At 43.2% G+C, this 71,057-nt stretch overlaps 2 protein-coding genes across 2 annotated transcripts; one reads left to right on the forward strand and one right to left on the reverse strand.

Annotated features, from left to right (window-relative positions):
- Positions 1-5,429: 5,429 nt before the first annotated feature.
- GSX2 (GS homeobox 2) lies at positions 5,430-6,425 on the reverse strand. The gene is made up of 2 exons (XM_054382849.1): positions 5,954-6,425; positions 5,430-5,770 (listed from the first exon to the last, which is right to left on the reverse strand). The coding sequence occupies exons 1-2, from the start codon at positions 6,423-6,425 to the stop codon at positions 5,430-5,432; spliced, it is 813 nt and encodes a 270-aa protein (XP_054238824.1).
- A 19,444-nt stretch (positions 6,426-25,869) lies between these two features.
- Positions 25,870-51,124, forward strand: CHIC2 (cysteine rich hydrophobic domain 2). The gene is made up of 6 exons (XM_054382850.1): positions 25,870-26,018; positions 32,098-32,152; positions 32,314-32,469; positions 46,464-46,520; positions 46,687-46,746; positions 50,720-51,124. Exons 1-6 carry the CDS (start codon positions 25,900-25,902, stop codon positions 50,768-50,770), a joined length of 498 nt encoding a protein of 165 aa, XP_054238825.1. The 5' UTR covers positions 25,870-25,899; the 3' UTR covers positions 50,771-51,124.
- Positions 51,125-71,057: the final 19,933 nt, after the last annotated feature.

A 71,057-nucleotide genomic window follows, 5' to 3' on the forward strand; every position in this document is an offset into this window, starting at 1 on the left:
CGGGAGCAGGAAATGAGGGCAAGCCAGGGATGAATGCAGGGGAATGCAGATTGTTCCCTGTCCTTCCCAGCTTTAAAATGAGAGCTCCTGAGGAAGGAGAGATTCCTGCAGCCCTCTGGCCTGAAAATCAGGATCCCTTTGCTGTGATCTCTCCCCTCTCGGCTGAAGGAGCCGAGCCCGTTCCATCCAACCCAAGGCGGATCCGCAGCAGGCCAGTACCACTGAGCCCTTCGGTTTGGAGGTCCATGTTCCCAAGTCATGGGCGCAGGACGTGCCCCGACCATTCCGCGGGTGAGAGCAGGGAGATGCCACCAAGGGCTGCACCCCCCTGAGTCCGGGGCAAGGGTGCGAAATGGCAGGGGTGGGCGTTGAAGCAAGAGCTGCAAGAGCGGGAACAGCTTTCAGAAATCTAGGAGAGGACTGGCAAGAGCAGCCGGGAGCAAGCGGTGCCTTCAGCCGGCAGCACCTTGGGCTAAGAGGTCGGGGTAGAGCATGGCAGCAAGTCCAAACAGGACACTTACAGCCAGAGAGGTCGATGCCGTGGATCTGATTTTAGTCGTGCAGACCGAGGTCAGGGAGACTCTTCAAGATGAGTACTTTCCTCCTCTGAGTTTTTTAATTGGAAAGAGCTAAATCGAATTAAAGGAAGCAGATAAATATCTAAGCGCGGGGGGGGGGGGGGGGGGGGGTAGGAAGGGGAAGGTTCTCTGGAGGAATGCTACGTTTACTCTTTCAAGCCTCGAAATGTTACAGAAGGTCGGCAGTGGTTTCACTCGCAGGAATACAACTCGCATCCCAAACGCACAGGCTTTAATTGCGCGACCTTCTCCCTGCCGGTCCCTGCCTGCGGGACGGTGGTGATCGCAAGGGCTGCCGGTAGGGCTCGGAGGGGCGGCCAAGGACTCGCCTCTGGGGCCGTACCGTGCTTGAAAGCCACCCGTGACACAGATTCCGCCACGCCGGGAACAGGCTGCTCATCGGCCGTCGAATTGTGCCAAGGAGAACGGCTCCAGCAGCTCCGGCAGCAGCCACCCGCCACATGCTCCTCTTTCCTGACTGTCCGGAGAGGGGAACATCTGGTGGATAATGTGCAGTAAGTGCATTAACTGCAGCTGGAGTACTTCAGGACCGTGCCTGGGTCATATCCTGTGCTAAAACCGGGAATAAGGCTAGAAGGTTGCATGGAGCCTCATGATGCGAGGGCTGTGCTGCAACGACGGTCTGAATCTGTCCGAGGCTTCGTTCTCGACCTCTGAAGAGAATTTATTGTTCCCATGGGAGCAATAAAGACAAATGCCGACATGTTTCTAGTCCTCTGACAACTACCAAAGAAAAACAAAAGGGTAGCATTTGTTTCTTACTCGCTGCACTGGCAAAAAAAGGTTTGGGATTACTCCGAATGGTAAAAGGATAAAGCTGTTATCTAGACGCTGTCCCGTGTCCTCCAGGCCCTCCAGTCTCCTCTACAGATTCTGTTCTCAGTCCTAGAGCTGACCATATCCTCTCCCTCAACCTCTACCTCCCTGATTTTCACCCTGCAGACATTATCTTCCAGGAAGCTGTTGGGCAAAAGACATCCTGCTGCCCCCCAGCTATGGGTTACCTAAGTCTTGCCAAACTGGTGCCCTAGTTCGTTTTTGATCTCTGCAGGACTGCTGGGAACTCGACAGTTTGGAGACTCTCACAAAGCTACCATGCCAGCCCACTGGCTGATACTGATCACAGGGTTTAAGTGTTAGGAAGGGATGAGGCTAAGTGGCAGACAGGTAAGCAGAGTGACTGCACAATCCTTGTTTCCTTAGAAAACTAATGATGGGAGGAATATTAAATAGGGAGATGAACATTGCCTCTCTTGAGCATTCAAGTTGGAAGAGGGAACCATGCACTTCACATTTTGTGGGAGAAGAAAGAAAGAAAGAGAGAAAGAAAGAAAGAGAGAGAGAGAGAAAGAAAGAGAGAAAGAAAGAGAGAAAGAAAGAACGAAAGAAAGAACGAAAGAAAGAAAGAAAGAAAGAAAGAAAGAAAGAAAGAAAGAGAGAAAGAGAGAAAGAGAGAAAGAAGAAAGAAGAGAGAAAGAGAGAAAGAAGAGAAAGAAAGAAAGAGAGAAAGAAAGAAAGAAAGAAAGAAAGAAAGAAAGAAAGAAAGAAAGAAAGAAAGAAAGAAAGAAAAAGAAAGAAAGAAAGAAAGAGAGAAAGAAAGAAGGAAAGAAAGAGAAAGAGAGAGAGAGAAAGAGAGAGAAAGAGAGAAAGAGAGAAAGAGAAAGAGAGAGAGAAAGAGAAAGAGAGAGAAAAAGAGGGAAAGAGGGAAAGAAGGAAAGAAGGAAAGAAAGAAAGAAAGAAAGAAAGAAAGAAAGAAAGAAAGAAAGAAAGAAAGAAAGAAAGAAAGAAAGAAAGAAAGAAAGAAAGAAAGAAAGAAAGAAAGAAAGAAAGAAAGAAAGAAAGAAGAAAGAAAGAAAGAAAGAAAGAAAGAAAGAAAGAAAGAAAGAAAGAAAGAAAGAAAGAAAGCCCCCAACACACCATAATGTCAGTTTGCCTAAATTTGTAACTGTTGGATGCTGAACTTTGAAACCCTACAATACATTTACTCCACATTAGGATACCTACAACTTCCAAAAGTGTTCTTGTCACACTGACTGGGACCCCCGTGCTAGGTTCAGGTTGAGCTGGTTGCACCAGTCTTCTGAGATGTGTTGGGGCAAACCATTGCTTCATTCCTCTTTCCCAAAAATTTTAACATTAAACATTTCATTTGAAATTCAAAAAAAAGAAAAAGAAATATGGTGATGACAACAACTGTCTCAGCAATACAGCTTGTCTGTATATGAAAATAAAAACATGCTATCTCCTTTTGACCTTTGAAAGATGCATGCAAACATTGATTACTACGATATTTCTTTCAAGAAACTGTTAAACACTGTCATGAAGAGATCCCTTCTTGCATGCTTTCTAGAAGCAGAGGGAAATGCCTCTTTATTCACTGAGTTGCGTGTTTCCCCAGCGTAACACTGAGAATGGATACACTCTACCAAAAACAACTTTGCAGCTGTAAAATCCCTATGAGTTTTACAGTATTGCCCAGTCTTGGATTTCAAAGAGCATGATGCTTCCCCCCTCCCCCAGCAAAGCTTTTCCTTCCCAGACTGCTGCAGGCCTGGTGACTGCTCACAGTTACAGGATGGGGATGACACTGCTCTAAGGGTGTGCAGAACTTACTATGGTGCTAGCGGCTCATTCGAGAGAGCCAAGGCTGGAAAAGATCCCTGTGGGATTTTAGGAGCAAGCTGGACACAGGGAAAATGAAGCAGAGAAACAACAGCTTCCAGAGCCCATCTGAAGAGATTTTAGAGTAAGAGGAGGCAGGCCCCTCAGGCAGGCCCTTCATGAGGTTCCCTGTGAAAAAGTCATAAGGTCCACAAGCTTCTGGCCCTCTGGTATCCCCAGCCTGGCAAGTGAGGGGATGCCATTTGGATAAATACCATTCCCACCTGCTCAGCTGGGGTGTGGGCTGCTGGCCTCTGCATGGCCCTCTGCTGTGGCAGTGAATGGCTGTTGTGAGATTTTGTATTTGTTTTCCACATCCAGGTTGGAAACTTCAGTCCTGTCTTTCCTTTTCCCACCTGCTACACTGTGGGGGTGTGGGGCACTGTGGAGGGTCCAGGCTGTGGGGCAGTGCCCACACCAGGGCCTCTCCATCCTAACCCAGACCTGCCATTGCACCAGACCTCTCCTTCAAGACAAGCACCCAGTGAGAGTGTCAGTGTGCTGGGGCTACATCTCTCCTCAGCACCCAGGGTACTTGGGCCATTCACACTACAACAGGAACCCCAAGCAGGCTTATTGCTTGCTTTCTGATTAGATGCAGAGCAGCAAAGTAATGCTGGGGACACCTCTGAGACAAAGCTCCAAGGTTAGCAACCAAGCATGAGAAATGTAGAGATTGTTTGGGGAATTATTTACCAAAAAGGTCTTGCAATAGTTTCAGAGTCTGAAGTCAAAAGTGTAGTTGGGTTAGTGGGAAACTCACCCAAGGAAAAGGTGTGAGTGGGAAATATGTGCAGAAGGCACTTCTGATCTGCTCATGACTGCAGAAAAAAAGTTGTAAAGAGGTTCATTTGGGACTGACTAGCTCCAGCTCGACCCCACTCTGTGCCAACCCCCTGAAATGAGCTTGGGACCAACTGCCCAAGGCATGAACGGGCTGGAAGCAGTGGCCGGGCACTGCCTAGTGCAGGCTGCGGGGAACTTCAGCTCAGCCTGACCCCCCGAGTAGGTTTTGCTCTCGGAACTGCTCCCTGAGCCCGGCCAACCAACACCGAAAAGACTGGATACTGTCCCGGTGCCTGAGAAAAAAAAATACTGAAAATTTCCCTGGCTTCCAGTTAGCATCATCCCAGAATAACACAGGTGGAGTTCCAGCCTGGCAAAGGTGGGCAGCTCCTTTGGCGGGGGAAGTGTCGGACGGTACCAGACGGTGCAGCCGGGCCGGGCAGCATCGCCACAGGCCAGAGGCGGGAGGGCGTCCCCAACCAGGCGCGGCTGGCTGCAGTCCGGCCGCAGAGCAGCACAAAGCTGCTCGGAGTAGCAAAGCCGCTCCATTTTGCATTTCCCCTGGCCGCAGCGGGGTCCCCCCACCCTCCTCCGCTCCCCTCCCACCCCAGCAGGCCAAGTCACAGGGGAACAGAAAACATACTCGGGTTAGTAGCCGATGGCATTTATTTCTAGTCTTTACGGAGGAGTCTGACAAGTACACACCCATGCTTTCACCGTACAAAGGACTGCGAGGAAACGCACCCTGCCCCAGCCGGTCCACCTTGGCTGCTTGGACTGGGCTGGCATTGGCGGGGAGGGGATGAAGAAGAAGAAAAAAATTAAATTCCCATCCGGTCTCATTTGTTTAAATAAATATAAATAGAATTTTAATATAAAACTATTCACAAACCCAAACATTATTTTCTTATTTTTCTGAAAAAGTCCGTCCAGGAGGTTCTCAGCCTTCGGGTTTTTCTTTGCTTTTCAGTTGTTTCGTATTTCGTCTTTCGGTTCCAAATACGTTTGTTTGTGGTTGTTTGTTTTGCCTTTTTCTTTTTTTTTTCCTTCCTTTAAGTTGCCTTGGGAGAAGGTGGGGTGAGGCACCTTGGGCCATGCGAGTCCAGTCCCATGTTACATGTTGGGAAGAGCAGGTGCCTGCTCCTGGGGTTATATAAATGACGTTTTAGTTGAACTCTCACGACTAAAACATTCACATCCCAAAAATATATATATTTTATATATATATCTATTACTGCGAAGGGATAAAAATGCACATCTTGGGCAGGGAGGGCCAGCCCGCTGCAGGTCGCTGGGCTGCTGTCCCGGGGCAGCAGTGCTAGGTGAGCCTCACTGCCGCTCCGGGCTGGGACCCGGCGATGGGAGAGGAGCTCCGAGCCAGGCTCATAATGGGGAGGTCTCTTTATCCTCGGTAGCCGATGAGGGGGATAGAGACTCTTCGTCTTCCGATCTGGGGTAATGCCCCTGGTTGGTGTTGCACTTGCAGCCCCCGTGCGAGTTTCGCTGGGTGCCTTTGCCTTCTTTCTTGTGCTTCACCCTTCTGTTTTGGAACCAGATTTTCACTTGCTTCTCGGACAAGTTCAAGTATGTGGCTATTTCGATCCTCCGCAGCCGGGACAGGTACATGTTGGAGGAAAATTCTCTCTCCAGCTCCAAAAGTTGGGTGCTGGTGAAAGCTGTCCTCATCCTTTTCCCGTTTTGAATTTGGCTGGAATCTGACCCTCCTGGACGGAAGAGAAGCACTTCAGTAGGGAGAGAGAAAAGCGGGGGACAGGGGGAGAAAGAGACAAAGAAAAGCCATTCTCCCCCAACTCAGCGTCCCCGGGGCAGCCGTTTTCCCTCGGGCACCCTCGGGGGAATCCCTTCTCCCGCCTCCCTCCTTTCCCCGGCAGCCGCAGGGCTCCTACCCATGCCGAGACAGTGGAACCTCCGGGGGTCGCTGACGCTGTAGGTGGTGGCGGCGCAGGAAGGTGGGTGATGCGCCGGGTGCCCCAGGGCGGCGGCGGCGGCAGCTGCGGCGGGTACGGAGGCGGCGGGCGGAGGGTGCTGCGGCGGGTGGTGAGCGTGGCCGGCCCGCGGGCAGCACTGGGCCTCGCTGGCGGCGGCGGCGGCAGCGGCAGGGAACTGGCTCTTGAGCAGGGGGATGGCCCCGCCGCCGCGGGGGGGGTGCAGGTGTGAGGTGACGCAGAGCGGGCAGACGCAGAACGCGCCGCTCTTGCGGGACGAGCAGCCCGGACCCGACACCGACATGACGAGAGGGGAAGGCATGCCGAGAGGGATGAAGAAGTCCTGGCCGTGGTGGTGATGCTCAGGCAGGGACGGAGCCGGCCTGGAGGCGTCTTTGATGATTAAGGAGTCGACATAGAAAGAGCGGGACATTTCGGAGGGCTGCCGGAGCCGGGGCGGCTTTCCCAAAGCCGTTTTTTTTTTTTTTTCTTGCTTGGTCAAGTTGCCGCTGAAGTCCTGGCGAGGCGAGAAGGTGCTTATGTTTGAGAGCTCAACAAAAGGGTCCCTGGAGAGGGCTGGTCTTAAAGTCCCCCCGCCTGGATCCCCTGCGCCGGGGTTTTATATCAACTATTTAAACACGTGATGGCTGAAAGCCTCGCAGATCTAAATCTCCCCGGATTCCCAGGCCGGCAGGAGAGGTTGGGGAGGGGGGAGGCAAAGCGGGGAGGGCCCCAAAGTGTGCGTGCTCGCTCGCTGCCCGATGACTTCAGCCCTCCGCCTCCGCCCCAAATAAATTATAGGAGCGATGAAGCCGGGGAGGAGGCGACTGCCCCGCAGCCCCGTCACACGTCGCGCTCGCAGACACATCTCCCTGTCAACATCACCCGTGGGGTTTTCAAACCAGTTGGACGGAGTTTCTACTCGGGATTTTTTCCCCGAGGAGAACGGTCCTTTTCCCTGCACGGAGGGAAGAAGGGAGCAGGTGATGCGCTGAAACAAGCGAGTCAGCACCGGCCTCTCCCACCCCGGGTAAAGTATCATCCAAGGGGCCGTGGCTCCCATAGGGGCGTGGGACCAACACCTTTCCCCGGTCCGGTCCGCTCCCTGCACGCAGGACTCCTTCAGGAGGCCCTTTTCGCACACAGAGAAGCCAGGGTCACAGATAAGACACACAAAGTTAGGGATGGCCAGTGTATGTGTGTATACATAAGAATGCCGGGTGGGTTGTTGGGTTGGTTTTGTTTGTTGTTTTGTTTTTGTGGGGGGTTGGTTTCGGTTTTTTTTTTTGTTTTGTTTTGTTGGTTTTGTTTTGGCTTTTTTTTGTTTGTTTGTTTGTTTTTTTGTTGTTTTTTTCCCCCCTGCCCTATTCACCTCGAGTGAATCTTGCCAAAATGGCAATTACTTCGACGGACAAATCCTTCAAATATCTGGACGCTTCTCAGCTAAACGGTATCAACACGGAATAATTCGCAGTGAACTTCCCCGCCCGCTTCAGGACTGCAGCTCGCAGCGCTAATGAAAGGCGAACATGTCGGGGGGGGATTCTTTGATCTCCACCAAGTTTGCTGAAGCAATCATTCAAAGTAAAATTGGATAAACAGCTAAATACGGTCGGTGGGTCCGGAGCATTTCAGATTGCATTAAAAAGCCAAGGTATTCGCAGCATATTACACGATTTTCCAATGACCTGTTTTATGGGAATTTAAGAACAGACTTATCGTTAATAGAAAGGGATCGCGTTCTTGCTTGGCAGATGCGACGCGGCGTTTAAAACTGACTACGGATCCCATCCCACTTCACTCGAGAAAGGGAAGCGACAATTGTGCTCTAAAGCAGAAAACGCAGAGTACGCCTGATTACCAGAGGCTGAGGAGTGCATCAATAGCCGTAACGTGTTTAGAGGCGATTATCGCGCACAAGGGACGGGCCGGGGCGCGCACATCCTAACAGCCCTCCTGCACACCCACTCTTCTGCTGTTAAAAAACAACAAAATAAAGTTGTTGGCCGCCTTCTTATGAAGGCAGCATATCCTCACCCCTGGGACCGGCGAGGCTCAGCGGTGCTCTCGCCCTGCTGTCCGGTCTTCGTCCCCAATCTGCCGCAGGCAGCGTCGCCCTGTGTTCCCCCTCCCTCCAAAGCAGTCACCAGCTCGACCCCAGCCCCGCTGGTTACTCTCTTCCCCACCACCTCCCCGACGGCCCTGAACAGGCACGATGCAACAGTGTTTTTAGGGACACTCCACACTCGGCGATCTGAGGATTTATGGATAGCAATTAAAGTTTTATGAATTGCAGCTGAGGCTGGTTATGGAGCTATTTGAATGTGATTAGAATTCAATTAGAAAGTGTTTACCGGCCGGCGGGGCTCCGAAGTGTAAACAGACAGCTATTCCAGCAATGCGCTAATCCCGCGTCTTGTGACAATTAGGGACTCGCGGGGTTTAGGCGGGTCGGCTCCCACCTCACCTACTTTTCCCCGAACTGCTACCGAGGGCTCAGCCGAGGCCCCGGAGGCCCAGTCAGCCGCGGGTCCCAGGACGGTTGGCGGCCCACACCGCCTAGGCCTTCGGCTGCTGCGTGTCCCCCCCGGGGGGCGGTGGGTGCCTCCCCCGGAGACTCTGCCTCCCGAGCTCCAATGGGGTTTTAATCTCGGTCACAGCGCACAGGCATGGGGTTTTGCCTGACTCTTCCCTTTTAAAACACAGTTCCTCTGAAGGAAATTTGAATTAATCTCTGTTTTTTTTTCTTTTTTTTTTTTTCCTTCTCGTTTAAGGGAGGTTATTCTGGAAAAGAATAATAATTTAAAGAAACTATCGACCTCAGTGGCAAAAACTGTCTGCAGTGATAGAGTGGATCTGGGGACTCGGCTGTCGTAAGGGAAGGCAGGCAGAGCAAGAGTCGGATCAAAATTGCAATTTGTAATTGTTATAATAAACCAAGTGCAGAGATAAAAGACAGGAGGGGGGGAAGAAAAAAAAAACACAACAAAAACAACAACAAAAACCCTAACACAAAGAAAACCCCACTCCTGAAAGCCAGAGTAAGAAAAGAAGTCATTTGAAAGCAAAGATATCCCAAACCAGGCGGAATGATGCAAGGCGTGCGCCCACATCACATCGGCCTCGTTACAATTTTATTTTTCAATAATTCTGTCCGATAAAATTTCATTGTCCATTAAGTAATCCCCGAAATGAGAGCTCTTATGAGCCTATAATGAGCTCTAATTGCTACGACTGGGAGAGCCACGTGGAAGGATTTAGAAGGTATTAAGCAGTTGGGTACAGAGCACAGGCTGTTACCTAGCCATTACTTTCATAATTCAAGGAGAAAATTAGTCCTTTTAAGGGAAAATCCTTTGATTCCCTTCATTCTGCTCGGGGTGACAGAGTATAGCTTTGTCTGCCTTTAGTTCAAGACAGTGTAACAAATGAGAATGTAACGAAATTGCCCCCCTTTGAAAGTGGAGCAGTTCAAAAAGAACATCAGAGCCGCTCTCCTGGTCCGCCGAGCGCAGGACTGGGTGCTGGTCCCTCTTTTCTTCCAGATGTCTCTAACACCTTTATGTAGAAGAGATTCACGGCTTAAATGACAAAAGCAACTCTTTCCCTTCCCTCCCCCAACCCCACAGCTCCCGGCAGAAGAAAAAGCCATCCATGCCCTCCCGGAGAAAGAACCGGCTTTGGGGCGTTTATCTCCGCCGAGTTCACGGCAGGAGCTGCCTCCGTGGAAAGCGCCGCATCCCAGCCACACGTTTCCCCCAGAAAAAAAACAAACCAAACCAAACACCAAGCAGCTCAAACCCCAAAACAAGCTCTGCAGAGCAGCCCTGGTCGCAAACATCGCGGTGGGGTGAGAAGCGGTGGAGCTGGGCCGGGCGCGCCCGGGGCTGGGTCAGCTCCCGGGTGACAGAGCCCCGCTCCGAACCAAGCCGTGCATGGGCAAGCGAGGGGCAGCGGGCTACTGGGCTATAATCGCATTTATTCACTAATCTAACATTGATTTCCTATTAGTTTCCAAAGCGATCGGCGATCTCGAAGCCGGGTTTTGTGAAGCGAACGCAAGCAAAAGACAGGACTTGTCCCCAGCTCCCATTAAGGAGGTCATTATAAAAGCGTGAACAAGTCTATTAATGTTTTATTGAAAGCGCATCGTTAACTTGTATCCATCCTTTTCTGAAAGTGGCATTGTGATATTGCTGTCTGTGGCACATCTTACCCAATATAGCCCGAGATTTCTCCATTATCTGTAACCAAGCAACACTTTCTGAATACCAAAAATTGAAAAGAACCGCTTAGTCTTCAAGAAAGTCCTCAATAATAGTGGAAAAGAACAAAGATCCAGGAGACAACAAAATGCCACAGGGGTGACTTTTCATGAGCAATTATCTCTCATTAATCAGAAGAACAGCTGCAATATTAATTTTCCCTCTTTCTTCCTCTCTTTTCACAGTCCCCAACATTTGAATAATCATAAATTTTGATTTCATGGAGCAGCAACATCGCCAGCGACTTCGACACACAAGCTACCTACGCAGGGCGCACGCTTTGCACATAGCTCTTATTTTTAAGGCTGCCAAAGAATAAAGTGAAGAAAAGAAAAGAGAGGAAAAGTTTGGCCAGGGTTTCTTCACCCCCCCCTCCCTTTGCCTCGGAGCACGGATTAAACCAGCAGCCCCTTCCCTCTACCCCTGCCTCTTTCACTCATGGAAAGTAAGCGGGCGAATGTGCCGGGTGTCTGCGCTCGCTGCAAGCGTGGGAGTTTGAACAACCTCGCTGTCCATTTAACTTCCAAACATGAAGCCAAGCGTTGTAGATCTGTCCAAAGAGACAATCTTTGGGCGTAACACGCATTGTGAGACATCAAAAGGCCCTGGCGTTATATGCACTAAGCAGCGCATTCAGCAGGAAGGGTGCAATGCCTCCCTTTTCAGGGGCTCCGCCGCTGATTGTTTAACAAGTGACGTCGCTGCGGCAAGAAACCCGCGCTCCTGCAAAGATAAGGTTGTAACACTGAAACTCGCTTTTTTGGGGAGTTTCAAAGAATCTGGTTAAGGGCAGGGGCCGACCACCGCCACGCCGAGGATGGAGCCGTGCCCTGTGGGTGGGAGCACGCAGTGTCGCCTGCCCCGGGAGGGACGGGGCAGAGTCGAGGCCGAGACGCCCCCGCCCCTCAAACTTTTCTCGTCTCCGAGCATCCACACTCCCCTAACCCGGCCCCGGCGGGCAGAGACGCGGAGCCTCTCCCCGAGAAACGCCCGCAGCCCGTCAGCGGCTGGTGGGCTTGCCCAAGGAGCTGCGGGCTGAGGAGTGGGGAGCCTGCTTCTCCCCTTCCCGCAGACGCAGCTCCCTCCAGTGGGAGATTTCCTTAGACCCCATCCCTGGTCATAAATGACCCCACCTTGGCTCGGCACAGCAACCCTCCCGGGAAACAGGGCCGTTTCCAAGGAGCGGGGGACTTGGCTGAGAGACCCTCGGGGCCCTCCTCGCACAGAGATACAGGTTTCCGGCTCCCCTTCCCCGGACTGCCCAACCTCTTTCGTCCCGGGGGCCTCCTGCACCCCGCTGTGTCTGCCACCGGACTGCTTGTGGAGCTCCGGTGCCGCAGCATGAGCGGCCCCTTCTTGCTGGGGAGAAACCTGCTCCCTCCTCCATCCCCTCGCAGCCCTTGGAAAGGTGACACTGCTCCTGCTTCACCTGGTTGGTGCTTTTCATGCAAGTTTCCTTTTTGTTTCATTAGAAGCAAATTTCCCAGTGAGTCCTTCACGGCAGCTGTGACCACTCACGTTTGAGTGAATGCTTCAAAAGGCAGCCTTCAGCCCCCTCTTCACCTTCATGGCCTGACTCTGTGTCTTCTAACCTTCACTTGCACATCTATCACAAGGACTGCCCTTAATGTAATGACCAGCCAGCAAGCCTTATAGAATCATTTTGTTTGGAAAAGACCTTTAAGATAATCTACCTGTTTAGCCAACACTACCAAGTCACCACTAAATCATACACCTCGGCACCACGTCTTATACGTCTTTTAAATACCTCCAGGGACAGTGACTCCATCACTTAACTGGGCAGCCTGCTCTGGTACCTCATAACCCTTCTGGTGAAGAAAATGTTTTTAATATTTGATCTAGGCCTCCCCTGGCACAACTTGAGGTCACTTCCTCTTGTTCTAATGCTTGTTACTTGGAAGAAGAGACTGATCCCCACCTCATTACAACCTCCTTTCAGGGAGCTGTAGAGAGCAGTAAGATCTCCTCTCAGTCTCCTTTTTTTCCAGACTAAACAACCCTGGTTCCCTCAACCATACCTCATAAGAGCTGGATCTCCAGACCCTTCAACAGCTTCATTGCTCTTCTATGAACATGCTACAGCATCTCAATGTTCTTGTAGTGAGCAGCCAAAACTAAACACAATATCTGAGGTGCAGCTTTATAACTGCTGAATACAGACACACGATTGCTTCCCTAGTCCTGCTGTCCACACTGTTCTGATATACATCAGGGTGCTGTTGGCCTTTCTGGCCACCTGAGAACACTGCTGGCTCACATTCAGCTGGCTATCAATCAACACCTTCTGGTCAAAAGCTGGGCAGCTTTTCAGTCACTCTCCCCCAAGCTTGTAATCTTGTATGGGGTGCTGTGACCCAAGGGACCCTTGGCCTTGTTGAACCTCACACCATTTGGCTCAGCCCATTGATCCAGCCTGTCCAAAGACCCCTCTGTAGAGCCTCCCTACTCTCAAGCAGATCAACACTCCTGCCCAACTTGATGTCATCTGCATGCGGGTTTTCTCAATCCCTTCATCCAAATCACTGGCAAAGATATTAAACAGAACTGACTCCAATGCTGAGCCCTGAGGAACACCACTGGTGACTGGGAACCAGTCAGATTTAACTCCATTCACTACAACTCATTGGGCCTGGCCATCCATCCAATTTTTTATTCAGTGAAGTGTCATCCCATCCAAGCCATGAGCAGACAGTTTCTCCAGGAGAATGCTGTGGGAAAGACTATAAAAAGTTTCACCGAAATCTAGGCAGATAACATTCCCTCACCCCCTAAGTGGGTCACCTTGTCATAGAAGGAGATCAGGTTAGTCAGGCAGGACCTGCCTTTCATAAACCCTTGCTAACTGGGCCTGATTGCCTGCTTGTTCTGTATGTGCCGTGTGATCACACTCAAGATGATCTGCTCCATAGCCTTTCCCAGCACCGAGGTCAAACTGATTGGTCTGTAATAGGTTCATGCAGTTCCCTGGATCATCCTTGTGGCCTTTCTTGTAGATGGGTGTCACATTTGCTAATCTCTAGTCAACTAGGACTGCCCCAGCTAGCCAAGACTGTGGACAGTCTGATTGAAAGTGGTTTGGTGAGCACTTCTGCCAGCTCCCTCAGTACTCCTGGGTGGATCCTGCCCAGCCCCATAGACTTGTGTGCACCTAAGTGGTGTAGTAAGTCATGGATCACTTCCTCTTGGATTATGAGGCCTTCATTCTGCTCTCTGAGCATGTCCAGCTCAGGAGACTGGGTACCTGGAGAACAACTGGTCTTACTGTTAAAGACTGAGGCAAAGATGGCATTCAGTAACTCAGCCTTTCCCTTGTCTTTGGTTACTGTGTTTTCCCTCACATCCAATAAAGGGTGGCGATTCTCCTCAGTCCTCCTTTTGTTGTTAATGTATTAACAACAAAAACATGTGTTGTCTTTTATGTAAATAGCCAGATTAAGTTCTAGCTGATGTATAGTTTTTATTTGGAGTACTTATTTCATTACTCACTTTCTGAAGTTCCTCCCAATTGAAGCTTTCCCTCTTCAACTTTTTTACGAGTTTTAGCTTAGTGTCTGGATGCAAAGGAAGCTTCTTGTTTGTGGACTCTGGAACATGTCAGCCATGACCAGTTTTGCTTTTACATTGATGTATCACAAATTAATACAAGACCAACACTTGGTAGTAACACAGGCCCCAATCCATCAGAGATCATGAGATGCTGTGTAATATTAAACATCCCACTCCATTTCTACCCTTGAAATTCAACCCTCAAGCATTTGGATCTTTAGGAGTCATGCTTAATTTGAAGCATGCTGCTTGACAGTGAACCAAAAGCAGTCTTTGGAATTTGCTACCAGAGGAAATGCTGATTATTTATTTATTTGTTTAGTCAGATTAATGGGATTGGACATTAAACACTGTGATAAAAACACAGAGGTCATCAAACAGTATCATATTATAGAAACTACCAGTTTCACAGTTTGAAAATTGGATGAATTTTGAGTTAATTTCATTTAGCCTAAAGGAATATAAAATTGTTACAATTTATTGCCTTTTCCCTGTAATCATAGTATGGATGTGGCATAGCTCAAGAACTGTACAGTGATGAAGGAGGTACCTAAAGGAGAGATGACATTACTCTTGCAGACTCAGGAAGCAGAAGGGAATACAGTTAAGGGTTCAGTTTCTCAAGGATAAGTCTCAGAAGCAGATGAATTACTTTGCTTAGTTTGTTTTCTTGGCACAGCCAGCACTATTTATAGGAAAGAGGTGAAGTCAGTGTCTGCGGAGACTGGAAGAAGCAGATTCTCCAAGGAGTAATAGAAGTGCAATGACAAAGCCAATGTAAGTTAGGAACTCCATGGCTGAACATGACATCGTGACTGAACACCTGGCCACATTAGTCTGTGTGTATGAAGTATCACTCTGGCATGATCAGGTCTCACAGAGTATAACAGGCAAGGACATTCCACTAAGGAGATGGAAATCCTAAAGCCACTGTGCATGGGGAAACCAGCTCTGCTATCTGGGGATAGCAGACAGTTTTCCATATTCATCTCAGAAAACACTAAATCAGAGCAGACCCAGAGAACAGCTTTAGCAGTACAGTATTTGAGGAATATGGACTCAGGAGAACACTCAGAGAGAGGAGGCATGACCTGCTTATACCAGTGAGGTACACATCCACAGGAGAGGAGAGCTATTCCATCTAAAGAAGAGTATCACCAGAAGAATAGATGGATATACTCTAGCCATGTAGAAATTTAGCCTGGAAATAAAACCAAAAAAAAAACCAAACCCCACAACTTCTAAGTATAAGAGAGAAGAAATTCTGAAACTTATCATGGGATTTACCAATGGGAATATGAAATGGCAATAGTTGTAGGAGAAAACTTGACACATTTCTGGTAAAAAACAGTGCCTGAAGTATAGGGATTTATTTTTCTTTTATCTGGAGTGAAGACACACACAAAGACTGCTTAATATCCATTTTGACAGAGTATTGACTTAAAATTAAGATGCTGATTATTTGAGGGAATCAAAGATGCTAGTTTGGTATTCCTAGAAACTAAACTCCAAAGAGCAGCTAAAGCATAACTGGAAACAGCATTCTACTGCATCTTCCCTGTGTTCTATCCTGTAGTATCCATGTTCATTGCATGATTAGTGTTCTAAAGACTGCCTCTGCTTCATCAGGAAATGGTTTGCTTGTGGGTTTTCTTCTTCTTGTTTTCATTTTTACATTAGCTGTTAAGATGATGGAAGACAAAAGCCACATGTACCAAAATGTTGTTTTGTTTTGATTTTTTTTGCATGTTTTTTGTTTGTTTGTTTTCAGAAGTTAGAATAGATATTGGGCCTGATTTTTACATGACCTGGAAAACCTCCACAAGAAATAGACCTATCCCTCCTGTCCTGAGCTCCCTTTTCACAATATAGCCTTAGCTCTGTCCATGCAGCTGGTATGTGAAAACACATCTCCAATGTCTGTGGCTGGAAGCAGCCTTTTTTTTTTTTTTTCCCCAGATTCATCCTTTTATATATTTAAAATAGAGGAACAAACCCAGAATTTTCAGAAAGCTGAGTTTCAGTGAAGTATAGGCTAGAGGTATCCTACCTCTTGCTTTGCTAGGAAAAAGTTAACATATTTAAGAAGCACAAAATATGACCACGACAAAATGCAACCAAAATGGAGATATTTCTTAAAACAATATCAGAAAGTTTTGCATAGCTTGCTTGTTCTTATTTATAATTAATATATTGTCTAAGCTTGTATTCAAAGCTTTATCTTTGAAAAAACCCTAGAAACAATGTTATTTCCCATATTTTACAATCTTGTGTAGCTCAGAGCTTATTTGGTCTGTTAAAGTGTTGAGGCTAGAAGTAGGCAAGAAGGACCTCAGGGAACTGCTTGAAAGAGTCCAGCACAGAGCCACAAAAACGATGAAGGGAGTGGAACATCTTCCTTATGAGGAGAGCCTGAGGGAGCTGAGGGCTCTTTAGCTTGGAGAGGAAGAGCCTGAGGGGTGACCTCATTCATGTTTATAAAGATGTGCAGGGTGAGTGCCAAGAGGATGGAGTCAGGCTCTGCTGGGTGACGACTAATGACAGGACAAAGGGCAATGGGTGGAAGTTGAGGCATAGGAAGTTCCATGTAAAGATGAAGAAAATTTTTTTCACTGTGAGGGTGACAGAATCCTGGAACAGGCTGCCCAGGGGGGTTGTGAAGTCTCCCTCTCTGGAGATATTCAAAACGTGCCTGTATGTGTTCCTGTGTGATCTACTGTAGGTGATCCTGCTCTGGTAGGGGGGTCAGACTGGATGATCTTTTGAGGTCCCTTCCAGCCCCTAACATTCTGTGATTCTGTGAAAGCATTGGGTAAAATACAGGTCTTGGTTACAGAGCCATAGGACAGAGTTACTCTGCCGCTATTCTGAATGGTGCAGTGGGAGTAGAATTTGGCGTGGTGTTTTCAAAGGTTAGTTAAACAAAATACGACCTTTTTCAGGCTTAGGGAACAAAAGAGGTCAGTTCATTCTCCAGAGCTACAAAAGGTCTTTCAAGAGTACCAAAGAACTGAAAATAAAAGGCATGATCACACTTCCTAGATGCACACATAGAAACAACACTTGTATGTTAAGGTATTACCCAGTGGGAAAATCCCTGGGAGCTTCCCATTTAATGAGAACCCTGACAATAATTCATCCAGTGTGGGAAAGGTGCCTGTACAGATTCAATCAAATTTGTTCAGCAGCCCATAGTTGTGGAACTGAGATTTGATCCAAAGCCTTCTACGTCTCAGCATCTTAGGAAGAAATTCTTCACTATGAGGGTAGCAAGACTCTGGAATGGATTGTCCAGAGAGGCTGTGGATGCCCCCTCCCTGGGGATGTTCAAGGACTGGTTGGATGGGGCCTTGAGTAACTAGGGCTAGTTGAGAGGTGTCCCTGTCCATGGCAGGGAAGTTGGACTAGGTGATCTCTAAGGTCTCTTCCATCTTAGGCCATACTATGATTCTATGATTTTGCAGTACACAGCAGTGCCTCATAAGGGATCTTGCAGAACTGCAAAGTCTACTGAATCTGCTTGCACTTCAATGACTCTTTGAGCAAAGGAAGCCTACTGCAGCTTTCCCATTTCTGTGCAAGGACATTCAGGTATATGTTGTCCACTATCTACAAAGAGAGCCATTACCCAGACTTCAAAGATTCCCTTATCTACAGCAGGCTGGAATTGTTACTCTAGTCTCTTCAAGGAAAGAAAACAACTCTACTCCAACATCTTAACCTAGTTGCAATTAAATTTACAAATCTGATCACAAAGGGCCTTTGAAATATGTGTGCATTCTTTCTTCTGCTGCTTCTTCCATGTTAGGAAAAAGTTCTTTACAATGAGAGTGGTTGAGCACTGGAACAGATTGCCCAGAGAGGTGGTTGAGGCCCCATCCCTGGTGATATTCAGTGTGTGGCTCAACAGGGCTCTGAGTGACCTGATCTATTTGAGGATGTCCCTGCTGACTGCAGGGGGCTTGGACTAGATGACTTTTAGAGGTCCCTTCCAACCCAGGTGATTCTGTGATTCTATGATTCTTCACACGTGCATCAAGAAACTGTAGCATTCGTATGGTGATAGGATAAAACACAGATTTCCGCTCTGCTACATCAGGCCTGATGCTTAGGACAAGACTGCTAGCAGCTAAAAATGCACACATAGAAGGAACTGGTTCCTGAAGAGAGGCAATTCTTTCCCAATATCTCTCCTGCTTTGAAAGGAAGCCAAGTGTCTTTTCAGGTTGTAGATTATGGAGCAAAACTAGAAATGGGTAGGTTCAGATTAGATATTAGGAGGAAGTTCTTCCCCATGAGGGTGGTGAGACACTGGCACAGGTTGCCCAGGGAGGTGGTGGAAGCCTCATCCCTGGAGGTTTTTAAGGCCAGACTGGATGTGGTTCTGGGCAACCTGCTGTAGTGTGAGGTGTCACTGCCCATGGCAGGGGCGTTGGAACTAGATGATCGTTGAGGTCTCTTCCAACCCTGCCAATCCTGTGATTCTATGATTATGAGCATCTCTCACGCTTTACCACAGAGGTTGGAAGCATTACTTGCTCCTTACACTCCTCTAGGACATAATGTTCTAGGAATGCAATATATCCCATTGCAAACTCTTTTGTCACATTTTAAACAGCTTCTCAGAACAAGAGCATATATTTTTTTTTCATGTTTTGGGAACCATGCCTCACATAAAAAGTATCTGCTTGGAAGCAGAAAAGATGTTATTTTAAAGATTCACAAGGAAATAAAATTGTCCTGTCTAAAAGAGACAGGAGCTGGAAATTCCTCTTTTCTTATACATAGTAGAAATGAACATGTTAGCATGCCCAAATATGTGAAGACTAAATTGTTCAGAGGAAAATCTCAGTTGTTCATGTATTTGATGATCTTAAATGAAAGACATCCCTTCCTTGTTCTGTTTAGATCAACATTTGTCACAGTAATTAATGAGGAAGTCATTATAAAGTAATTTGTCAGAATAATCTGACAAGCAAAGAATTATGTTCTCAATCCTAAAGGAATACATAATTCTAGTTTTTCAACAGATTGGGTTCATGTGGGTGGCATAGCAGAGGGTATTTGCTTTTAAGCAGGATAAAAACTTTGGCATTTTCTATCCTCAAGCAGGAATGGAGAGAGGCATCGTCTAAATTCTCTCAAATATGTTACATGAAGGCATTTTATCTGAACAACAAATCTTCATATAAAAATGACTTTGAGGTTTGCAGTGCAGTTGCAGTAGTCAAGTAGTCACTCTGTGTTTCTTTAAGAAACAACTTAGTCGTTCAGTCATATTTACCAAGAGGAAAACCAAGTATCCTCAAAATAAACATGAATGATGAGATGAAGCATCAAAGGACAGAAGCCCAAAGAAACAAGGAAAAATAAAGCCATCAAATCAAAATCCCTGCTGGCATACAGGAGGGTAGGATTGTTCACTCCAACAGCAGCTAGAAGAGACCCACATTTGTCATTGGCTTTTTAATTTCTTCTGTTTGTTTTGTAGCATAGAAGTTTACCACAGCTTTACTCAGCTAGCAGCATCTGTACCTCTAACAGATACAGCAGAGGATTCAGTATTCCTTGATACTCACTCTCAGCACTTCCAACAGATATTGTAACCTTCTCAAGAAAGGTTTGATATTGTATATTTGTCATTTTAAGAATGTCTTAAACCCCAAGAACTTGCTGTTTCCTTTGTATGTTTATATGACTTTGTTTATGTTTGGGTTTAGCAGACTTGATGCTTTTGTACTTGCAGTACTGAAACCACTCATCAATTTCAATGCTTCATCCATCTCACATAAAATGAAAAAAAAAAGACTCTTTTGGGATGTTTCTGTTTAATTGCTGTGATTACAGAAAACAAAACAAAAAGAAACCAAAACCAGCCAAGATTCTGCTGTAGTAAATTCTCAAACTAATGGGAAGTAACCATATCTATTTTCTATGTCATAGAATCATAAAATGGCTAAGGTTGCAAGGGACCTCAGAGATGATCTACTTCAACCTCTCCACCATGGGCAGAGATGCATCTCAACTAGACTCAGCTGCTCAAGGTCTCATCCAGCCTGTCCTTGAACATCCCTGGGGAGGAGGCAGCCACAGCCTCCCTGGGCAACCTATTTCAGAGTCCCACTACCCTTGTACTGAAAAACTTCTTCCTAAGATCCAGTCTAAACCTACACTCCCTCAGTTTAAACCATTTCCCCTTGTCCTGTCTCTAGACACCCTGATGAAATGTCCCTCTGCAGCCTTCCTGTAGGGTCCCTCCAAGGCAGCTGCCGGAAGGCAGCTCTAAGGTCCCCCCAGAATCCTCTCTTCTCCAGGCTGAACACCCCCAGCTCCCTCAGCCTATCCTTATAGCAAAGGTGTTGCAGAACTTGGATCATCTTTGTGGCCTCCTCTGGACTCACTCCAACATCTCTGTGTCCTTTATATGCTGGGGACACCAGAACTGGACACAGTATTTGAGGTGGGGGGTCTCACAAGAGCAGAGTCAAAGGGCAGAATCCCCTCTCTTGACGTGTCAGTGTCATGTCAGTGAGTCCTACAAGAAAAAACCCACACCCTAAGGTCATATGGAGAAAAAAACAAGAGTTTATCTTGCCTGTAGGTTATGAGGAACTCAAGAAGATAACTTTAAGTCGAGCATATCACAAATTCCTTTTGGATCAGGAGATCCTGCCTTCAGCAGTGTGCTGTCATGTGGTCCTTGAAAGAGCAGGAATATCCAGCTGCACCCATCCTCAGTTTTAGCAGACTTCGAGCTACAAGGACTCTATTCTACATTTTGTTATATGTTGAGGAAATTCTCCAAAGGAAGTATCTGCTTTTCACTTTACATGAGATTTATGCCTTCTGTGCTTCGTTTGTGACTTATAAAGTGTACCTTACAGAAATACTACTACCTATATAGAGGTATCTTTTGTACTCTCCTCATTAACCTCATATAAATGCAATATAGGAAGCTGGACCAAAAAGACAGCAAACTATATTGCTTGACAGGAATCAAAAAAGGTTAATAAAAATTAAATTGAACTGGAACTATTCAGTAGATCTTTTTACTCTAAGAGTTCATTCAATTCTGCATCAGAAAGTCAACCACACAAGTCTGACTTTTTGTAATGGTTTGGGGTAAAGACTTCCCTTTGCTTTTCCACACAGAAGACCTTGGCCAGTTTACCTGCCCTTTTACAGAGCTTTTGCAAAATAGTGAGTTAGTCATCAAGGAACAACGCAACTGCAGTGGTCAGAGAAAAAAATGCAATCCTGTGGCTCTAACAGTGATTTCTCCTGCACTATTTGTAGCTACCTACCTGTCCCTGATTTCCCCTTTCCACTTTTCTGCAACACAGTAACCAAATGTGATTTTTAGGCTTGGTTTCAATTTTGTGGTGGTGATTGATGCCATTAGCAGGAATGTTTACATTATCACTAGCACTTTAGCCAGGTTTGGGACATCTAAGTAGGACAGAGAAGCCAACCCAGAGATGAGAGGCTCAGCGTCAAGGGAAGGGACCGATGTGGGAGGGGATTTTGGTGCAGAAAAAACAAAGCACATGGATGTGAATGCCCTAGGAGGTTTGCTACGGTCTTGTAGCTTTGTTAAACTCCCTCTGTGGTGTCAGTGAAGGTATGTTACAGGTTACTACAGCTATCTTCTCTTCCCTTGCTATCACCACCCACTCTTTTCCTTCTTACTACCTCTCTTCTCTTAATTAATCAGGGAAAGAAAAAGACAAGCTGTTCCTGCCAGCTTCGCTTTGCTGCTGAGTGGCAGTAGGAGTTCAAAGAACAAGGTTACTCCTGCACCTGCTGCTTGTGCTTTGATGCCCTGTTGTGTGAAACAGTTTCCTTCAGAAGTCCAACAATGTACTAATTAACAAAGGAAAACACAGGGAGAAACAAGCCAAAGATTGTGGGAGGAATGAGGCAGGTGACAATGAAGACGATGGTAGAGGGAAGCAGAGGGGGAACTGAGAAAGAAATACACAGAAAAAGGAGAGGGGCAAATGGTAAAGAAAATAAAGCAGGCAGCAGTAGAAAGAGAGGGAAGTGGAATAAAGAGCTACAGAAAAAGAAATGTGACAATGATTTAAAGTCCCCTTTAGATGACCACAGGCAATCCTGACAGAGCACCTTGTTCAGAGTATCTGAACTGCTAGGTACTGTAAGCACATTCCCTGGGGTGGGCACTCCCACCTGGAACAGCACCACAGCACTCTGAAGGCTGGACTTGAGGCTTACCCTCTTTTATTTAGATATAAAGTGGCTTAAATGTACAATCAGTGTGAACCTGGTGTTACTTTCAGTGTTCCCAGAGAAAGGACAAGGTACTGTAAGCAGTATTTCAGTTCAGAGTACACCCCAAAACAGCCACAAACAGATGCTGTGATATGAATCTATACAAAGGCAGAGACCCAGGACTGCATGGCTGATGGGGGTTCCACGACAGTGAGGTGACAGAGGTGAAGGAGTGACTACACCTGTGATACTCCTTGAAATCACAGAACATTAGGAATTGGAAGGGATGTCAAAAACCATCCAGTCCAATCCCCCCACCAATGGCAGGATCACTTAGACCAGGTCATACAGGAACACGTCCAGGTGAGATTTGAAGGTATCCAGAGAAGGAGACTCCACAACCTCTCTGGGCAGCCTGCTCCAATAAATCAGAGGAAGAACAGAGGAGAATCTCATGGTAAGACCTTCAGGATATGGCAGGACACCAGCTGCACAAAATGGGGAGTTTACTTACTGCCTCTAAGGGTGGTCCAGTACTGCTGAAATCATGAAGGCATCAGCAGCAATGAGAGAGAGACACACAACAATCTTAAGATGATGTAAATGCTAAACTGAACTTTTCATAGGTAGCTGCTGGCTGTGTGCACTTTGGTTTTAGTGCCTGCCCCAGAAGCGCTGAAGTACTTTGCAGTCAGCACTGCAGTCAGTTGCAGTGCTTTGAGCACAGCAGGTGCTACAGAACATCATGCTGAATCATGGGTGTCTCAGCCTAGAAACTCAGCACTTCCTTCCACATCTGCCACAGCTCATCATCTGGTAAAGGCCACCACATGCTGAACAGCTGGAAACAGCAGACCATGGAACAGGCGTTTCTTAGGCAAATAAAGTACATCTAGTGCAATGAACTAGATCAAGGATTCTGGGACTTTCTTTCTTCTTACCTCAACCCCACAGAGCAAGCTACCCAAGCTCAAGGATCTCACCCCTCAAACGGGACAGCTGCAGCACTGCTACAAGGGAGCAGGTGGGATGTAGGTAAGCCCATTCCTTCAGCATCATTTCCAAGATGTCCAGCATGGTGCTGGACATGGTGCACATCATTGTCACCTGAAAAGAAGCAGGTCACCAAGCTCACCTGTAGAGTGAACTAGCATGAGGAGGCAAAGCTTCATTGAAACCAGTGGGTATGCTCTTGGTTTTGCTAGTATTACATTTGGTCCATTTGCTTAATGTTGGGACCATTGGACAGAAGCAATGAGTCATCAGCCCTGCTAAATCCAATTTCTATGTGCAAGACACATACACAAGAACAGTGACAGTGATTAGGTAAAAAAAACCCAAACAAACCAAAACCCCTAAAACCCCAACCACAGAATCACAGAAACATTCAGGTTGGAAAAGACCATCAGGATCACCAAGTCCAACCATGAACCCTACTCTACAAGGCTCACCCCTAAACCAGAGCCCCAAGCACCACATCCAAAACACCTTCAAACACATCCAGGCTTGGGGACTCCACCACCTCTCTGGGCAATGCATTCCAATCCCTGACCACTCTTGATGGGAAAAAAATCTTCCTACTGTCCAGTCTAAACCTACCCAGTCCCAGCTTGAGGCCATTCCCTCTTGTTCTATCACTAATGACCTGTGAGAAGAGACCAGCACCAACCTCTCCAGAATGCCCTTTCAGGTAGTTGTAGACAGCCAGGAGATCTCCCTCAGCCTCCTCTTTTCCAAATTAACCATGTCCAGCTCCTTCAGTTGCTCTTCATCAGATTTATTCTCCAGGCCCTTTGCCAGCTTCCTTGCTCTCCTCTGCCCTGGCTCCAGCACCAAATTATTGCTCAGGGGACGTCTATGTTTTTCTGCAGAATTCTGTTGAGAAATGAAAAACAGAAACACTCTCACACTTTTCCAGTATGACAGTAAAAGCTGCTTCTTTTTTCCTTTACAGCAAAGACAGTGTCATGGCCTATCTTACAACCACACAGCTTTCCAGAGGGCACTAAGCATCATCATATCTTTGCACATGGATTTATTGCTAAGAAATGTACCACAAGGATCTTTCTAAATAATGGTGATTAAGAGGCAACGTAGCCCTTCAGAAAATAAGCTGATTGCTGTATATGGTGGAGCAAGACAGGAAAAAAAAACCTGCAGGTTTCAGAGGAAAAATGATTTTAATATGCAAAAGGGGCTATTGTAATTAAGATAGATGGAGTAAAATACTAGGAAAGAAAAGGGGACGGTAGAATTCTCTTTATACTCACGAAAAACAGATTCAGCTCCAGTTTCTTGACTGTTTGGGGCTGAACCCCATAATTGACATCATCTATCCTGCTGCAAGTGCATGATTCACCAGTCCACTCTGTCCAATAAAGATCTGCTCTCCTTTTTAAAGATGTCACTCAGATGCTGCTAAATCTAATGCCAGCACTGCCTTCCCCTGTTGTCACAACAGCCAGTGACCTATCTTCTAAGGCCATCATGCTTTCACTGGCATTTTCCTGCCTTTGCTTTAGGCTTTGGTTATGACAAATACCAAAACTGCGGAAGAAGATGTGTCCTGTTCATTTTTAGGGTGTCCTGGTTAGCTTTCACACACACAGTCCTAAAAGGGTCTGTTTGTCCTCAGTTTATTTGCTCTGCATTTCATGAAAACAACAGTCTTTGTGTGGTGCTTTCCATGGAGGGCTACTGGAGTGTTGGGAGACGAGGCACTGACAGCACTGAGGGACTGGTGGGCATCTGGCATCATCAGGCTTCACCTGCTTTGGTTAGGGGCTGCTTCTCTCATCTCCCTGAACTAAGCCAGAGGGTCCAACAGGCAACCCCTCAGTTAATGGCAAGCCCCTTCCTTGGTTGTTTTCATGGATACTATCATTGGAAAAGACCTTTAAGATCACTGAGTCCAACCATCCTAACTCTACTAAGTCTGGTGCTAAGCAATGTCCCTCCGCACATCTCTGCAGCTTTTAAACACCTCCAGAGATGAGGATTCGACCACCTCGCTGGGGAGCCTGTTCCAGTGTTTGAGAACCTAAATCTACCTTGCTCCACTTTAAAACTATTGCCCTTAGTCCTATCACTTCAAGCCCTTTCATTAGCCTTCCTGCAGGTCCCTTTCAGATATTGAAATACAGCTATGAGGTCTCCCTGGCGCCTTCTCTTCTCCAGGCTGAATAGCCCCAATTCTTTCAGCCTGCCTTCACAGGAGAGGTGCTCCAGCCCTCTGATCATTGTTTCAGGTAGTCGGAGAGAGCCAGAAGGTCTCCCCGCAGCCTCCTCTTCTCCAGGCTGAACAACCACAGTTCCCTCAGCCGCTTCTCACAAGCCCTGTTCTCGAGACCTTTCACCAGCTTCGTTGCCCTTCTCCGGATACCCAAGAAGTGACTAAAGCGACGGGGAAGGGCAGATCCCTCCCTAACAAACCAACGTCCCCGCCTCAAGCGAAGCACGGCGGAAGGTCGCGACCAGCCGCGGCCCTGAAGGCGGCCCCGCGCGCCACTCCCGCCTCCCGCTTCCCGCCCCACGCCTCGCGCGGCGGGTAGGCGTGGCGGGGGCGTGGCGGGCCCCGCGGCCGGATGTTGTTGTTGTTGTTCCTGCCCCGCCCCTCCGCCCTCCCCTCGCGGAGGGTGACGGACGGGCTGTTCCTCACCCGCAGCCGCCGCCTCAGCTGCTGCTGCCGCCGCTGCTTGGCTGCGGCTCCGGTGCCGGCAGCCCCAGCACCGCGGCGTCCCCTCCGCGTCACCTCACCACCCACCCCTATCCCCGTCGTCCTCCGAGGCCGGCCCCGTTGCGTCGCCCCGGCTCCTTTCTCTCAGCGGGCGCCCGGGCCCGGCCATGGCGGACTTTGACGAGATCTACGAGGAAGAAGAAGACGAGGAGCGGGCGCTGGAGGAGCAGCTCCTGAAGTACTCCCCCGACCCGGTGGTGGTTCGCGGCTCCGGCCATGTCACCGTGTAAGGGCCGCGCCGGGGCCTGCGCGGCTGGGGCGGGCGGTGGAGGCCTGGGCGGCGGGACGGGGGCGGCTACGTGCCGGGCCTGGGGGCGGCTGCGGCTGGTGGCGCCAAGTCGGCTTTTACAAGTTGGGGCAAGTCGGGGTGGTGGGCGGAAGGAGCATCGGGCCGGTCTTGCATCCCGTCCTCCTTTCCCCCGACGTCCGTGGGACTGCGAGAGGGCTCTCTCGGCTCCGCCGGGCAGCCGTGTGGTGCCTGGGACTTGAAAGCGGATGCAAACCTCCAACGAGGCGCTGAGGAAAGAGGACTGTCTTGGGCTGTGACTGGATGAAGAATGTCAAGTATTTGTCCAAAGTGATGAGCTGTCAGGAAGTAAAGTGCCTCGTGCTTTTGTTCTTGTGTATAACAGGTATATGCTAGTGCATGACCGGCTGGGCTATTGCTTAGGATTGTTTATGTATCTCTTTCTCACTCCCATTTCACGTGTGGCTGCTAATACAGTTCTGTGGACCTTTAAGAAAGAAAAGTTGTTTGTGAGTCACATAGGTACATGTAAAATCGTGTTGAGGTGTGATTGATATGTTGTGTTTCATTGTGTTTAATATGGGAGTGACTGAGTTTTGTTTTGTGACTGATATCTCTGACAGTCTAGCAGCAAGAGACCGTAAGTTAGTGTAGTACTTCTCAGTAACTTAACAGATGAGGGTGTCTTTCTCTCAGTCAGTTCTGTCAGGCTCACTCTATTGAAGTGTAGTTGTCAGTTTTGATGTACAGTTTCAGAGTTTTGTCTTAACCTGGAGACAAAATGCAGTTGTGCAAATCGGTTTCTAGTATTCATTAGTCCTAGCAGGACTAGGCTTGCAATAGAATAGCAGTTGAAGGTATTGTGGTCTATTGCTCTGAGTCTCATGAACTCTACTCTTTTCAGGTACTGAATTGTCCAGAAACCCAGGGTTAAATTTAGAGTAGCTTTGTGGTACTTTAGTGTGTTACTGCTTTACTGTTTGGTTGACATGAAGTAATACAGTCAAGCAGTGCAGTTTGCTGTCTGGTTAAAAATGGGATGTAAGACATGATAGACTGGCTTGGAAGGATGTGGATGGGCAGGAGGCTGAGGAGGCCCTCTAAGGGAATGGAAGCATGTAACTGGAGTCTTCAGCATATGACTCAGTTTATTGTGAAGGAAAGTTGTTACTATCCAATGGCTTCCCTGAAAATAAGCTGGTAGCCTTAGCCTGTGTCTGGTAAACAGAACAAACCCACAATTAGATAACTTTCATACTAGCCAATACAAAAGTGTAAAGAACTGAAATGGAGACAAACACTGTGGTTTCTTCCCCAGTACTGGAAGGTAGGTTGTGTGAGACGAGAGAGCAAGACCCGTTAGTGGAATCGTGAGGGAGCTTTTGTAGCATACCTATGACTGGTAAGGGTGTTGTGGTTGAAGAAGAATGATTGCTTCATTAATTAATTGTTCACTAATGGTCACTAACTCATTATTACTGTTATGATCTTCCTCAGAATATTTGTTCGTTAGGTTTTAGATGAGCAATGAGCTATGAGCATGTACTTCCAAAGAGAGGCAACTGATGATCATTTGCTTTCTTCATCACACCGGGTATGGAGAATTCACTAAGAAGCATCAGCCACTTTTACCTTTGTACAGTCTCTATCAGTTCTTGTCAATGATCAAGAAGCTTATTATTAAAAGTTAGATCACTGTCAGAACATTCACTTGGAGGCTTTAAGGAATAGGTCAAGTCCTGTGGATAGAATGAATTGCTCTTGCCTGATACAAAAGCAGGGATGGGTTTTGAAGGTCCAACTAAATTTATCAGCAGTTAAGCAAATATTGGATTGATCTGTCTCTGGCTCTGCAGTTTAAAGAGTTGCTGACTGCTCCTGCCATGTGTGTATTTAAACAGAAGCTCTTTTTTCATCCTCTATTGTCATATCCTTTCTGATCTTGCATAGAAGTCAAAATGTTGAGTTTGAAATCCGTCATTTCCATGGCTACAGATTAATGTCAGAAAGCTGTTTGCTATTACTTGATTTCATCCAACAGACAATGGAAGTGTGTGAGAGTCCTTTCAGAGATGAGCAGTTAAAAGCAATCAAAGGAAAGCAGGTAAACACTATCCAAATAAAACATACAAAGGCTTTACCTTTCCAGGCTGTGGGGCTTTTGTTTAGCAAGAAAAATTTTCTTCTTAACTCACTGTTGGGAGCATGCTACACACAACTGTACAACTTTTCTTTTTTTCTTTTTTTTAACGTTGTTTTTTTAACTTTTCAGCTAAACTATTTATGCCAGCAGAGTTTAGATAGCTCTGTAGGAATAATATTTGACCTAGTTTCCTACAACTGGAGGCTCTCTTCTAACATCAAGACACTTGAAAGCTGAGGAAAATAACAGAACTTTACTTACAGCTGAATTGAAAGTCCAAGGTATTTCTTATTCTCAAGCCATATTAGGGTAGAAAGAGAGGTACATGATGAGTTTGAATCCACAGGGAGTATTTGTGATTGGTGGCTGACTTCAGTGATTGTTTACTTGTTCTTTCTGCTTCCTCAACCATTTGAGACATATGCACCTTATACATCTGAGACTGTATTAGCCAGCAATATTGGATTTATTGGCTCTTCTCAGGGCCAGAATGATGGAGAGCTGTTGTGATGTGCTAGTGAATGCCTTTCTGTGCTGTTAGTCATCTTAGTGCATTGTGTGTTGATGCAAGAGAGGAAAAAACCCTCACAAAAATACATCTTCTTTGAAGTAATTTATTTTTCTATTAAACTGAGGTCTGCTTATATATTTTTTGACCTTTACTCTGTATTGAGGACATAAGGAAAAACAGGGCTAGGTGAGAGTTATGGATGGAGGGTGTTAAGATTGGTGGAATATATATTGGTTTTGTAAGGGTTGCGAACATGTGCAACTAAAGAGTATTGTTGAAAGCAATGAAAAAATGGTTTAGTGCCCCCATAAGAGAGGACAAATTGGAAGAGGGTAGTGTATGGCAGTTTTATGTGTTAGGAAGATGTGAACAGCAAGTTGAGGAAAGGTTGCAGGTTGGCCGTGTCCTGTACTGTAAATTTCTGTGCTTTGAGGTTTCTACCTTTCACCGTTTTGTTCTCCACTGTACACGAAGGGAGGAACTCAGCTGAACCTTACAAGCAGAATCATGTTTAAGAAACACTTTTTCAGGTTCCAGAAAGGCTTAGGTTGGAAGGTACCTCAGAGGTCATCTACTCCAACCTCCCTGCTATGGGCAGGGACACCTCTCAACTAGATTTAGCTGCTCAAGGCCTCATCCAACCTGGCCTTCAACACCCCCAGGGAAGAGGCAGCCACAAACTCCTATTCCAGAGTCTCACCACCCTCATACTAAAGAACTTCTTCCTAAGATGCAGTCTAACCCTATTCTCCTTCAGCTTTAAACCGTTCCCCCTTGTCCTGTTGCTACATACCCATACCTCTGCAGCCTTCCTGTAGGATCTCTTCAAGTATTGGAAGGTAGCTCTAAGATCCCCTTGGAGTCTTCTCTTGACCAGGATGAACAACCCCAGCTCCTCAGTCTATCCTCATAGCAGAAGTGTTGCAGTCCTTGGGTAATCTTTGTGGTCCTTCCCTGGGCTTGCTGTGTCCTCCTTATGCTGGGGACACCAGAACTGGATGCAGTATTTGTGGTGGGGTCTCAGCAGAGCAGAGTAAAGAGGCAGAATCCCCTCTTGGAGAAGGTACTCATGCATGAGGTAGATGTGGATCTGTTGAAGACAGGATATAGAACGGGAAAAGCATAGAGCAAGCAGAGATGGAGTATTTTGCAAAAGAAATGTAGTGCTATACTGTGGGAGGAAATGCATCTCCAAAATATTGATTTCCATTGTTTGAGTTGTAAGAAGCTTTTTGCTGTTTTCTTTGTAAGAGCTGTTATATCTTTATAGTAAACATGTAGTACTGTTCTGTGGAGTTTCTAATACTTGGATTTCCAGATTGTGGGTTGCAGTCAAGAGTAATAATACTGAGGTCACACAAATGCTTACCAAAGCTTTTAAAATGCAGGGTGTCATCCTTTTTTTTTTTTTTTTTTTTTTTTTTTACTACCTGTATATGGTGACAAAGCTGTAAAATGAAAAGCTCAGAACAATATTGGGAGCTGGTTGCGTTAGGTTTGATATTTCAGTTCTGCTGCTCCACCATGTATTGGACATTGTCACTTACCTTGCATGTGAATTCTTACTCTCATTTACTTCAAACTTCACCAAATTGTAACTGTATTGGTCAGAAGTTTCTGTATCTCCCTTTACAACTTTTCCAGTAGGGTTGTCTTTGCCTGGCAAGGCCTTTGCAGTCTCCATGAATCTTGGCCTGTTTTTGATGAAACTCTCAACATTTGAATACTTCTGGACTATGCATTCACAAAAATAGCCTTGTTTCTGTTTTCCCAGCCAATCTTCAACATAAGCAAGCCTTTCCCTGTAGTGACATCTTTTTGTCACTTAACTGAAAGCAGGGAGACTTCCTTGTCCCTTTTGACTTACTTGCTCCTGCCTCTGAGTGAAAGGGGCTCCTTGGTGTGCTGGGTAAAGGGACAGCTGAAATCCTGTCTTCTCCCTTGGTTAAGGGAACAGCTTTGTTGGAGCTCTTGCAACAAGGGCTGCTTTGACCTGAATTATCCTTGTAATTGGCCGTTCCCTTGTTGCTCAAATTTATATTTAATCCCATTATTCTTTTCTGGATATTGAGACATCAAGTACATGAAGATTAGTCTTTGAAGAGACATCTCTGTAGGCATCTGTCTGATTTGATGAATTAATTATGTAGTAAAATGATGCTACCTTTTAGTATTGAGACTTCTGATGCAGCTGTGTATCTTGAGCTTGAAGTCCTTCTCCAAGCTTGGTTTTAGTTTCCACTTCAACCCACTGGCAATTTAAAGTAGTTTAACTGATAGGGCAGGACACTTCTTTGTGCCGTTTACGTAACTTCCTCTAGCACTTGGTTTCACTCAGGATTTTGGGGAAAGGGTGGATGGTCCTTCAGTTGTGGAGGAATTAACAGGATCTTCAGTGGCAGGAATGTGTTTGCACTAAGTGTGAGGTTTCTTTGTGTGCTATTTTGAAGTGGTAAACTTGCCATGTGTTTCTCTGCTTAACAGTTTCCATTTGTTACTTTACCACTTCGGAAGGATTTGTGGGAGTTGCAGAGCTACTATTCTAATTACAAATACTCAAATATGCTGACTTATGTTAGCATAAGTTAACTTCTGTGTTATGCTAGGTATAATAAACAATGCCAGGTAGCTTGCCTTAGCCTTGCCATAAATATATTAAGGAAGTTTATAAGAAAGATAGAGAAAGAAATTTGGGATGGATATGAGTAGGACAGTTTTTATGATGGGAGTGGTGAAACACTGGAACAGGTTGTGCAGAGAAGTTGTAGATGCCCCATTATTGGGTGTGTTCAAGGTCCAGTTGGATGGGGCTTTGAGCAACATAATCCAATGACAGAGAGGTTGAGCTAGATGATCTTTGATGGTCCCTTCAAGTCCAAGTCATTCTATGTTTCTATGAATTTATTGCCTGCAAAAACAGGGCTAAGTGAGAATTCCAGATGGAAAGCGTTAAGATTTGTGGATTCTGTGATTTCTTTTTTATATTTAGAACAGTTACTTAGCATGGCCTGAGTGGAGTAGCCCTGGATGGGCTTTCCCTGGACACATTTGTTTTGGTGGAGAAGGGGAGTAATTGAAATTGTGGCCATAATTTCTTCCCTCTCCTTAAGTACTTAATTTAAAAAAATTTTTGGCTCTATTGCTTATGAAGATTTTGCTGAATTTGGGCAAGAGTCAACAGAACTCTTAAGAAGATGGATTTCAAACTGTATGCAGTAGTGAACACTTCTTCTGTTAGGAGAATTTTAAGAATTTTAATAACAAGTGGTTGTTTTTTTTTTTTTTTCCATGGGACTGATGCTGTTGTGATATGAACTATGAGGATATTATGAGATGCTTGTAACTTGTGGCATGCATTTGGATTATTTATAATTCTGCTAAGATCTTCATTTTGGTTTTTGCAGGTTTGGGCTAAGCAACAAATTTGAAGCAGAATTTCCTTCATCTTTAACTGGAAAGGTGAGTATCTGTGCCTAGCAGTTTGGAATTAGAGTTAACATTTTATTACAGAAATGAGTTCTATGTGTAGAGCATTGTAAGAATAGTAAATCTCTGCTGTGGTACTAGATTTTTAAAAAATATTTGTGGGTTTGTTGTTTTTTTTTTTCCTCCCCTTGTAGGTTGCACCTGAAGAATTCAAAGCCAGTATTAGCAGAGTTAACAGCTGTCTTAAGAAGAATCTTCCAGTTAATGTACGATGGCTACTATGTGGATGCCTTTGCTGCTGCTGCACTTTAGGTTGTAGTATGTGGCCAGTTATCTGCCTCAGTAAAAGAGTAAGTTGAGCTATGGATAGAATTTTTGATAGTTAGAATTGTTCTGGGTTGGTTCTCATGCTGTGGTTTGTGTGTGCAAGAACCTACTTAAATCAATTTGGCTTCATACACTCTGGTATCAGCTGTCTGTCGTACTAAACTTTAAAACAGATATCAATCAGAACTTGGAACTTACAACTCAATGAGTGGTGGTATGGCTGAATGTGTCTTTTAGAGCCATGTGCTGTACAGCACTTTAATATTATTGAAGTAAGAAGGCCAGTGGCATCCTGGGATGGATTAGAGGGTGGTGGTTAGTAGGGCGAGAGAGGTTCTCCTTCCCCTCTACTCTGCCCTGAATATTGTGTCCAGTTCTGGGCCCCTCAGTTCAAGATGGAATTCAGGGAAATGCTTACAAGAGTCCAGTGCAGAGCCACAAAGCTGCTGAAGGCAGTGGAACATCTCCCTGTGAGGACAGGCTGCAGGAGCTGGAGCTCTTTGGGTTGGAGCAGAGGAGCCTGAGGGCTGCCCTCATTGCTCATGATAAAGATGAGAGGATGGAGCTCATTGCTCATGATAAAGATTGCTCATTGCTTTATCGTTGCTTATGATAAAGATTGGGAGGATGGAGCCAGGCTCTGCTCAGGGATGTCCAATGACAGGACAAGTCCCTTTGAGAGATTGTTTAAGGCTAGTTTTAGTTATATGAAGAATGAGGCAGAAAAACCTCCTGGTGACATCGGAGTCTGTGAATTAAAAACAAGTGTTGGCATCAGTGTGAATTATACCATGATTGTATGTCCATATTCTGAAAGTCTGCTACAGGAAATTGTAGTTTACTCATTTCTTTAGCAGACAAGCAGACAGAGAGTTGGGACTATTCAGTCTGCAGAAGAGAAACCTCCAAGGAGATCTTATTGTGGCCTTCTAGCCTCTGAAGGGGGCCACAAGAAAGCTGGGGAAGGGACTTTTTTTGGGTGTCAGGGAGTGATAGGACTGGGGGGAATGGAGCACAACTAGAAATAGGTAGATTCAGATTGGATATCAGGAAGAAATTCTTCCCCATGAGGGTGGTGAGACACTGGCACAGGTTGCCCAGGGAGGTGGTGGAAGCCTCATCCCTGGAGGTTTTTAAGGCCAGGCTGAATGTGGCTGTAAGCAACCTGCTGTAGTGTGAGGTGTCCCTGCCCATGGCAGGGGCATTGGAACTAGATGATACTTAAGGTGCCTTCTAACCCTGACAGTTCTATGATTCTATGACTTAACCAGCTTGCAGAGAAGACCACCTTTACCAACCTAGACCTAGCTCTGTTCATTACAAACACCAGGGAAGCTTGCATTGCTGCTGTCCATGTAACTTCTAAAGGAGAAAGCTTGTTCAGCTCCTCAGGTTGACCCATTTTTTTTCTCATATAAACTGCTGTTGTAGCAAGAAATGATAGCAAGGATGTCATGTGGTAGAGGGTGATGTCACAAACCCTCATCTTCTAAACTCGGTTTCTTAATGTATTACCAAAACTCACAAATAATCAACTTTTTCCACATTGTTAAACAAAGCCAGATAAAAAGCAGGAGCTTGTGGTATCTGGGGCCATAAAACAGAGCTTGAGGGGTGAGGAAGGAGGTTCTGTGTGGGAACCTGGTGAAGCAAGAGTTAGAGAAGTGCTTCTGTTTGAAGCTTGTGTGGATAGGAGTTAAGGTAAGCTCCAAAAGGATGAATATGAAAAAGAAAATCCAAACATATATGCTCTGTTCAGAGGAGGATAAAGGTTAGTGATGTAATTGTGCTGTAATATACAAAGTGCCTAAAGACACAAGAGTCTGAGAAAGAGAATGGACAGCAGGAACAAGGACAGAAACCTAAAGTTGACCTTCCAGAAGTCACCCTAGAGATTTGACCCACATTGTCAGCAAGTGTTGCATATCTCCTATTAAAGTTGGTACCAGGAGACATGTAAGGAGCTTCACACCTCTTCTTCCACTTCAAGTAGGGCGACGCTGGCTCAAGTTCTGATTTCCAGTATCGGTGACATTGAGGTTAGGATTCAGTTGCCTAAACACAGTGTCCAGTTGCACTGTGGATGGCACAGTGGTGCAAGGCACTGATGGCACTGAATAATTGTCTAGGCAGTGTGATTATTCCTCCAGAGCATTTCGGTCAGTCTGGAGGCTTCAGATCTTGTGACAGCATCATTTGTCCATGTCAGCAGCAGTAAATGGATGTCTGCTTAGAGCATTCTGTCAGACAGAGAACGCAAAATTCAAACGTCTGGAGGGTATAATGTTGAGAATAATTAACTTGTGTTCTTGAAGACAAACTGAAAGGGATAAAAATGCTTCTCCAAACGACAAGTCTTAATCCTGGGCTTAAGCTGGGAGAGACTTTTTCTGGTAGAGAAGGTAAGGAGGAAAGCTATGAAATGTTTTCAAGGGCATATTTGCAGAGTTCCTTGTGTAGGAATGGGTGGATTCAACTTCCATTTCTTAGTATACCCAGATCAGGAAAGTACAAAGTGATTTAGATCCTTTAAATCCCTCTTACCTGGAATTGAAGGTTTTATGCCCATGAAGGTCTCTCTACTAAACTGCATCTACAAGCCTGTAAGATTTTTCTTTTATGCAGGACTTGGCATCAGTTTATGGCAAAGTGCTATGACAAGTGCAGGAAACTAATGCTGTGTGTTTTCCTCTAAGTGAGGAAAGTGAGCAATCATGATGTAAATGACCCGGAGCTGCTCTGATAGCAGCTGTAAACACAACCTGCTTTATCTGGGTTCCAGTAGAACTGTGAGAAAAAGCAACTTGATACTCTGCTACTGAAAGAAAAGGTAAATCCATAAACTGTTTGTTTCTTGCTAGTGCCACAGTTTTGCTGATACACAGCAGACTGATGTGGGAAGTAATCATGTCTCAATTATTGTACTGCTTGTCTGTGCCTTGGAAGAGGGTTGTGTTGATCAAGTGATCTTCCATTCTTTGACTTCAGATCTCCTTTCACTGGCCAGGCTCCAGCCATAGGTATAGCCTCAACAGGCAGAATTAATTTCTTAAGGAAATGGAGACCCAGGATAATGTGTGCATGTTTCTTCCATTCAGCTTTTAAATACAATGGATTTGTTCCCACTGATGCCTGCACCCTCAGCAGATTTGCAGATGACACCAAGCTGTGTAGTGTGGTGGACTCACCTGAGGGCAGGGATGGCATCCAGAAAGTTCTTGACAGGCCTGAGGTTCAACAAGTCACAGTGCAAGGTCCTGCATCTGATTTGGGCCAATCCCAGGCACGAATCCAGGCTGGGTACAGAGCAGTATGAGAGCAGCTCTAAAGAAAGAGACTTGGGGGTGTTGATTGCTGAGAAGCTCCCCATGAGCCGTCAGTGCCCTCATGCAGCCCAGGAGGCAAATCGTGTCCTGGGCAGCATCAAGAAGAGTGTGGGCAGCAGGGCAAGAGAGGAGATTCTGCCCCTTTGCTCTGCTCTTGTGAGAACCACAAGTTGAGTACTGAATCCAGTTCTGGTGTCCCCAGCAGGAGAAGGACACAGAGCTGCTGGAGTGAGTCCACAGGAGGCCACAAAGATGATCCAGCTCTGCTGTGAGGACAGGCTGAGGGAGGCTGGGGGTGTTCAGCCTGGAGAAGAGAAGACTCTGGGGGGACCTTAGAGCTGCCTGCCAGGACCTGAAGGGACCCTACAGGAAGGCTTCAGAGGGACTTTTCCTAAGAGTGTCTAGAGACAGGACAAGGGGGAAAGGTTTGAAGCTGAGGGAGAGCAGGGTTAGATAGACTGGATTTTAGGAAGAACTTTTCAGCATGAGGGTGGTGAGACTCTGGAATAGGCTGCCCAGGGAGGCTGTGGCTGCCTCCTCCCTGGGGAGGGATGTTCAGGGCCAGGTTGGATGAAGCCTTGAGCAGCTGAGTCTAGTTGAGAGGTGTCCCCGCCCATGGTGGGGACGTTGGAGGAGATGATCTCTGAGGTCCCTTCCAGCCTGAGCCATTCTTCAATTCCATGAAATACAAGACTGACAAATTAGTTTTGTTGCATATGCAGTGAGCCAATAAAGTGGGAGTGTTTCTCAAGGACACAATTGCTTGCTTCTGATACAAAAAAGTAACTTTTCTCAGAAGGACCGATTAAAAGCTGCCTGTTTTAATGAGGCTGAATCAATCTACTACTTTTAAAAACTGCTGGTCTGCTTTACAGCTGTTTTTTCAGAGGAACCTTTCTTTAAGGTTCACATAGACAAAATGAAAGCTGAAGCTTCAGAGTTTGAAATTCCAATCATTCTCTTAATCTTTCTCTCTATTCTGTGTTTTTCACCACCTTTCCTTGACTTCTTGCTATCACAGATGTAAATATGAGCTTTGAAATTACCCTTCTTGAAAGTTTTTCTGTAGTGGGAACATTTGCTTATTTTTTTGTGCAATGAAAAATAAGTTCTGGGGTTTGTCTCTAAGTCAGTAGGTGCTTCAAACTAGGAGTGTATTAAATCACAGACACTTGAAGCTTAATTGTTAATTATATCAGTTTAATGCATTTCCATGCAATGAAAGCTTTCCCTTTGCTGTATTTTTCTTTTCAGTGGCTTGTTCAGTGCTACTTTTGGAAGTCTTTGTATTGCTTCCTTTCTTCTTTTGCATTGAGGCATTTGAGAAAAAGCCTGCTACTCTTCACCAGCAGAATAAATGTTCCATTTGATTCAGTATCTTATTGCCTCTCCTTTTTTATGAGGCTTTGATTTGATTTTAGTGAATAAAAGCTGCAAGAAAGTTAGAGGAAATAGACTACCTTGTTTGCAAAGATCATCAATGATCTTCCACAGTTTTTGTTGCAGATTTTTGCCATCCTTTCTGGGGCAAGCTCCAGAGTGTACAAATGAACATTAAGCCTTTAAGTTACTGATCTTTAAATAAAAAAAAAAAGAATGGCATAATGAATTATAATTCAAAAAGCACTACAGGCCAAGGTGTCCATTTGAAGCCACTTTTTCAAAAGGAATTGACACTCATTTTCTGTCTCAACTGAATGCTGTGGTTCCCAATGTGCAAATAGGATAAATAATTTCAAGAGGAGCAGTAACAATGAAAGCTGTGCTAGAATGGCAGTACTGCTAGATTTTTTTTTTCTGAGCTGGTATTGTACATGGCAATTGCCTGGTTCAGCAGGTTCATGGCCAATCTCTTTAAAATGAATAGAGTGAGATATTTAATAGTGAGCTCTACCAATACATTCAAGAGCTACTTGTTTGTTGGTGAATTCCCACAAAGCTGGAGAATGCTGCTTAAGCCTCGTCATTAGTTGTCACTTATGTAGCAGTTTCCATCTTCTGAGTGCTGTATAAACATTACAGCTAATTATAACTTCCAAAGTATTGATTAAATTAAATATGTGGTGGTGGAAGAGCTGGAATGAATGCTCGTAAATACAGTAGTGGATGATGCTGATCATACAGTGCACTGGCTCAGTTCATTTGAAGTTAGGAATATATTACACTTCTCTTTAAGACTGAAGGAAATATTTTTCTCCTCTGCCTGTCTGCCAGGGACTTGGCATTGGAAATGCTCTAATATCATAATGCTTTTTCAAGCAGTTCCTCAAGGCAACTATGTAAGAAGGAAGGTACCTTGGTTTTGAAGTCTGTTGTGACAATTGACATTGTACTTATGTATTTATTATGTTAATACTAAGACACCTGACCTCTGTATTGACCCCTTTCAGCTTACTAAAGCTTTTAATGTAGAGCATTCTTGATCATTGTCTTCAAGTTTGTTCAGAGGTCTTTGAAGTCATACTTCAAAAATATTATTTTTATTATTTTAAAATTTTGTTATTTTATTATTTTAATTCTTTCATTATTTTTATTATTTTATTATCTTACTATTTTATTTAAAATATTTATTTTTAAATTATTATTTATTGTTTTAATATTAGCTATGAAATGAAAGCTTTAAAAGAATTGGAAGATTGAGATCTAATGTATTATTTCTTTTGAAATTGTTCACTTGTCATTTTGGTCAGACGAGTCAAGTCTTCCACATACTGAACTTAAAAGTGGCAAAGCTTGTAATACCCTGTAAATGTGAACTCATCATGTGCATAGCTCTAATTATTATATTACTACTTTATCTAAAATCAGGTTTTATTTCCTTCAGGGCATCCTCTAAAGGTTTATCATTTTTTCACATGCTTTCCTGAAGGGCAGAGTAGTGAGTTGATAGATAACAAGGTGTAGGAGCTGATAGTTCTGTCATGTCTTTTAATCTGCAAACCTGCTGGGGGTGGTCAGAGCAATAAGATTAATGTGAAAGATACCTAAAAGTGCCAGTAAATCACAAAATATTACTTTATTCTGTATAGGTCAAATGCGGATCCTTTAGTATTACAAAAATTCTTAGTCTGAAGTTAATTTTTCAGTTTCCTGGCTTCTTAATAATAGGGCTTGTATTAATCTTAAATGCAGCATATATCTTTGGTTTCTATAGTAGATGTTCTAAATGCTATTTAAAATTTAATTGCATTTGTAATTAAGAGTGATAGCTTGGAACATTCTAATATTAATCAAAATAATGCATGTGGGATGAACATTTTCATGTTGCAGCACTGTCTACATTGTTATGGCTGAGGTACATAGAGGGGGCCATAGATCATAAAGTGATTTTGTTTTAATATTGCTTTTTGTGTTGTTTGACACTTCAGAAAAAAATCCAGCTGTGAGCTAGTTAAGATTTGCATTGGGCTGTTTTGAAGAGCATGCTAAAAGATTTCTAGCTAGCTGTCAGATCATACAATCCTAGAATGGCTCAGGTTGGAGGGGACCTCAGAGCTCATCTCCAACCTCCCCACCATGGGCAAGGACATCTCTCAACTAGACTCAGCTGCTCAAGGCCTTATCTAGCCTGGCCTTCAACACCTCCAGGGGGGAGGCATCTACAACCTTTCTGGGCACCTATTTACCCAACCCAGATGCAGGACCTGTCACTGTGACTTGTTGAACCTCATGCAGTTGACACTGGCCCACTTCTCAAGTCTGTCAAGGTCCTTGTGGATGCCAGCCCTGCCCTCAAGCGAGATTTGGAAATCAGGTTGGGAAGGATCATTTTACAAAATTCTGTCTTTAGCAATTTGTTGATGATGCCAAGTGGGTGAGAAATGCAAACACTGATAAAAGAATCTGAATGCAAAATTATCTGAAATTCATGTGGCAAAATAAAGTAGGAAGCACCTGACTGAACACTGACTTGTTAAGACTGTGGTACTGTAAAATACAAACTACAAAAGTAGAATAGGCTGCTGGCAAGGTGAAGTAGTGACGCTTTGTGCTTCATGCATTTTCTCAGAGTAGTCTTGCTCTGGCATGTGTTTACTTTTTCTACTTTATTAAACAAGGGTAAAATATTCTGTTTAAGTGGAGCACTCTCAGTAACTCAAGCACTATGTATAAAGAAAATAACTTGTTATTTAACAATGACAAACCCCAAGTAGTTCAGGAAGTGTGGCTGCTGACAAAACAATTGGGAGGATGGGGGAGGCAGCTCTTCTCCAAAAGAGGAGACTGAAGGAGTTGATAGGTCTGCTGCCATATCAAATAGACATGGAAAGTGGCAAGTGGCTTGGTGTATGTACCTCATAAAAATTGCTTTTGCTGAATTTTGGAATAAATGACAGAATTTGGAACAATGATGATGATGTTTGTGTGGGGTTTAAGTAACCAGATTTAATTTTTCTAAATTGATTAACTAGCTGCAGTATCAACCTGCTTGTGGTTGAGTCATTTTCTGGTTCAATCCTACACAGGCAGAGCACTGTAGAATTCATCCCGTTCAGAGGGATCGTTCCCTTCAGCATGCACACTAGTCAAGTGTTGGATTTTAAAGGGTCTTCTAGAATTATTTTGTTAAACTGTGCTGCCTTTCAGTCTCTCTGGCCAGGTAGCTTCTCTTCCATTCTTTGCCCCTGCCCTTAGACACTCTTAGCAGCGGGAGTCAAAGGCTTGCTACATACTAATAAATTAAACCTGGGAGTGTTCCTAGGAATTGATGCTTTATAATTTGTACTCTTAGAGAGGTCCTTGGCAGACTCTGAGTCTGCATTGTGTAACAGTTCCTAGGCATTATCAGAATGCTGCAGGCACTGTGAGTGGTTGGGAGGTTATGAAAACTTACTGATACAGATGTAAGCTGCTCCCTGCCAGCTGGCTTCAAGTGAATGGGAATGTTTCTGGGCACACTTTCATTTCCTAATAGAGATGTAACCTGAGATTCTTTAGTTTCGCCACCTGCACTGGCCTTGAACTGTGTTCCATAACATACTGCTGGGTATTTTGGAAATTAGGAGACCCCAAATAACATTTCTGGAATCCTAAAAGAGAAGGTGGAGGTGGAATTTCCATCCATGTTTGGTTTATAATTTCCCACAGTGGATGACACCAGATGAGGTGTTTGGTGGAGACTCAGTTCTGCTTTCATCCCTGATATGGTCAGTTCCATCTTCTATGTTTCTTTTCAGTAGCTCTTTCTGAGATCATGTTCTTCAGCAGGAGGTGGATGCTTTAGATTGTCCGGGCCAGATCTGAGTAATTTTCTTGAAGGAAACCAGGGAAGTGTGTTTTGCCAAGGTCAAGACCATTTCTTCTACAAGTCTACTCCATAGTATGAACTTTCCACTCTAGTCACTGTCACCTCATTACAGAAAGCAGCTAGCTGTGCTTACTTGGTGACTTAGCTCTTGTTGAACAGCTGAAATACCTGGTGGCTAAAATACCAAGTTAGCATCTTGAGTTTTGGATTGTCTGCATTTGAGGGAAAATTTCTCTGAGTCTTTATAATAATCAACTTTCAGGAGCTTTCCTTGGTTGTTTCTTTATGCCTGCTACTGTGGCCAGCAAGAGTAGAGAAGTGATCCTACTCTGCACTGGTAAGGCCACAGCTCAAGTACTGTGTTCAGTTTTGGTCCCCTCATTTTAAGAAGGGCAATAAAGATGGTGAAGGGTCTGCAGAACAAGTCTTATGAGGGGTGGCTAGGGAACTGGAGTTGTTTAGTCTGGAGAGGAGGAGGCTGAGAGGAGACCTTGTTGTTCTCTTCAACTCCCTGAAAGGAGATTGGAGTGAGGTGAGGGTTGTTCTCCCTGGTATCAAGTGATAGAACAAGAGGAAGTGGTCTCAAGTTGCACCAGGGGAGGTATTAGGAGAATTTCATTACAGAAAGAGTGGTCAGGCATTGGAACAGCCTGACAGGGAGTCACCATCCCTGGAAGTGTTTAAAAAAAAAAAAAAAAACAAACAAACTGTAGACATGGCACTTCAGGACATGGTTTGATGGCCATGGTGGTGTTACGTCAGTGGTTGGACTTGCTGATCTTAGAGGTCTTTTCCAACTGAAACAATTCTATGATTCAACAACTTGAGCAACCTGGTCTAGAAGAAAGTGACTCTGCCATGTCAGGGAGGTTAGAACTAGATGGTCTTTAAGCTGCCTTCCAACTCAAATCTTTCTATGATGCTGTGATATAGCTTTAGCGTTTTTGTGGCATCAATATGGGCCTCAAAACTGACTTTGGGGATGTTCTGGCATGTTGAAAGTGAGCTTAGAGTCATGCAACTCAGTTATCATCTGACTGTTTCATTGTTTGTGCTTATAACTAAACTTACTTGGAATAAATTTTGTAGTCAGGTATCTGTTGATGGAGAATTCCTGCTTCCATCATTTCTCTCTTTGAGTGAGCAGAGATGTCCAGACATCTGATAAGATTCTTCATCTTTCTTCCATGAAATACAATGCAAATTCTGGCCATATGAAAATCAACAAAAATCAGCTATAATTGGTCTCTTTGTATTTTGAAATTTGACCATAAAGTGGATTTTTTTTTTTCTGGGCAATAGTCAAAATTATTAGTACTTGTGGTAAAGTTTTATGTGAAGGAGTTTGAAAATTTCTAGTTACTATTTCTTGGACTAGTATTGCCCCAAGGAGTTTGAAAATCTCTAGGTGTTACTTATTGGTCTAGTGTTACCCCAAGGAATTTGGAAATCTCTAGGTAGTGTTTCTTGGACTAGTGTTGCACTAAGGAGTTTGAAAATCTCTAGGTGATATTTCTTGGTCTAGTGTTGCACTATATTTTTCTGTTTTGGAGTTTTCAGATGAGAAGTCAAAGGATCAAATGCATATAGCAGGAGAGTCTTCTGTTGTGCCCAGTCAGCTATGAATAAAGTTGATAGTGAAATGTGATGTTGTTACTGTCCGTGGTGTTTCCTCACTCAAAGGGAGGTACTCAAATGAGCATTGTTTTGGGAGCCATCCTTTTGTTTAATATTGTACCAGTCAGTCACTGATTTGCAGCTGGAGGTGAGGAGGCTTCATGCATTGCAAGAGGGGACCTGTGGCTGCACAGCCTCCCAGTTGTGAGGTCATAACTGCATCTGGAGTTGTAAGCTGACATCACTAGGCACTGCAAAGACATGAGGGTAGTGGAACACTGGAACAGGTTGCCCAGGGAGGTAGTTGAGACCCCATTCTTGGAGATACACAAGGTCAGGCACAACAGGACTCTGGGCAGCCTGATCTAGTGGAGGATGTCCCTGCTGACTGCAGGGTGGGTGGACTATCTTGGAGGTCCCTTCCAACCCAACCCATTCTATGATAGGTCTTGCAGTTGGTGATACAGGTAACACACTATTTGTATTCACTCCTGCCTTGTTTCTGCATAAAAAGTTCATCTTTAATATTCCTCTTATTGTTTTTTCCTCCTTCATGTTTTAGGGCAAGACTTTGTTTAGCTGGGATCGATAAACATTGGTGAAACAGTGTTCTGAATTGGCCTTTTTTTGTAGTCTTGGTTTGTTAGTTTTGGTTTGTTTTTTTTTTTCTTTTTCAAAAGCCCACGTCAAAGATTAGTGTCTTGAAAGAATCAGTTAATTTACAGGAATGTTTCATTAAACATTGCAGCTACATAGTTGATTAAAGAGGTTTATCTCCCCAAATTTTGTGGATGACATGAGACTTCCTTTGTTTATTATTTTACAGACCATGTTTACAAAGCATATTTTACCATTTGCTATGCTAAAAAGTGTACTCAAATGGAAATTTTAGCTTTGCTTAAATATTGAACTGATTTTTTTTTTTTAAGAAGAAAACAAGAAATCAATTAAAAAGCTGGCTAGTATTAAATCTTCCTAATCAGTAAGTCTCTCTTCCACTTAATTTGTGCTTTTGTTGTGGCTAACAAATAATTTGCTGTATGGGTTTTTCTGTACACCCATTGATAGAATATATAAGCTCGTCATCCTAGTGTGCTGAAAATGCTACACTCAAATCAAGTGTTCCTTTCTGGTTTTGTATATCCTCACCTGCTCCTCACTGTAAATCACTGAGATGTCAAGAGCAGTGATTAATTAAGCTGCACGTGCAAGTGCTTTTTTTCACCTGTCAAGCAGGAAGAAAACTTACTATAGTGAATTGTGTGATGCTGGTTAATTCATTGACTTTTTTTTTTCTTTCTTTTTTTTTTTTTTTTAATTCCCAGCTCTGAGGTTTGCAGAAATATTTTTGCAATCTAATTTTAATTACCATCTCTATTTGGAGAATATGGTGTGGTTTGGGAGCTGTGGCTATCCCAAATTGCACTACAGGAAGGATTTGCCTTTAAGGCTCTGGGAAGATAAATACTCGAGGTCTGGAGGCTGCAAGTTTTTATCTGGTGCTAGTCAGATTACTTTAAACTAGGTTCTTATTTAAATAACCCAATTAATAGTACCTAACTACCTATCAATTCCTTATTTATGTGTATGTATTGTAATATAGTTGTAATTTTAATGGAATTTGGAAAGCTTGGATGTTTTTCACACTCTTCGGTGCAAACAATGAAATTAAATTGTATAGTGATCTTAATCTATTATTAAAAGCTCCTGGAAAGGAAGATTACAAGGTAGATTCAGGTTTTGAATCGGTTTTGCCATTGGTTTAGCAGCGGGTGGGCAGGCAGATGCCTGCTCAGAGTAGAACCTATTGCCATTTTTCACCATTGATAGAGTAGCCTTTCAGAGTCAATGAGCTCTGTCAATGTGAGCTTGTCAAGGCTACAACTTCATAGACCTGAGAGGCGGTTTGAGAGGTCAGCCCTTTTCAGGTTTGCTGTGATGCAAATGAACTTTAATGCTTAAACAACTATTGGAATTTTTATGTCTGCTCCTTGTTCTTTTTTCTTCACAAAGTCATTGACGAGACATTCAGTGCTTTTTAAATTGGAAGTTGCATTGTGCTAAAGACCTAGTACAGATTTACGGAGGGCTGAAAGCAGTTAGATCATGTTCTTTTCATGGTGCGATTAGAATCAAATCGATTTCCCTACAGCCTTCAGCATTCAGATGGCAATTTTAACAAAGCTCGGGGGCTAGACAAGGGACAAAACGACTGAACTGAATGTTAATTACACTCTGCAGCCTTATTTTCTTTTGATTTGGAGCTGACTGGCAACTAAATTAACAAAAGTGTGACCATAACTGCTGCCCTATTTTCATTTAAAAGGAGAGCAGACTCTAAAAGGCTATCTTTACAAAGAAACAAGTGAGGTCTACTGATTATTGTTAAAGGGCACTGTCTTAAAAAACATAATAATAACAATAACCCCCCAAAATACTCTGTTCCCAGTTGATGTGATAAATTAATCACTGGCACATCCACCTTCTGATAATGCCTCGACTCGGGCCTTTAAAAAGAAGCGGTGATAAAAATTCAGTGCAGTGATTGCTCAGAGATAGCAATGAGCTAATTTTTAATCATGTGACCACAGTAGATGCTTGGGTGTCTTTCCCCACAACCACTTGGACATTAAACTAGAGAGAAAGTCGTGTTTGAAAATCCAGGTGTTCAGATTGGATGGGAGATTTGTTGTCCTGATGTTTCTTTTACTCAGACGTTGTTGTTTCTCCTGCTAGGGTTTAGCTTGACTTGTTAAGCTTCATTTACAGCGCTTGTACTTTGCAGTAATAGCAGCAAGATGCTTTCTCATCCCTTCCCCTCACCCCTCTCTGCCTTGTAAGGAAGCTGCAGCTGCTTTAAGTTCCTTGTCATTGCTTCGTCCTTTTGCACCTGCAGCTCTGTCGGGCTCATCTTAACACCTGGCACCATGAATTATCCTCTTTTTATTCATAGTCAGGAGCAAATCCCATTTACAGCCTAAGCAGTATATATTCTGGCAGTCAAATGACCATAAATGTCAGAATGTATTTCTCAAATGTAAATATAACTGAATAATTCTCTCCAAAACGCTGTGAAAGTTTGCAGCACAGAGCGTCCTTTAATACCAGCATGCATAATCTTGAAAGCTGTGCAGAACAGCTTTCAGGATTCTCTCCCTGAAGCGTCAAGGATGGACAAGATGAGCAGTAAAACTTTGCTTTAGAATCCTAAATGCTGGGTTTGCTCAGCATACAAATCACAGATTTAGGAACCTTCATTTGTGCAGTTTACTGTAACTTTAGTAACATTCATTTCAGCAGTTCACTGTAACTTTAGTAACGTTTGTTTGTGCACTTCATTGTAACTTCCTCCGTTTGGGTTTTCAGTCTAAAATCTGGATCTAAAAGCAACAAAAATAAGTCTTTTGTTTAAAGCAGGGCATGTTTGTACTTGACCTACAGCACTGCAAAATGATCTCAACATTTGTCAGTTTAGATGCTGACCTTAGGAGAGGTGCATTTAGACCACGGATACTGGGGAAGCAGTGTTGTTGTTTTACTACTTAGCTTGCTTCAAAATTTCTGTGGTTTTGAAGGTGTAACTGCTGTTAAGAATCAGAAATGAAGATATTTTTTTTTTTGTTCAGAAGACAGCTTATTTGGGTGCCGTAAAAAGTTGTTTCTCTTCTAGTTGCCAATTAATACCAGAGAAGTTTTGCCAGTGCTTCAGACCACCCTGTACTCAGTCACTGTCCTGTACCTCTCTCCTTTTCACACAAAAGCAGCTGCAAAACAAAGTTTTTCTAAAGCCAGTCAAGAGTAAAATTCTTTCTCATTTGTCTTCCAGACACGAAGATCGATTGAGAAGTTATTAGAATGGGAAAACAATAGGTTATACCACAAGGTGAGTGCCGCGGGGAGCAGCTTCGTACTGTTGGAGTTTGAATTGCACAGTATGGAAACAGATGCTTTTGTTGAACGAAAAATATGAAAGGTGGACAAATGGCTCAGTCTGGGTGCTGCAATAAAATACAGCTCATTTTTCTTCTTTTGCTTCCCTCCTTGTCTAGCTGTGCTTGCATTGGAGACTAAGCAAAAGGAAATGTGAAACGAATAACATGATGGAATATGTAAGTTAAAGGGCTGTTTTGTGAGTTTCTCTATTAAATGATCATTTATTTTGCTTCTGATCTTATTCTTTTCATGATTATTAATCAGTAAAGGTGTCAGGAGCTTAATCAGCCTGAGTGCAAGGATTTTCTACGGTTCACAGATGCATGGTTTCATGTGCGGGACTGATTTATAAAGTTATGAATGACTTGAAAACAAGGCTTCACTGTGTTCTGAAAAATAATAAATTAATTGCCAAGATAAAATAGCTCCAACATGTGCTGATGGAGTGTGAAATTTTGGATGCTGTATAAAGAATAAGCACAACTTTGGTTACGCAGCAAGTCAGATATGGCTGGTTTATATAATGCTAATCAAGTCAAAAAGTATGGAAGGAGACCTTTCAGCTAAGCTGTTGGAGCTTAAGAAACCTTTAGCCTTTTTAGATTTTAACTGCCCCTTACCTCAACTGTCTTGAAAGTATCTTTATCTCCAATTGCTGCCAGCAAAAGATTTTTCCAGTCAGTTTCTGAAGTTTTAACTTCAGTCTTTGGCTAAACCCATCTTCAAAACACAGAGTGAGAAGTTGCATGCAGTTTAAAATGAAGAATGCCCAGTGTGGGATTTGTTTGTTTAGTTTGCAACCTTCTTGCTCTTTTTATTTCCAGATATCTTGGAGGTGCATAGAATAGGCTGAAATGAAGCTGCTAAAATAGAACTAAACATTAGAATTTTTGATAATTTCTCTTAATGCTCTGGGAAGTAGGCAACAGGAAGAGTTGTTAAAATAAAGATTAGCCTCAGAGAAGTATCTACTGCATTAGTTCCAACTTGTGTGTCATCTTTTACTACATGGCACTTTGTCTGTTCTTTGAAACAACAAAGCTATCATGTATGTAACAATTTCAAACGTGATTAAATAGTTAGAAATTGCATTAAAGGGAACCTCTTTTAGTCTTCCCCTTTTTCTGTTTCTACTGTCTGTTCTTTGAAACAGCAAAAGCTATCAGGCACATAACAATTTCGAAAGTGATTAAATAGTTGGAAGTGATATTAAAGGAATCTCTTTTAGTCCTCCCCTTTTTCTGTTTCTACATTAGATCTTATAAATAGATCTTTAAAATGCTTTTTTTTACAGCTCACTGAATAAGCAGACTTTTCCTAACATTTATCCTACAAAATCATTTGATTTTATATGGATGAAATGCGACTGAGAAATGGAATAAAGAAAATTTCAGCAAGTAGATTTGAGCTTTCCCTAAATGAAGGGAGTTTTATTTCACTGAAAATTCTGCTTTTCCACAGAAAACATTGTTCCATCCAGTGGTTTGCAGATTTAATTGGAGGAAAGAAAAAACCACACCAAACCCATTCAGTGCTAGTTTTATACAGCAACAATGCCCTCACACAGATGAACATTCCTTCTATTATATAAAATTGCACATCAGTTAACCTATTTACATTAAAAATAGATAAGCATGGGCATAGAATTTTATAGAATAAAGATCAAAGATTTTTATTTTCAGGTTGTGAAACGCCTGCTGTATTATCTCTGGATACATTTAATGAGAACATTTTACAAGATCTCTGTACTCTTAATTTTCAGTGAACTCATTTGCTAATCTCTTAAAAACTGCCTTTAATGTTTTGTTCATTATTTAATTTTAAATAATAAATACTTACCCCTTTTTTTCCAAACCAGTTGATTTTAAATTAGACTCTTATACCCCAAACTTGGTGCTTTTCTAACCTGAGTTTCAAAATCCACTCTTTGTAAATGCTAAATTAAATAGGTAAATAAAAGACAAGATAGTCTTAGACTTTTGGCATAAGCACAGTGTGCCAGCTTTACTTCTTGCCTTGCCTTAATATAAAATCATAGAATGGTCTGGGTTGGAAGGGACCTCCAAAGCTCATCCAGTCCAACCCCCTCTGCAGTCAGCATATCCTCCACTAGATTAGGTTGCCCAGAGACCTATCAAGCCTCACCTTTAATATCTCCAGGGATGGGGCCCCAACCACCTTTCTGGGCAACCTGTTCCAGTGTTCCACCACCCTCGTGGTGCAGAACCTGTTCCTAACATCCAATCCAATATCAGAATCCCTGGTACCTCAAGTATACAGTTAGTGACTACTGGCAGTGACTTCGAGCAGCTTGCATCGCTTCTGAAAATTAAGTTACTTCTGAATACCTCTAAAAAGAACCTTAGACACCTGTGTTTGATATTATGTCCAAAAGTGTTTGCCATAGGGATGAAATTGGACATTTGCCACTTCAGTGGTGTTCAGTGTGCTGTCAAAAGTGAAATGCTTAAGTAGCCAAGCAAGGTTTTCCTTTGCAATCAAAATGTTTAACTTCTTAGGAGGACAAGCTCCCCTTACAAGTGAAATCCTTAGTTATACTACCACATGCATTTATGTTTTATAAATACAATTATCCTGCTGTGTTCTGACTGTCTGTCTGAAGAAAGAAGGTGCACAGTGAGCATTCCCTTCAACTTTTTAATTTAAAGCAGGATGAACACTTGGATTGTGTTCTGGAGTGTGCCTTTACCATGTGTAGATGTGAATTAGGACCACAAGAAAAATCATGCAAAGGGATTAGTGAAGTTTCTGGTTAATTGTTGCCACATTTGTTAGCTGTGGGAACTTTGCAAAGGGTGGTAGGAATTTCTGTGAAGGTTTTGAGCTACAAAAATGTAGATTCTCATTTTAAGTGAAAAAATTTAGAAATAAAAGGTGACAGACAACTTGATGCCAGTTTTGAGCTATGAAAATTATTTTGATTCCTTTATTAAGTGAAATCAATTTTGAGATTAGGGGTGACAGACATTTCTATGGAAGTTTTGAAATCTAAAAATGATTTAGATGTTTATTATCACTGAAAATAATTTTGAAATGAAGGGTGATAGACAATTCTGTGCAAGTTTTGAGCTATAAAAATGATTCACATTTTTAGTAAGTGAAAACAGTTTTGAAATAAAGGGTGACAGACATTTCTATACAAGTTTTGAGCTACAAAAATTTAGATTCCCATATTTAATGAAAACAATTTGGAAATTAAGGGTGACAGAAATTTCTGTACAAGTTCTGAGCTATGAAAATAGTTTAGATTCCTATACTAAGTGAAAATAGTTTGGAAATAAATGGTGATAGACATTTCTATGCAAGTTTTGAACTATAGAGATGATTTAGTTTCCTATATTAAGTGAAAGTAATTGTGAAATAAAGAGTGATAGACATTTCTGTGCAAGTTTTGAGCTACAAAAATTTAGATTCTTATTTTAAGTGAAAAACAGTTTGGAGATGGCTATTGACATTTCTGTGCAGGTTTTGAGCTATAAAAATTTAGATTCTTAAGTGAAAATAATAGTGAAATAAAGGGTGACAGACATTTCTGTCCAAGTTTTGAACTACAGAAATTATAGAGATTCTTATTTCAATTGAAAATAGTTTGGAGATAAACAGTGATAGACATTTCTGTGCAAGTGTTGAACTATAAAGATGATTTAGTTTCCTATATTAAGTGAATACAATTTTGAAATTGAGTGATAGACATTTCTGTGCAAGTTTTGAGCTACAAAAAATATTTAGATTCTTATTTTAAGTGAAGGCAATTTTAAAATAAGGGATGGCAAGTCATTTCTGTACACATTGAGGTATGAAAATGATTCAGGTTCCTATATTAAGTGAAAACAAGTTGGAATTTAAGGGTGACAGAAATTTCTGCACAAGTTTTGAGCTATGAAAGTGATTTAGATTCCTATATTAAGTGAAACCAAATTGGAACTAAAGGCAATTGCACGTGGAATTGAAAATTAACCTTGCACACAGCACCTCCTGGTTATTTTTAGTTGTGGTTTTTTTTTTTTTTTTTAAGTGAGTGCATTTGCCTTTAATTTTTTTCAATCTGTTGTGATAGAGAATAGAATTGCTGCTATCATCCATGTAACAGATATCTCTCTTTTCTTTTTTTTTTTCCCTTTTATACAGGTCATCCTTATAGAATTTTTACCAAAGACACCGATTTTTCGACCAGATTAGCATTTGATTTATTTGTAGAGACTTACTTTAAAGTATGTTGTCTTTCCAATGGTGCCTTGCTTGGTGCTCTCCTGGTGGTAACATAAGCATTGGTTCTACAGAATCTTGTGGTGTTTTCATGCTTTTGTTTGTTTGTTTGTTTGTGTGGGGGGTGGTTGTTTGTTTGAATTTGTTGTTTGCCTTTTTTTTTTTTTAAACAAAGAGCATGTTCTAAGTGCATTTGGTCAAACCCTACAAAGTAATTTCACACAGGTGTTAACTTCTACTTAAGTTATTGCTACTTTTACTCCTTCTGTTAATGTATCTTGATTTTTCCCGAGTCTCTTCTGGCGTGTGTGCGGGCATATGTACATATCTCTGACTATAAATACACATCTGAAAATGGTCTACAAGTGAGCAGGTATTTTTTTTACCCCCCCAAATGACGCAACTGATTGACTGTACCTTGTCTTCATCATCCATTTACATGCTGAAATATCTTCTGAGATCTTCCTAAACTTTTTGTCAGGGGCTAGACAGCTGTAAATATTTGTGTTTCTTTGGGATATTGACTACCCTGTACCAACAGAGGAAGGAGATCCACTTCATCTGGAAAATCTGCTTGTTTTGTTTTGTTTTTTTCAACCCAAATGTCATTGCATTAGTAAAAATCTCTGTGCTTTTCGTGAAGATAGCCTGTCAGCTGGTTCTGAAAGTGTTCTAATTTGAAGGTTAAAAAAAACCAAAAACAAACAAACAAACAACAAAACAAAGCACCAAAATAGAGTTCTTTTACTCAGACTGGGAGAATTGCATGCATCTGGTTAGTAGAACTTTAAGATGACAAAATTACATTAGTATTGAAGTTTATAATGTAGCTGTTTTAATTCAAGATAATGACATGTATCAGCTTTATTCCTACTGTTTACCAGATCCTGTCCACAGGAGTGCAGGAGGACTCGTTTTACTAAAACTTTTGGTCCAAGAGGACCTTTCAGGGTTGTTTGTTTGTTGTTTTTTTTTTGTTTTGTTTTGTTTGTTTTGTATTTTGTTTTGTTTTAAAGCCACAGAAGCAGGGAAAAAAAAAGTTACTGAAGATATATTGAACAGTACAGTTGCAGGTGCAAATGTCCTGTGTTAAAAATAAAGCAGGCTACACTGGGCAGCAGTGTAAGATTAAATGTGGCGGAGACTTATTTATTGCACACTTGCTTCTGCTCATTTTGGTTTACAAAGCTTATTTTCTGCACAAGTGTAAGTCTTTTTTAATTATTTTTTACTGGATATATGATGGGTCAGGCCAGTTATATTTTTGTTTCTTCTCCTTCTACTTTAGTTGTCCATATCTTCATCCACAGGTGTGTGTTTGTCTTTAATTGCAACTCAATCATACTTTAAACATTTGCTGTATCATCTACAATTACTGTACATGAACATTCATGTAAGTTAAGGATATGTTCTCTGTACAGTTGTGGTAGCAAGCAATAATGTGAATATATGACAAAAATCCCAACAGATATACTCTGCTAAATATCTGTATGAATGAAAAGTTGATACCACTACAAGAATAGTTTTCTCTTTCTTCTTTTTTTTATCTTTTAAAGACAAGTTTTATTTCAAGGTAATATATTACAGGTACCTTGATGCTGTGAACTATTTTTCTATGTCTTAAGTATTTATTCTCTGTAAAATAGCCTCTAGTTGAGTATTATATTCCTAAACTGTTGATAGTGAGAGTGCTCTACAGAGTTTTTAAGGTTTCTTAAATCTAAGCCTTATGTATCTGTTTCCAAAACTCATCTTTTGTTCAGCTTGTGTGTGGATTCCTGCTGTTTACTTTGATAATAGCTCAGCTACATTTTTCATACAAGCCTACAAGTGGGTCTGACTCAATGGATTATGATTTTTTTAATGAACAAATACCCATTCTGTGCTGCATCAGACTTCTGGGTCCTACAGCAGTTTCTTTTCAAAGGAACTGGGTACGTTTTTTAAACTATCAATTTCAGCCTCTTCTTTACTACAATTCTGGGTCTGCAGCATTCCTGCTCTCACCCAGAAGTGTTAGTTATAATCTCAGACCAGTTGTGAGAGGAAGGCCAGAAGCCTAACACTGATAATCACAGAATGTTAGGAGTTGGAAGGGACCTTGAAGATCATCCAGTCCAACCCTGCTGCCAGAGCAGGAACACCCAGGGCAAATCACACAGCAACACATCCAGGTAGGTTTTGAAAGTCTCCAGAGAAGGAAATTCCACAGCCTCTCTGGGCAGCTTGTTCCAGGGCTCTGTCACCCTGACAGGGAAAATGTTTTTCCCTATGTTCACATGGAACTTCCTGTAATGGCTGAGGTGGAGGTTGGAATTGAACAGAAGTGGCAACTGGTTATAAATAGTGATGACCAGAAATATGTGTTGATCTTCAACTGTCAGTTTTTAATTTAAAAAATACTGACTCATGCAAGACCTAGATTTTCTTATCACAGTTCTCAGTTGACTGTATAGATAGGTTTGTCTTATGGATACAGTTTTCCACTGGTAGTTCATTAGTGTAGACGGATAGGTTGGATATAGAATCATAGAATGGTCTTGGTTGGAAGGGACCTCTGAAGGTCATCTAGTCCAACCCCCCCGCAGCAAGCAGCGGCATCCTGCTTGTGATAGGTTCATAGCAGCACTTCATTTGGTGTGAGCTGTTCATCTTTAGGTTTACTACCCAAAATTTTCCATACTGCCTTCTGTGTCACCGCAGCTACCTGGCCAGCAGCACCCAAACCTACCTACAGTAAAGCTAAGCAAGCACAATGTGTGCTGAAACCAGAGCCATGAGTAGCATGGCTTTACAGGTTTACCAAGAGTATCTTCTTAGCAAAGCTTCCACATAAGTAGTAGTGCTGGTTTAAGCTCTTGACTACTCTTAGGTGCATCTGGAGTCACCTGCTTGGTTAGGAGGCATTTCTGCAGTATTTTAACTGACATTCTCTCTAAGAATTGTAGTATAGTGGTCCAAAGCAGAGCTCTGAGCAAACAGAAGTTCAAATCCCCCAGTGAGGAGGCCAGACTAACTGCTACTTAAAGCATTTATGGTATTCCATTAAAACAATCTCTTTGAGGAAATGCAAACAGGAAACTTTAGAACCAACATCTCTGTATCTCAATATCTAGGAGTTTTACCCTAAAGTCTTCCTTCCTCTCTTGATGAGATACACTCACCTAGTAAGAATGCTGTCAAACATTTTTCAGACAATCCTTTTTGATTCATTAGTTACAGTGACAGAAATTGACCATGGCAGGAACTTTAATCAACTGGTTAATGCCTGCAGCAGTCATCAGGGTTTTCCTTTGATGTTATTTCTAAAATACTGAATCTGTTTGTTCTGTGTGCTAGTGAGAAGACATAAAACCTTTTTGTGTCCACTTAGCAAAGAATAAAGTTACAACAGTTTGAGCAGGACAGAAGCCACAGTAGCATATAGCCTACTCTTAAAAAAGAATAAATACTATATTATACAATCCTGTTAATCTTCTTACAGTTCAGCAATTCCTACAAATAACCTTTTCTATATATTTCCAGTTCCCTGAATAGTGAGAGAGGTACCACTTGATATTCATCATTGAACAAATGATGCTAATTGTCTGTTGCACCTGAAAAACTGATGGTAAAGGCATCAAAGACTTCCTATGAAAGCTAATTATTATTTGTAGATCTAGTGGCCTTTTGCTGATCAATAAGGATTTAATTCATACTGGAATGTAATAAAAACAGATTATTTTTAATCTTTTAATACTAGGTAACAAGAAATAAGTTGTGAAGGAAAAAAGCTTTCTGTCTGACCCTGCATTCTATAGTGCTCATGTGTTGTTAAACAGCTCTGATTTGAAGTTACACTGGGATTGGCAAGCTTCACCAGAAATTAAAATGGTTACAGAGATGGCTCGTTAAAAATACTTTTTCTGGGCTATTACAAAAAAAAAAAAAAAATAGGTGGTTTTGTGTAATCCAAAGCTTCCCACAATACTCAAAACCCAGGAGATTGTAAAAGCTTTTTACAATACTTTAATGTAAATCATCACCTCTAGATCAAGTTGTTAAATGATATTTTTTTATACATCTCAAGACCATGTTGTTTAAATGTAATAATCTCTCTCTGAGATACAAATTACTTAAAAGTAATTTATTTTTTTTTAGTTTTTTTTTTCTTCCCTAGAAGTCATTAATTAGCCCTAAAGATTGTAGGGAATAGCTTTTAAAATGCAATCTGTGACTGTTCAGAAGCCAGAAGGCTAAGAAGAACAACTTGTCTTTATCCCTTTCTCTCCAACCCCCACCCCAAAGTCTTAATTTTAAATTGGTCCCCTTGTTTTGGGAGCCCTAGCTTATGGTTTTTGAGCAGCTGGCAATAATGCAAATTGTCCACCAAAAAAAAAACAAACCCAAAACCAAACCCCACCAAAACAAAACCCCATTTGAATTGTGAACAGCTTAAAGAGATCACTTTAATTGAAGAGGCAAAAGACTTGTTAGGCAAAGAAAATCCTTGGTTCTTTTCAAGTTCTCCCAGCACTGCTGTTGAGTAATTAAAAGAAGGATCATCATGACCCTACATTAAGTCAAAATCCAGATGATTTTATGTAAAGGAAATGCTCAATTAGAGAGGTCTCAGAGCCCCAACTGTCTTGAATTCATAGTAGTGACTTATTAAGGGTAAGTGGTGCTGACTGGTTTTGTATCCATGACTAAAATCATTTATGTTGCTCTTCAGCAACCTTGCTGATGAGAAGAAAACATTTTAGAAATAAAAATCTGGTATTCATCACTGCTAATTTGCTGTGAGTTCTGTGCTACTTCTCCCCAAAGAGTCACGTTGCATTTCCATCACAAACAGCTAAGCCTATGATCATTACAATGCCTTTGATAGCCATATTGTAGGTAGATCTATTAACTTCTCAGGGATTAATAAGAAATATGAAAATGGGAGTTAATGAACTGAATGCCTGTCTGCATGGAGGCTTTACTTTGCAAACAGCACCCTGGAAAACTTCCTGATTGTAATATGCATGACCATTATGAATGTGCCCAATGTACAGCTACAAGAACTCGCTTTACCCCGTGGTCTTAGGCTGCTGAATGTCAAAGTATGTTGGATAGAAGGATAAATGAAGTTCTTTTGCTGCTGTGGATAGAGTGATTATTTCCAATGGTGCTACCTTCTTAATTCTTTGTGAAGTTCTCTCTGGAGGCTGGGTGAATCAGGGGATGCTGGTGTCATGAGAAAATGGTGTCGTTCTTCCTAAGGAATTGGAAACGTTTCCAGGGCAGAAGCACTCCAGAAACAAACAAACAAAAAGTCATTGCTGGAAACATGTTTGTTCTTTGTTAGTTACAGATACCCACCTGGGTTGTTTTGTTGGAAACAGTATTTTGAAGTTCACTAATTTTTGAACATCTTTTTGCACACTTTCACTCAGCGTGGGCTGAGTGAACCATAAGGGTGGTGAAACACTGGAACAGGTTGCCCAGGGAGGTGGTGGAAGCCTCATCCCTGGAAGTTTTTAAGGCCAGGCTGGATGTGGCTTTGGGCAACCTGATCCTAGTGTGAGGTGTCCCTGCCCATGGCAGGGGGGTTGGAACTGGATGATCCTTGGGGTGCCATCCAACCCTGACAATTCTGTGATTCTGTAATTAAAGATTTTTTTTTTTTTTTTTTTTTAGTTTTCAAGAGTAAAAATCTTTGCTTGCGAGTTCTTTTGTTAACACTTACTGTGCTGGTGTATCTATCCCCACCACATGACCTCTGGGTAACATATCTTTTCTAAACTGTGTTTTGCTTACATGGAAGATGTCCCTTAAAATTCTCCAGCTTAATTTAGCTCATGAATTAAGATTTATCTTCTTGAAAGAAAAATTCAGAAATGCTTGGCTCTTCAGGATACAACAGCCCATTAGGAAAGGTTTAGTGAGGCAAAAGATGAAACATAGGAGAGAGGCAACATCCAAAAGATAGAATTTTGGGGGATTAGGTTTGGAATTCTCTGAGTGTGGTGGAGAAATAGCTTTGAACTGAATGAAATGGTGTTGAATAGGGAAAGTTTAGTAGAAGCTAGCAATCCATTTCAGTCTTAATGACACTTGTTAATTTTGACAACCCTGCTATTAATGTATTTAGGTTATGCTCTAATGGTTAGTTCTGCTATTATGCAGATTTTGAGGGTAAGCTTCCTTCTAAACTCAGCATCTCCTGGTTTGAAATGTGCACACCAAAAGAGAGTCTGTGAGGAGAGCTGTGCAGTGCGTACGGAACAGCCCTTTGCTAAGCTGGACTGCGCAGCTAATTGTTTCCAAAGAAAATCCTTTGCTTGTCCAGACAGCTCCTGTCAAGGGACAGTGTATTTAAGGCCCAGGGAGAAGGATCCAGTTAGGATTATTTCAGTTCAGGTAAGTAAGAGAGACTCTTGCAGTTACTTGTAGCTTTTATGGAGAAGGGAATATTGACATATGCTCACTTTCAGAGGGCAGAGGGTAGATTTTATAACATTTATTGAGACATGCTGTTGTCGACCACTCCCCACCCCCTTCATTTGTAGCTTCATCAATGAAAACTACTGGACTTGGTGTTTAATTTAATTTTTTTCTTCTTACTGTGTTTGTAAATCCATTTTATTTTTTAACTCACTCTTTAGAAATATTCCAAAAAGTCAGATCTCCTGATGCAATAGAATTTCTTTCTTTTTTTTTTTTTTTAAGTGGCTCTGTTTAATTTCATTGTACCAATGTAAGTAACTCCTCTACTTTTAAGTGTTTATCCCTTATCCTTCTGTGCTTGCAACAGGCTTTCTAACTCCTGTACCTGCTTGTTAATACTGTCAAGGAGCAGCTGGCTCAGCAAGATAAGAAGGAATGCAGAGTAGTTCCTCATTTGAACAGTGTTACTCAGGTTCTTGTTTCTGTAAAAAGTTTTTTTGAGTATGGCAATCAGAAAATGAAACTAATACCAAGCATCAGTTTCCATGAGGACAAACCAACGAAACAGTGCCTAAATATTGTGTGCTAAATTAGTCCTCTGTAATTCACCTTGCTTTAGGATAATTTGCAGAGAATTGCACTGAGTTGCATGTGCTTAGGAAAGAAATAAAAATAAATACCCAACCTGTTAGAAGTACAAAGCAGCAATGGTAAATAAATCACTGAAAGAATGTTTATCTTTCAAGAAGGCAAATATAAACACACACACTCCCAATATTTTGGGGAGGGGGGGAGGTTTATGTTAAAAATCTTATTTCAGGCAGAAAACATGCAAGCAATAATTTAACCTTGACCTGGTATTAAGGAAGCTGCTATTTCTAGAGAAGCTTGATGGTAATTTTGCCTGTTGGGCATTTCCCCTTAGAAGGATTTTGGAAAGATAGGGGTTGCTGCCATTTCCTCTGTAACATTCCTCTTCAAATATCTGAAGTCCAAGCAAGAGGCTGAAAGCTTAGAGGCCAGTACTGTCTTCACAGGGCACATGGCTTTAGGAGGAGAAAATAGGAAGAAAAGGACTTTTTTTTTTACCTTTTTTTCTTCTTTAAGGCTGCACAATTGTATATACACATATTTAAGAGTATTTAACCATGTCTGCTAAATTACTGAAGTTAATCTATTGTTGAACTATAGAAGATTATTTAATACATCAGCATTGTTTTCTCCTGACCTGACCCAGAATTGGAATGGACTCTCATATAATTTTTCTTTTTTTTTAAAAAAAGCATTTCTTAAGTTGTATGTATTATAAACTAATAAAATAATTGTTAACCTGTCCACTAAGCTTTACTGTTTCTCATCTGTCTAATTTTTTTGGTGGGGGGTGGTTGGCAGGGGAAGAAAAAGAACGCCCCCCCAAATTTCTGCCTTTACAGTACAGTGGTTTGTTCTGATTTCCAGTTTATACTTTAAGTGATGGGGGAGGGGGGGAAGGAGAAAATGGTTTGGGTGTAATTTAGGTGACTCTAGGACTAGAGTTACCCAATTTAAAGGCATTGCCTGCCAGGCTGGCTTTTCATTGAGTCCACATGTGGAGTTGTTGGAGCTTTTTCAAGCCCAAAGTGTAGTAGGGATTTCTCCTGTGTTACAGTTGAACTGAAATGTCGAAGCTGTTTGTGGGCATTTTTTGTTTTATTCTGTTGTTCTGGAGTGAAATCTCCTTTCCATCTAGTGAAGGCAGACATCATTTACTCAGGAGTCCTTCCCATCTATGTCATTCAGGCTCAGATACGAAATGCTGGTTAACCTGACTGTGGCAGTTTTAGGCTGCACCTAGAAAATTTTCCACAGATCTTGAACAGAAAAGTGGTAGAACATAAATAAATCACCACTGGATGTAAAAGGAGAAATAATGGTAAATTTTAAATAATCCCATTGGACATCTTCTGTCTACTGTAGAAGTTAGATTTGTACACTAACTTTTCTCTCTTTTCGCTTCCTTGGCTCTACCAGGTACTAGCTCTGGCTTCTGCTGGCTTTGCTGACCTTGGCTGCATTGCTTGGTTGTGGCTGAGTACTGACAACCAGCTCTGCTCTTTCTCTTGTCCCGTGTGTACAGTGAGGGGTAAGGAAGGGGAAGCTATTAGTAGCCCCCTGGTTTGTCCAGGGTGATTCTTGTGCTTTTTATAAATTGTAAATATATGTAAATAGTGTATGTTGCTCTTCACCATGAGGATGGTGAGACACTGGAACAGGTTGCCCAGGGAGGGTGGTAGAAGCCTCACCCTGAAGGTTTTTAAGGATAAGATGGATGTGGCTGTGAGCAAGCTGATCTGGTGTGAGGGGAGCTGGAGCTAGGTGATCCTTGAGGTCCCTTCCAACCCTAACAGTTCTATGATTCTATATTGTATTTTCAGATGGTAGTTTTGCTTGTAAATATGGCTTCATTTGCTTTCTTAACTGAGTTTGTCTGGCAATTTTATGGTGGGGGGGAAGGGGGGGTGGGAATTTTCAACTCACCATGCTGAACCTCAGGAAGAGGAAAGAAAAACAAACGAACAAAAAAAAAAAAAAAAAAACAAAAAAACCAAACCAACAAAAAAACCCCAACAAACAACTTATCCGTGCTCTCTCCCGTACTCGGTGGGACAGTCGGGATTGTCTTCAAGCCAGCTGCTTTTTCGGGGCAGGAAACGTTTCGCAGCTCTTTGGCATGGAAGCACAGCCTTGCTAGCGTGCCTGGGCACGCTATATATAATCTATATGCGTGTGTGTGTTCTGCGTGCACATGGCCAGCAGGCGTGCGTGGGGAGGGGGCGCTCCTTGCAAGGCCCCGGGGTGGGGGGAAGCGTCGGGGGGTCGTTGTAATTTGGGTTTGCAAAGCGGTATGATACAATGTTGCCGAGCAGAAAAGCGCACGATAGATTTAATGTAGCCAATTGTGCCGCTTTGGAAAAAAAAAAAAAAAAAAAAAAAGAAAGAAAAAAGAGTAACTGTTCGGTGTGAGTTAATTTTGGATTTTTTTTTTTCCAGCATCCCTCTTTTTTAGGCTTTGTGCCGCATTCTTCTAGACAAATACGTATTCCATGTGGGCCACTGTTCTGCTAAATGCTCTCAGTTCTCCTTTTGCAATCAAGATTATGTTGCTAAGGAGATTTTGCTTTTATTGGTGCCATTGATTTGTGTTAATACGTTTTGAATACCTCTCGGTATTCTTCCGCAGACAAGGCCAAAAGAAAAACTTCCCCGAGTTTCGCGATTTACATCACAAACGGAGCGGTGGTGTAATGAAGCCGATATAAAGTGGGCAGTTGAAAGGGAACTAAAGAAGGGCACTCAAGTGAGAAATGAAGAAATGTGCCGAGCGCGGTCTGCGGGCCGCCTGCGGGCCAGCTGCGGGAGCGGGAGCGGGCCCGGCGCAGGGGCAGCGGCGGCAGCAGCGGGGCCAGTCCGCGCCGCCGTCCGCGCAGACCACCCACTCGCTGCGCCCCGGCTCCGCGGATTACCCCGGCCCTGCCCACCGGCCGCGGCGGGGCCCGCTCCCGCCCCCTCCACACACCCCCCGAACAAGGGGCACGGAAGGCCGAGAGGAAGAGGAGGGAATGCGCTGTGGAGCTGAGCAAAAGCGGCCCGAGCCCTGGGCGGCCGAGCCCTCCGTGAGCGCCTGTGTTGCCTCAGGGGCTCTGCGCTTCCCTTCCCGCCTCCTTCAAGGCAAGCGTCCCCTGCGCAGTCCCGCGGGGCGCTCGGAAGGGGCACAGGGTGGTGGTGTGACCCTTGTGGCCAGGCTGTGCAGATAGCCTGCTCTGGACTGTTCCAGCTTCGTGGTGCCTTGGAGGAAGGGGCAATGGGGCTGCCTGGGTGCTGCCTGGTCCCTACAAATCTGCTTGTGCTTTAAAAGTAAGCAAGCAAGCAAGCAACCAACCATCCGTTTCTCAAAAAACCAAAACAAACCCAAACAAACAAAAAACAAAAAAGAAAAAAAAAACACAAAAAAACCCAACCAAAAAAAAAAAGACCCCCCCACAAAACAGAAAAAAGCAACACTTTACCATACAAATAATAATTCAAAACCACCTAAACCCTTTTAACCTCACATTCATGCATGACTCTACTGAAAACAAGCCCAAGCAGACCTTCTGCCCTCATGTATGTGGACGGAGCTGCTTCTCACTCTTCGTTACCTGGATGAGCTCCTGAAGGACTCAAAGACCTTGTAGCTTTTTGCATGAAAAGATCATTCTGAGAACATTCACACCCACAGACAGAGGAAAAAAAAAAAAAAGCCAAAGAGCACTCCCAGCTTCCAGAATTTGCTGTTACAGATACCTGCCTCTGGTGATCTAAACCCCCTCAACCCTGCCAGACGCTGGGACAGCAAGCAGAAGACTTTGGCCTGATTGTCCACAAAGACACTAAAGGAGCCTTTGCTGAGTGATATCTGTACTTACGATGCACCTTGGTGGCTGCACTGCAGATATTCAGATATGAGGACTTCTGTTTCACGCATTCCAGTGTCGCAGGTAAGTGGTGTGAGCCCTGTGCCACATGCTAGTAAACGAGCTGGGATAGTAACTGCCTTCAGGCCCTCATTTAGGTTTATCATAGGATGTTAGGGGTTGGAAGGCACCTCCGAAGATCATCCAGCCCAACCCCCCTGCCAGAGCAGGACCATAGAATCCAGCACAGGTCACACAGGAACACATCCAGAAGGGTCTAGAAAGTCTCCAGAGAAGGAGACTCCATAACCTCTCTGGGCAGCCTGTTCCAGTGCTCTGGGACCTTCACAGTGAAGAAGTTCCTCCTCATGTTGAGGTGGAACCTCCTGTGCTGCAGTTTCCATCCATTGCCCTTTGTCCTATCTGAGGGTGCAACTGAGCAGAGCCTGTCCCCTCCCTCTTGACCCCCAGCCCTCAGATATGTATAAACATTTATTAAATCCCCTCAGTCTTCTCCAGACTAACCAGCTCCAGGTCTCTCAGCCTCTCCTCATCAGGAAATGGTCCAGTCCCTTAATTATCCTTATAGTTCTCTGTTGGACTCTCTCAAGTAGATTCTTGTCCCTCTTGAACTGGGGAGGCCAAAACTGGATGCAATATTCCAGGTGAGGTCTCACTAGGGCAGAGTAAAGGGAGAGGAGAACCTGATATGAGGAGGTGACCCAAAGTTCTGCTGTCGCTGACTTATGATCCCAAGGAGCAAGCATATTTTGAAATAGAAAGGGTTGCTCTACCTTTTGCATCAGGGCCAACAGTCTGTCTTCTGTTGTGTATTGCTTACTGTGATAACGTCCCATTACATTTGCCTAGGCTTGGCTTGCTTCTCCACTGTGCTCAAGCCAGAGCTCTTCATTCCTAGGCTATTTGATCACATTGTATGTAGCATCAACATTCCACCTTGCATTCTCACTTTTTGTACTGTTGAGCCCCTTCCAGTAGGATGGGAGCTCAGGCTTGCTGAACAGATGTGAGGAGTAGACAACCTCAAGCCTCTTTACCCATTCTGTATGTGACATTTTGAGGACACCAGGCACTGAGTAACTTATTCCTACTTTGTGCCTTTGAAGCTGTGGACCTTGAGCAGTTAGTTAATAAAATGAAGCATGTCAGGGTAGCTGTTCAATCTAAATTATGAAAAGATCATTTTAGCAGTGGGCCTCTGTCAGGATTTTGTGCTGTCCTGCATTCATTTGCCAATTCTAAGAAAAGATCCTTCATGGTGTTTCAAGAGCGTGTGCCCACCTCATCTTTATGTGCTTTTTCCATACCCTTTGCAACACACTCTGTGGAAGGAACCTGGTTTTATATGAGATAATGAGTTTTGAGGTTAATGAGGATAGGGCCCAGCATTCCTACTGTATTGTGTGCCATTGAGCATACAGTAGAAATAAATTAAAGAGAGGCAGACAGTGTTTTAAAAAAAGAAATCCTCTTTCATTTAGGCATTTTGTTTGGCATTCAGCACACAGCCGCGTTCCACGATTAGCTGATTTTAATGAGTGTCCCCCTAATCAGTCAAATGAAAGTGTGTGGAAAACCCTAAAAAACCCAAGATTATATTTGTGGAGACAGTCTGTTTACATTGTCCTACATCAGCTAAGAGGATACTTGGCATGGGTGATGCATCTAAGAGAAAAATGTGGAAGGCCAAAGAAATCTGGAAGACAATTGGATCCAGCCCCGTTCTTTCTCCCCCTACAATGCAAGCTCTGATGACTTAGTATTTTAATTAATGTCAACCCTTACCATCAGTGCTCATGGGAACAATCATTAAACCAACACAAAAACATTTTAAATGGCTGGCAACCTACCAGATACTGAGCTAAGCATTCCCATGGTAGAGCGGATGGTTTCATAGCCAATTCTGCTCTGGATTAGATACATTCTCTAATAGCACTGCCTCGAAAGGATTTTATTTTTGTACTAAACAGTGCAGCATGGTTTCTAACCTCTTCTGTTTTAAAATGTTGCTGTATTTACTTCCCAACACCACTATCAATGTTATTTAGATGGATGTGGTTGAATTTTATTCTTTATTTTTACTAAAAATGTGGATTTGTTTTTTGCCTTCTCTTCCCCCTCCTCCTTTTTTTCTTTGGTTTCCTTGTTGCTAAACAAAACCACTATTTTTCTTTTCTTTTTTTTTTTTTTGTAATTATTCTCTCAGATAATTTACATGCTCAGACACAGCCTAAACCAACAACTGGTTTCCTGTGTAGCTCTAAAAATTGCTGGCTGAGTAAAATTTCAAAGTGGACATCTGTATTTTCGGGTTAGTACTATATTACCTCTACAGGGTGGGAAGTGGGTCACTTCTCCAGCCACCTAACAGGCACTCTGCTGTCTTCACCCCTGCAATATGTGCTGGCCGAGTGTACCGGGTAGCCTGATCTTTCTTATTCCTCGAAGGCCTTTTTTTTTTTTTTTCTTTTTCCCTCCTCCCATCTTCTGTGTTTGCTGTTTGCTCAAATTGTTTAAACATGGAGCTCAATGACAGGCTATTAGCGCTGACTGGAGCCACACATAATGTGGCCACATGTTGTGTAAGCTTCACAACTTGTCTGCTAATTCGCCTCAGGCCTGACCTGAAATACCCTTTGCTGTTCTAGCTCTTAGCCCTTCCCCGGCAGAGGCAGACCCTCATGCACGCTTCCTGGACACATCGGTGAGGGCTTGGCTTCGGGACGAACCCTTCCATCGCTTTCTGCCGGAGGTAATGCCACGGCGGTCAGAGGATCTGCCCGAGGAGAAGGAGAGGACAGAGCTGGCTGTGTAGAGCTGTTGGAGCTCTGCTTGGTTTTATGGTCAGAGTCTAGTTTGGTGCTGAGTCACAGATGACCAAAGACGTCCAGTTCTGTCTCACATATTTAGGTTTTACTCACTTGCTTAAATTGATGCAAGAAAGCTACAGACAAGACCTACCCTGGTTGTGTTTCAGCACAAGTTCTGGAATGATGCTTTTAACCACGTGAAACTACTTTCCTATGACTATTTTTCTTTCTACCAAAGGACATACAATGCAGTTCAGGAGGACAGTGTGCTTCAGGTTATTGCCAAAGTGGAAATAACTCTGGAATTTCATCAGCTAATTGTTTGTTTGTGGTTTTGTTTGGTTGGGTTTTTGTTTGGTTTGGGGTTGATTTGTTTGTTTGTTTGGGTTTGTGTTTGTTTGTATTTTTGTTTGGTTTGGGTTTTGTTTGGGGTTTTGTTTGGAGTTTTTTGTTTGGTTTTTTTTGTGTTTTTGTTTATTTTTGGGGGGGTTGTGGGTTTTTTGTTTGTTTAGGGTTTTGGTTTGGGTTTTGGTTTGGGTTTTTGTTTGGTTTGGGTTTTGTTTGGAGTTTTGTTTGGGGTTTTGTTTTGTTTGTGTTTTTGCTTGTTTAGGTTTTTGTTTGGGGTTTTGTTTGTGGGTTTTTTGTTTAGGGGTTTTGTTTGTGTTTTTGTTTGTTTTGGTTTTGGTTTGGGGTTTTGTTTGGTTTGGGTTTTGTTTGTGGTTTTGTTTAGGGGTTTTGTTTCTGGTTATTTTTGCTTGTTTAGGTTTTTGTTTGGGGTTTTGTTTGTGGGTTTTTTGTTTAGGGGTTTTGTTTGTGGTTTTGTTTGTTTGGGTTTTGGTTTGGGTTTTTGTTTGGTTTGGGTTTTGTTTGTTTGGTTTTTTTTCAGAAATTGATATATCCTCAACATGTGTTTTGGCAAAAGGGTGGCCTTCCCCAGTAGGGAAAATATACAAAGGACACATTACTACACATGTTACTTAGATACATAAGGAAAATATTTTTCACTGTGAGGGTGACAGAGCCCTGGAGCAGGCTGCCCAGAGAGGTTGTGGAGTCTCCTTCTCAGGAGAAATTTGAAACCGACCTGGATACATTCCTGTGTGACCTACTCTAGGTGATCCTGCTCTGGCAGGGGTATTGGATTGGATCAGCTTTCAAGGTTCCTTCTGTAAAGAAGTTTCTCTTCATGTTGAAGTGAAACCTTCTATGTTCAAGCTTGTAACTCTTGTTCCTTGTCTTTGTATTGCACACCACCAAAAAGATCCTGGGCCCTCCACTTGACACCCAGCCGTCAGGTATTGAGAGACATTGATCAGATCTCCTCTCAGTCTTCTCTTCTGAAGACTAAACAGCCCCAGGGCTCTCAGTCTCTCTTCACAGGGGAGATGCTCAAGTCTCCTATGCATCCTCCTGGCTCTCTGTTGGATTCTCTCTTGCAGTTCTCTGTCTTTCTTGAACTGGGAAGCCCCAAACTGGACACAGGATTGCAGCTGTGGTCTCAGCAGGGCAGAATCAAGTCCACAAGCTACAAAGAAGGAACATGGCAGGGGAAGCCCAAGATGGCAGCAGAGAGTGTTCTCCATCTCATTCTTGTCATTCAAATCTCTGTTGCCACCATGATGGGTATGGAAAGGAGGGAGATCACAGATCACAGGATGTTAGGGGTTGAAAGAGACCTCCAGAGATCATTGAGTCCACCTCCCCTGCCAGAGCAGGACCATATAACCAACCCTCTAATCTAGTGCAGGTCACACAGGAACACATCTAGATGGGAGATTCTGGTCAAGAGGGCAAAAATAAAGCCCACTGGGGAAGAAAATGAGAGAATGATGGAATACACACCAAGGAACTCAGAGGATTTGCTCAACAGAAGAGGTGCTTGTTGGACAGCAGTGGAGAATGAGAAGATCAATGCAGCTGTGTAGCACTGGTATCCCAAAATGAAATCAGTGGGAGAAATGGATTTCAGATGGTGAGGCAGACTGATTAGGAAGAAGAGTGCATGGTAGATTAAGCTATGGGATTGATGGGTTGCTATAGCTAATTAAAGAATAGAACTAAACACAGGAAACCTTAAAAAAGGTCATGGAAGCCCCAGTGACAGTGTATAAGCAGTGATGAAAGAGAAAGGCTGTAAAGCCACGAACAGACTTGAACAGGGCAACAAGAAACTTTTTTTTGGGGTAGAATATGGAAGAAGGTGGAAAAATAAAGTTTAATGAAAATTAGCTGGGGAAGACAAATAGTACAGAAAGAAAAAGAGACCAGAGGAAAAGGAGGTGAAAAAGGGAGAGTTGTGTGAATTACAACCACAGGTGGGAAAAGCAAGGTAGTCACAGGCAAAAGAGAGGAGGAAAAAAAGGAGCAGGAGGAGCATGCACACAGGGTGGAGTCTGCAAACAGGCACTCTAGGAATAGCTTTGAACCTCTGAAGATGTGGACAGCTTTGGGAGCAGCACTAACTGTTTCAGTTTATCCAACCAGGATAAGAAATTGGGAATCTCCTTACCATTCCCACAGAATGAATGCACTTTTACATTCACAGAGGTTTTAAGTTATGGAAAGAACTCCTACTCCAATTTGGTTTTCTTTCTCCATCATCCTGTCATCCTGAATTGCTTCCAATATTCAGTCCCCCACCTGACCCAAACCTTGAGACCCGCAAAATGCTCTTGTTTTGTATTTTCAGATCCTTGTTGAGCTTTTCCCCCTTCACAACCTGAGTTCCCTGACAGAGGGAGATCTGAGTAGCAAGGGAGGCTGCATTTACACTTAATATGATGCTGCAAACATCTTTTCCCATTAAACTATGGCTGTTGGGTTTTGTTTTGCCCTGAAGATGAAGGGTTAGAATCATAGAATTACTAGGGCTGGAAGGGACCTCAAGGATCATCCAGTTCCAACCCCCCTGCCATGGGCAGGGACACCTCACACTACAGCAGGTTGCTCACAGCCACATCCAGCCTGGCTGCAAAACCCTCCAGGGATGAGGCTTCCACCACCTCCCTGGGCAACCTGTGATAGTGTTTCACCACCCTCATGGGGAAGAATTTCTTCCTAACATCCAATCTGAATCTTCCCACTTCTATTTTTGCTCCATTCCCCTCAGTCCTATCACTCCCTGACACCCTAAAAAGTCCCTCCCCAGCTTGCTTGCAGCCCCCTTCAGACACTGGAAGGCCACAAGAAGGTCTCCTGGAAGCCTTGTCCTCTCCAGCCTGCACAACCCCAACTCTCTCTGCCTCCAGAGCAGAGCAGCTCCAGCCCTCTGCTCATCCTCATGGCTCTTCTCTGGACACCTTCCAGCACCTCCAGATCCTTCCTGGAACAGAGGCTCCAGACCTGGACACAGAGCTCCAGGTGTGGTCTCAGCAGAGTGGAGCAGAGGGGGAGAATCCCCTCCCTGGCCCTGCTGCCCACACTTCTCTTGCTGCAGCCCAGGCTCTGCTTGGCTCTCTGGGCTGCAAGTGCTCACTGCTGGCTCCTGTTGAGCTTCTCCTCTACCAACACCCCCAAGGCCTTTTCTTCAGGGCTGCTCTCCAGCCAGTCCCTGCCCAGCCTATATCAGTGCTTGGGATAGCCCCAACCCAGATGCAGGACCTTGCACTTGTTTTCCAAAGCACTGCACTGATTTAAGGTGTTTATTTATTGTTTTTCTCTCCTTCAATTCAGTCTATGAACCTTCAGTGGTTACAATGTCCAGAAAGTCTCTGGCAAAGCCATCATCTCTTTCATAGAGGTGAAATTTGCTGCAGACAGAGGAAGAGAGTTTCTTTAGCTGAGGCATACAATTAGACCAAGAGACTTTTCATGCCAATTCTTCACCTAGGCATAATGAACAAATATTCAGAATTTAGCATGCCATGCCAAACCATTGGCTAGAGACAGATGTTCAGAGGATCTGTAAAAAAAATAGAAGCCAAGGCAGCTAAAATCAATTTAGAGTTGACATAACCAAGTCTGTGAGCAGGATCTTGCCCTTCCTCAAGATGTACATCTGAACTGTGCAGTGCTCTGATTTACACAGCAAATAGGTTCTCTTATTTCTGTAGTAAAGCTCCCAAGCTAGGGCAGTGAGCCTGTTTTCCTAACAAACATTGTGCTGGAGATAGGCCTTGTGTCAAGCAGTTAAACAAGAGAGGCAGACAGAAAAAGCTGAGCACAAGCAAAAGCTCTCCTTAGTTCTCTTAGAAATCATGGAGCTTCTGTAGCATTTCCCCTTACTCGTTTCAGCCCTGCCAAAGCCAGCCCTGCCTGGTCACTGCTAATGCATACCCAGCATTCCCTGTCTCCCCACAGCAAGGATTTAGTTTGGGGGTGGGGGGAGGTATGTGTTAATCACCAGGATTCTTCTGTGTAGGTTTAGTTTTGGTTGTTTTTTTTTTTCCCCCTTCTGAGAAGTGATTGTCTTTCTCAGGTCTGCTGTGAATAAAAAGAAAGAGGGAAACCAGCATAACTGACACATAAAAACCCTCCCCAAACAACCCTCAAGATGATTTGGTTTTCTTCCAAAAATACAAGGCAAATCATCCCTGAGAAGTTTTGTGTCTGTCCAGCAGTGTGTAGTAGTCCTGCTTTTCCCCATTCAGGTTAGCTGAATGTTAAAACTGATTTTCAAAGCTCCTCTTGTGGGTTGTTGTTTTGTTTTGTTTTGTTTTGTTTTGTTTTGCTTGGTTTGGTTTGGTTTGGTTTGGTTTTGGTTTGGTTTGGTTTGGTTTGGTTTGGTTTGATTGGGTTGGGTTTGTTTTGTTTTTTTTTTTTTCCACCCTAGTCGGCAGAGAACTGACTCAGCATCCCCACAACAATGCATTTAGAGCAGGCATTAGTTTGGAAAATGTTGTTTCAACTCTGTGAGAGACCGTGGCAACAAAGATAGGATGACGACCTTTGAAGAAACCTTTGAATGCTGTTTAGGAGGAGGAGAATGGATAGAAAAAGAGAGAAAGAGAGCAGGATTTATTTGCTTCTTAGTGATGCTACCATTTTAAGGGGCAGGACTAATTCCTATAATAGGTTTCACTCCTGGGCAAAGAATGCTCCTGCAAAGCCCCCAGTGAGTGCCACTTCCCATTGAGATAATGTCTAGGGTTGTGCTGAGGGTTGTTGGGTTTTTTTAACCCCTCCCGTGTTTGTTTTGACAAGTACATTTTTTTTCTTTATCTCTCTTAAACAAGAGAAGTTTTTTAAGGCTTAAAAGATTCGAGCCCTCTGAGAAATCAAAACTTGGGTCTTTGAGATTGGGCTAAGTATATTTACTCAAGATTTATGACAAATCCCACCGAAGGAAAGGAGAATGCTTAATACAATTCAAATAGGCTGGAATTTACCATCTAAATAGGGACTAATCTACTGCCCGCCTGTGCTTCCCTAAACAAGGGACAGCACCACTCCCAGCGGTAAAACAAAAGAGGACTTCAGGGAAATAGAAAGTCTGAAAATCCTCATCGTCTGTTCACGGGTTGTCTCCTTTTTAACTGCCCGCTCCTGCCAAACGCACTCCTCAACTGGTTTGGCAACTTCCATTCTCTTGATGGTTTTCAGGCCGTGCTAAGAAAATCCCTCTAATACTTTTATCTTGCTCTAGCTATCAACGTGGAAGAATTTTGATCAAAAGCCACTGTTTTAACAGCTGTCTTTCAAGGCAACGTGTGCAGCTCTCTTGGCAGCCTTAGCTAGGCAGGCTGAAAGAAAACAGAAGTCCTTGCAAAGTCCTTTGCATGGTTGAGGTGTCAAAAAAAAAATTGAATATGTTGCCTTTGCTTAGTGCTTTCTGGGACCTTAAAGCCACGGGCAGGTAATCAAAAAGCCCTGCAGCAGGAACACTAATTTTAGTTCAAAGAGAGCAGAGTGAGTGCATTTGGGGTGGCTCTGTATTTTTTTTTCTCTCTCTCTTTTTTTTTTTTTTTTTTTTGGTTGGTATTCATAATCTGCCTTCTCCAGTTATTTGTCAGCAGAAATGGAATTTTATTTGCCTGGATAAATATGGTCTGGGATTAGTTACAGGAGAAAAGGAGGGACTGTTGCTCTTTTTGCCAAAACACAGAAGAGGGACTCCCCTCCCATTACCTTTTCACAGCCAAGGAAATGAACACTTCCATTATGCTGGACAATGAGGAACAGAAGTAGCAGGTGGTGACTGCTATTAATCAGGGAGTTAAGTAATAGCCATACTTGAGCACTTTCTAAAGGCTTACTCTTTCTGGGATGATTTGACCCCTGTCTGGGTACCACTGGAAAGAGAAATGGAGTGAGAAAGATGAAAAGATGCTTATTAGGGATTTTTCATCCCCTCCCCAGCTCCACACACACCTCCACACACTGCCTGCTGCTCTCCCTTTGCTGCACCAACCTGCTCAAATACTCCATCAGACAACTGGCAAACCCATAAGAGTAGATCCTTTACTTCATCTCAGCCCTGCTCTTACACCCAGAATCACACAGAATCAGCAAGGTTGGAAGAGACCTCAGAGATCACCAAGTCCAACCAGTCACCCAACCCTAACTAATCAACCAGAACACGGCATGCTTCCTTATCTGTTTTTCATGGTGGCTTAGCTTCCTCAGAACATTTTTTTTTTTTGT

Source organism: Indicator indicator, chromosome 8 (assembly GCF_027791375.1).
Source record: "Indicator indicator isolate 239-I01 chromosome 8, UM_Iind_1.1, whole genome shotgun sequence".
NCBI classification, from domain to species: domain Eukaryota; kingdom Metazoa; phylum Chordata; class Aves; order Piciformes; family Indicatoridae; genus Indicator; species Indicator indicator.

Excerpts from the sequence above, each read along its gene's own strand:
- CHIC2 (XM_054382850.1), top strand. The coding sequence starts at position 25,900 with ATGGCGGACTTTGACGAGATCTACGAGGAAGAAGAAGACGAGGAGCGG. Across the intron at positions 32,153-32,313 it reads CTTCATCTTTAACTGGAAAG|GTTGCACCTGAAGAATTCAA; the intron begins GTGAGTATCTGT and ends CTCCCCTTGTAG. Across the intron at positions 46,521-46,686 it reads ACAATAGGTTATACCACAAG|CTGTGCTTGCATTGGAGACT; the intron begins GTGAGTGCCGCG and ends CTCCTTGTCTAG.
- GSX2 (XM_054382849.1), bottom strand. The coding sequence starts at position 6,425 with ATGTCCCGCTCTTTCTATGTCGACTCCTTAATCATCAAAGACGCCTCC. Across the intron at positions 5,771-5,953 it reads GTTCCACTGTCTCGGCATGG|GAGGGTCAGATTCCAGCCAA; the intron begins GTAGGAGCCCTG and ends TCTTCCGTCCAG.